Genomic DNA, 72,089 nt, shown 5'->3' with positions numbered 1-72,089 from the left:
TCAGAAGATGATGTTTATACCTCACATACAGCTACATATAACCCCATTTTGTGCTCAATACAACAAAGTTATCCACAGTGTGAAATAAACAAAACTATGGCTTCATAGAGAAGTAAACCATAGATGGATACTGAGATGTAGATGTGTATTCTTTGTGGGCAGCAAATTAGCAGTTAGACAACTGTAAAGTAAATACAAATAGAGCCTATATACATTAATAAGCAGTCTGGATAATTCTGATGCAAGTGATTTTAAATGACAAGAGAATACTGTGGCATTAATGAAGTTCTACAGAGGGGCTTGTGTTTGAAATGGGTCAGCATGACTTCTACACAATTTGTTTATAATGTATTAGCTAAGGTGCAGCAGATAACAAAGACTTAAATAATGCCTGTAAGCTGTTAGCTGTTGACACTGTTAATAAGATTTTCTTCTCTGAAATCAAACTGACATTCAATCCAAACAAAAGTAAATTTTTGTCTTTAAGAAGTCATGCGTTGAATTTTCAAATTCTGTACATTTAAGCACCAGAAGGATTAATCACTAGACTAAACTGTTTTACTTCGCTCCAACAGAAGCAAATAAAAATGAAGTTAATGAAAGGAATAGACACATGGGAGGAGGAGAACTTACAGTCAAGAAGAAAAGTTGCACTTACCTTAGGAGGCAAGTGGACAGAATATAAATGTAGATGCAGAAAAAGAATGTTAGCCCTGAGTGACATGTAATTATACAATGACTGGCCATTAATATTCAAAAATGACCATGCTGGTTGGCCAGCCCAACCAGTGTGCCCATTGTAAATCCAAAAATATACCAACGTGAAACGGTCTGGTCGCCCGGACTTTTTCCCATTGATATATCTTGTAATTGTTTTACTTTTCCTTTTTTAAACTAGAAAAAAAAAAGAAAATGGAAGACCTGAAATGAATGAGGGAGATGGCACATACAAAAATATCAGGATAATCAGGTATATTCTCCAGAACTAAAGAAACTTACCTGATTATCCTTTTATTTTGTCTCTCCTGGCTCTCGCGAACATAAAAGGTTTCCCGGTTTCCTTCTTTTTTTCCCTATAAATTAAAAAAAAAAATCAATGGAGATCTTCCTTTCTCCATTGTTACCTTTGCACAGCACAGATGTACTGAATAAGTGAGGGAACACAAGTCCAATACACATGCGCAGTACATCCAAAATGCCCCAGGATACTGGAAAATGTGGAAGGGCAGAACGGAGTCATTATACAAAGATATTATTTATAAAAAGTAAGTATTTTTTTCTTAAATAGTGTCATCGTATAGTAGCAATAACCCATGTCTGGGTGTGGGCAATGCTGGATTTACCCACAGTTGGCTTCGACCTCATAACCAATCACACCAACCATGGGTAAATCCAGCATTTCCCACACCCAACTGTGGGTTATTACTTAAATATTGCACACCATATTTTTAATATTTGACTTTCAGTTTATAAACTTTATGAAAGATTTTTATTCTGTTATAGCAAATGCTTTTGCTATCTATTTATTTATCTATCTATCTTTGTAGCTTTGTGTGTGTGTGTGTGTGTGTGTGTGTGTGTGTGTGTGTGTGTGTGTGTGTGTGTGTGTGTTTGTGTGTGCATGTTTGTGCGTGTGTGTGTGCATTTGTGCGCATGTGTGCACGTGTGTGCGTGTGTGTGTCTGTGAAAATCAAGTATTTGGGCTTATTATGATAGATAACCACAGCGAGTCTTTGTTTTTATAAGACTAATGAGTATTTTGAGGTAGCATAGAACAACACATAAAGATATTAATACACAAGCTCTCAAGAATTTTTAAACTATTAGGAATATAAAGGAAAACATTAGAGATTAAAGAGTTAATCACTTCAGTGCTATTAGATCTGCAGCCAAAGGTGGAAAAGGTGGAGTGAAAGGTCATCGGTAATAGTCACTGATAAAATAATAATCACAAAAATCTCACCATGTCAATGGATGAAACCAACTCCTAGTACAAAACATAATCAAGAGGCAAAACCAAGGAGGTGGTAGATACGGCAGTTAAAAGATAACTCGAGTTTAATGAAGTATGAGCGCTTTTGCATTGCTTCAACAATGCTCCTTCAGATACAATAAAATAACATCTCATAATACTTGCATTTAAGTCTCCATAAACCAACAAAAATACTAGAAGTAGTCACAAGACATATAAAACAATCAGCTGACTCTTCAGTTATACTAATCACCTGACCTAAACTCCAGCTTGCAAAATCCCAAATAGCACATTCATCATAAAAAAAATATATAAAACATTCAGCCTATAATGCAAAGCTGAAAAGCTGGTAAAATTAACATATTAAGTACATAAATAAAATATACATGCATGTTTATAAATAACAAACAGTTCTCATACTATCAAACATAAGGCTGATTAGTCATAAGTTGTATTAAGTTGAAGCCATGGAGGTGAGAATATAAGTATTTTTTACAAACTTTATTGTTTTTTATATGGAAAGGTTATAGAAATTTAAACAGAAATGACACAGTGATGCAGGCCTTATGTTTACATCTTGAAGGGGTTATTGAGCAGATTTGTATGTGTTTATTTGCTAGTTCTTATGGTTTCCATCAGGGGTGTCTGAGTGCTAGTAATATGATTATGCCTTTGATAGTATGAGAACTGTTTGTTATATATAAACATGCATGTATATTTTATTTATAATAAGATGATACAAGAAATTATATATAAAAACTGGACCATGTTAACAACTGATGAAAAAATTAAGGATATAGTGGGAATATATGAACCTGTGAACCTATGAACCTATGAACCTATGAATGACACTGAGATACTCATATAAGAATACTAAGGCTTTGATGTGGTTATTATGCTATGAGAAAAATGGTAGCAATAAGGGTACAGTCTACAAGGAGAGGTACTTTTCCATGCAGGAGGTGTAATCAATGCTCATACATGGCTGCTTTAGATACTTTTATACATCCCAATACAGGGAAGAAATATACCTTTGAGCACTATGCAGATTTCAAGTATTGATACCTGATATATTTGGCTGAATGTGTAAAATCTACAACGTACTATATAGGAAAAACCAATAGAACATTAAGAGAACATGTAAGAGAGAACATATACTCCATAAATCATGAGGATGACAACAACGCTTTTGGCAAAGTATGTTATAAATAATGATCTTTCTCACAAATTTAAGTTCTTTGTAATAGAATTAGTAAATAAGATTGTTAGATCAGGAAACTTTAAGAATTATACTGAGAAAGAGGAGGTTATGTGGATTATAAGAATGCAAGTGGATAAGAATAGTGGGCTCAATGACAGAATTTCTCTGAAGACCTTCCTAGTGGATAGACCCCATCACATTAAACGACCTTTCTTTTATGTATTTTATGTGTCTCTAATTTATATGTTTTTAGAAACACTATATTTGCTGTTTAAATATACAATATGCTCTGAAAAAAAATATATATATATATATAAAAATAAGACTATATACATTGTTTCTGTTCAACTTATTTGATATGAACATATGCTAATCAATAGTTTTTATGTTTTAATTTTAGCTACTATGTTATACGCTTGAACACCTTTTGCAATGTTTGAAGTTATACTGCCATCTAGTGATTCTATAATGAATGTTACTTTATTGAATGGCAATTTATCATGTTTAAATTCGTTAATGAATGCTATCTGATGATTGGAGATGTTATGGCAGTTTTTCCTAGTATATAACAATGGTTAAGGGATTTGTTTTTATATGAAGCATTCTGAGTGGACGTGAAAGTGCTTACACTTCATAAATTAACTGTGTTGCTGATATTGGTGTTGTATTAAATTTGGTGAATCCTTCTGAATCATGGTGTCACCTTGAAGGTTTTATTTTGCATATTCCTTGGTGTTACATCAGGGCCCTATAGCCTTTGGCTGTTATTCAATATTGCTTATTGTTTTATATGGCATGTGACTACTTCTAGTATTTTTATTGGTTTATGAAGATTTAAATACAAGTATTTTGAGATGTTAGTTTATTGTATCTGAAGAAGCATTGTGGAAACAACGCGAAAGCCCTCATACTTCATTAAACTCAAGCTATCTTTTATCTGCCGTGTCAACCACCTCCTTGGTTTTGCCTCTTGATATAATAATAGATTTAAAATCAGTGAATTGTTTTTTATGTGGCACTTTATCTTAGAATATAGTTCTAGCTTTAATATCCAATGTGTAAGAGTTATACTCATATTATTTTAACTAAACCACTATATTTAAACATATATCATTTAAAAAAAAATAGTCATACAAGTATTTTCCATCTAGTGTGTCCTGATATATTGATTACTTACGAGTTTATTAGTTTATAGTATATGCATTATAATAGATGCATTTAGCTGTTCATTTGAATTTGAAATATATATATATATATATATATATATATATATATATATATATATATATATATAGGTCTACCTGACAATGCCGAAAGCTGATAACGCCGACGATGAGAAGACCGACACCAGAAGATCGAAAACTGGGATGACCGACGGATGAAAACCCCGATGCTGAGAACACCGACATGTGAAAAGGCTGTGTAAGTATGCGGTAGTGACGGACATTAGGGTTAGGGTGCGAGTAAGGTAAGTGTGTGAAATTGATGGAGTCTAGGGATAGGGGTGGGTTAAGTGAGTTAAGGTTAGGGCGCGGGTCAGGTGAGTGTGCGATAGTGACAGTCTTTAGGGTTAGGGGCGGGTTAAGTGAGTTAGGGTTAGGGCACGGGTCAGGTGAGTGTGCGATAGTGAGGGTTAAGTGAGTTAGGGTTAGGGCGTGGGTTAGGTGAGTGTGCAATAGTGACCATCTTTAAGGTTCGGGGCGGGTTAAGTGAGTTAGGGTTAGGGCGCGGGTTAGGTGAGTGTGCGATAGTGACGGACCTTAGGGTTAGGGTTTGGGTTAAGGTTGTAGATAGTTGTGTATGTCAGGTTAGTGTGGATTTGTAAGGATTGTCGTGTGCTTGTGTTGTGTGTGTGCTTTTTGGACAGGGGATTTGTTTTTTTATTGATTGTCGGGATTGTGGTGTATCGGGCATGTGCGGTTTCGTGTTTGTGAACTTTCGGTTATGTGGTGTCGGTGATTTTGTTGTTGGTGTTGTGGTGCGTCGGTGTTGTCAGGTAGATCCATATATATATATATATATATATATATATATATATATATATATATACACACACACACACACAGACACACACACACACACACACACACACACATATGGATCCCTATCATATGATAGAAACCTCATTTGACTGAATCGCATTTGACTGAAGCTATAAGACTGAAATTTCAAAAGACTGAAAAGTCACTTGACTGAAGCTCATAAGACTGAAACCCATAATACTGAATTTCAGCATACTAAATTGTAATCTGGAACCATATAAAATCAGACTAATGTGTCCCCCACACCCCCTAGTCTAGTTTTATGTGGTCCAGTTTAAAATTTAGTATGTTGAAATTGAGTATTATGGGTTTCAGTCAAGTGACTTTCCAGTCTTTTGAAATTTTTTGAAATTTCAGTCTTATGGTCTCAGTCAAATGAGTTTCAGTCAAATTAAGTTTCTATCATATGATAGGGATTCATATATATATATATATATATATATATATATATATATATATATATATATATATATATATATATATATGTATATGTGTATATATGTATATATATATATATATATATATATATATATATATATATATATATATGTATATGTGTATATATTGCAAAAAAATAAAACAATTCAGGGTAATGGCCATTATTTATTTTATTTGTTGGCAGAATTTCAATGTGATAAAAGGCTTGTCTCCATTCTGATGCTTTAAAGTTATCAGATTATTATTATCAATGTTATGTAAGTTAACTACTCTCAATGTATGGAGTAAATAACTTTAACTCTTATCGTGGTGGAATAAAACTGTTGGATCTTTATTTTTGGTGCAGTGCTCTTAGTTATTTACTCCATTCAGCATTTTCTGGGTTTGGGTATTTTCGTTTTTCTTACTCTCAATGTATATTTAATCTTATTTATGCAAACAATATATATCAAGTGAAGAGAGTTATAGCAATGTGTGAGGAACAAAACCAATATATATTTAATCATGCTCCTATTTCATGGGAACATATTATTTTATGTGTATTTCTAAACAATGTTTCCTGTGGTCCAGTGGTGAAAGGTTTAATTCCCATATCCTCCATTGCCTGTGTGACTCTGAGCAAGTCACTTAATCAGACAATACTCCTGGGCTGAGTCTGAAAAAGCTCCATGAAAATCAGTTCTCTATCCAGGAAAACAAACATAAATAAATAAATACATACTGAGACTATATTTTCTTGCATTAGTGATACATTGATGATGCCTGTTTTATTTGGAAGGAAGAGAACAGTTAGCTTTCATAGTTGTGATTTAATGTCATATATGCCATTAAACTATTTTTATTCACCTAATGGAAGTTTAGAACTTGGCAATCAGGTATGGTTGCAGTGTTGATCTTTTGGATATATGATGTTCTTAAATGAAATTATAAATTTTAGTTCTAGATTACTTCTGGATTCTTTCAAAATGTAGTGATTCTAATTGTTTTACTTGTGGTTATTGTGTTCATTTCAGATAGGCACGATTGAATATTCCTAAATGTGAAGTTTTAAGTCTAGCACACAACACTGCTAGACCAAATTAATTTCAATGTATTTTAGAAATTTAGTATGTCAGAATTAAGGAATGTAGGAAGTACTGCAAGGTCTTCTAATCCCTGAGATGAATAAATAATGGTAACAAGTGGAAATGTTCTTCATTTTGTCTAACCTGTAATGTGGACAGGATGTCATTAAACATATTTTTGTGCATAGTGTGTGCTGATTACGCCCTGATATTTGGAAAAAGACAAACCAGTTAAGCAAAGCATGAGAATGGTGCATGACCCAGCCGTAACAAATGTTAAGCAGTCCTGCTTATGTTGTTCAGGTCAGGTATCATGCTAGGTAGTAAAATCTGCCTGTACTAACTAGCAAATGATAGTGGCACAACAAAACATCTGTTTCTGCCTGCTGTCTATACCCTTAACACGTCCCTAACTTCCTGTAAAAGAAAAAAAAATCACTTGAATATGTGTTCACCTTTGCATAATTTGAAGAATGCAAATGCTGAAACTCACTGTTTTGCCTGAAAACCACATATTTTATGAGGATCATACCAAAAATATGAAGCAATAATCCATACAACCTGTGAAAATCTAGACAGTTGAAAGGTATAAGAGGTGAGTGTAAACGTAACAGTCTGTATTACACTACGTGTATGACAGGGCTTGCTAAATGTCTTATGGCTTTAAAAGCTGGGAAAACACTTAGAATGTTTCCTCCCTTTATACCTGTAGAACATGGAACATATAAAGTTCCATGCACTGCAAAGAATTATGATCATCTCACCAGTTCTAACCACTTATTATGTGTTCTTGAGATGGGTGCCAAATTTAACCTCTCATGCTTTGTTCTCAAGGTGAATTTCTTGGCAGCCATGTCTGAAAAATATATATTAAGCAGGATATGATCAGTGAGCTGGTCATAATCCTATATATTCATAGGTTCATAGGTTGGTACTAGGCTAGCGGCCCTAGGGCCTATACAAGCCTAGCCGTATTACAGAGACAATGTGTGTCTTGACCATTGGTCAAGAAATTCCTTAATTTGAAGGTGATCTATCACATTTTATCAGTGTCCCAGGATTCTGAGGAATGATGACAGATCATGTACTAAGAGAATGCAAGATCAAATGCAAGCTAAGCAAAACATTTAAATGTGCTATGCGTGAAATGGATTGGTAAATAAGAATTTTAAGAAAGATCATAGCACACTAATGCATCACAAAATTTTCACTTGAAGGGATGTCTGTTTCTATATCAGTGCATGTATAATACATATCATCACTTCCGATATTGATACTAGCTCTAAGTAGCAAATAGTTGTAATAACATATAAGATAATAGTATAAGCTAATTGCATTTATTAATATTAATAAATATTATAATAGCATATAACAAGGGATATTTGTTTGAATCTCCTGGTATAAAATGTGGAATGGTCAGAACCTATGGTCAAAAGAGAAAAATTGTGTTTTTTGCCAGATTCAACCACTGTGTTCCTTTCCGTATAATATATTTAAAAGCTGAAGTCACTGTACATTGGAGTTAATAAAATAATGCACTGAAATGAAAATCTGTGCCCTTTTTTGAAGTAGAGCTTTTTCTGTAGGAGTACAATGGTTGCAGTAATGACATTCTTAGATTTATTCCAGTCATGAGGTGCTGTATAATACCTATTGAGATAAGACTTATCAGTGTTCTAAGGTATGAAATTAAAATCCTTCAACAGCAGTAAAACATGGTGATGATAACAAGGGGTTGGCAAAGCATCCGTAAAGAATCATAATGTTAAATGTCAAATTACATTATTGTTTTTTTAATTTATATACAAGATTATTGGTGGAAGCAAAAGGGCAAAATATTTCTAGCATCGAGACTTTTCAGATATCTTTCATCAGTGAATTTTTCTTTCCAGTTTGGGTCCTAGGCTAGTGTGACTTGAATATAATATGTTTAAATTTCACATTACATATGTCTCAGCAGCTACAAGAGCATATGTCACAACATATTGGAAGGATCCTAAAATTCTTATTCTTAGGGATCTGCTTGCCTGAAGTAATGTTAAGGAAATTTTGTAGTCAAACCAGTAAAGTTATATATGAATGGTGCCCCATTTCTGATCCACATAGCAACCAGTGGTACACTTTACACTGCTTGGACCAATAAACTATCATATGTCAATTATAATGATGAATTATTCCCCAAAAGATTTAGAATATCTTGCTACAAAGCTATGTGTATATTGTTGTGGTATATAGTCTTCATTATGGACTACCTTCTAATTGTTCTCACTTTACTTCTAATTGTTTCACCTGTTTTCTTATTTTCATCATGTTAACTGCTATTTCACTTAGAGTTTTACCTTATCTTTCAAGTTATTAGTAATTCACATCGTGAGATGTAGTGTTAATAAATGTTGCGCCTCATACACAAAATGTCCTATTTATCAGTTGCTATTAAAGAAAATGAATTAAAAAGAAGGAATTATTTTATTTTTATGCAACCAGGCCTTCCTTTTACTTGTTTTAACTTTTTTCTGTTTGTTTCAGATATTTACTTATTTTATTTTTATGCATGAAGAACTGGCAGCACTTCTTTAGGTAAAATGAAAAATGTTATATAAATTCCATGTTGTATTCTGAAAGCTTATGGAAGATGACCGATACACTTAGTGTGACATAGATGTATTGTCTGCACTGATTAATTAATTTATTTTGTATTTTTAATGCAAGGTAGCATATGTGACATGATGGTAATCGTATTCTTCCACTAATTAAGAGCAATGCAAAATGTAATATAACTCGATCAAAGCACTAGTGATTTGAGAAACCAGTGGTAAACAAGGAAAGTGTAAGATAACTGTCATCTCCTGTTTTTGCTGGAATGTGAATTATCATTGACGCTATTCTGCTTTCTATACCATTGCTGCATCAATACATCTGACATTGTTTTAGCATAGGTACTGTGTTGCAATGCATAAAGTCATGGGACTCAGAAAGCAGTGTGACAAGATGAGTTTCTGTTTGTCTCAGAAATAGTGAATATATTTACTAAAAATATCCAGAACTCCCAAACGTTGGTATTGCTAATGTTGAGAAATTAAATGATTTCAGTTGATACCAAAGCAACATTTCCACATTACTGCGCATGTTTAGAACATAATCTCAGAGCATGCAAAATTTCACATTATTTTTTTTCAAGGTGACAAGTCCCTCAGCACTCCCACCCCCCTGCTAATTATAGATACTAACTCTGAGATTGCGCATTCCCCAGGGATGTGGCATATTCCCAATCCTAGGGACTGTCAGACTCAAACATCTGTTGACCATCATTTTTGTTGAGCAAAATGTGTCAATGGGAACAATTAAAATAAGCAGAATTTCCTAATGTCCACATCTGTTTTGTTGACACACGTTGATGGACTCTTACATAATGAATGCCAAGTGATAACCTGGCTGAAGGTCTTTTTTTCTCATTTGAGTTTTTTCATTTTGTAGAATATTCTAAGAGAATCCACATTTACAAATGCATACATTAAAAGGGAATATCTAACAATTTTTTTTACATTTTTAAACAATTGAAATGTATTTGAAGCAATTTATTTCTTAAAATTTGATTGTACTTACTGACTGACTGTTTTCCAAAAAATAGAGCATATTATCTGGAAATAAGCAATTTTTCATTATATTTTAAAAGAAATTGACCCTAACTTGCACTCAGTAAATTGGACTGCTTTTAGCTATACCTAGAGCATTTTAAAATGGCTGCTTCACCAGTTAATATGTTTTTAATACGTTTAACAACATTTGACTTTTTACTCTCTTCATAGCACCTCCTTGATTGTTAGTGATACAATCCCATTAGTAGCTAGAGCTTGTGAAAAGGTTGTAATGTAATTATCACCTTTGTTAGAATATAACAGCACAAATTTGTGTAGTGAATATTCATCTTTAAACAAACATTTACTATAACACTGCAATTATAAAATTTGTACTGGTGACGAGATTCTTTAAAAATGATTAAAATAGTAGTCAATTAAAATATGAAGCTTAAGTTCATCTTATCTGTCTACCACTTACAACTAAATAAAAGTAGAATTATAATTTAATAATATATTGCTAGATTAATTAATCTTCTCGTGTATATTTTTGACCTTTTCTATGGCAAATAGTCATGTGAATACTTTTTTACAGATAAGACTTTGCTTAGCTATTTTCATTTTACTGCATGTTTCAGACACTTTATTTCTTTCATTGATATCTGGAATGGATAGTGGTCTGAATCAAGTCCTAAAATGGAACTTTCCAAATCCAATTAACCCATTCTGGGATGCTGAAACAAATGCAGTGAGAAGCTGAGTAATATACATTTTATGAGATGCTGACCGATGATATTAGATAATAGCCATCAGCTTATGTTACAGAACTCTGGCTTCATTCCTTTCCAAGAGTCACAGAAAAGGATGGAGAAAATGTCATACTGCAGGCTTTTTCTTTTAATTGCATAAACCATCCATTTCACTGCCATTGATTACACAGGGGCTGAGATGACAAAACAGCAATATCTGAATAATTCCATGCAAACCTCCTTTCACCTTCACCTCTATCTGCTCTCTATACTTATAATTATTACAAATGAATACCGAGTGGAAAACAGATCTATTAGTGAAATACTAAAATAATAAAAGTAAAGGACCTTTCGTTAATTCGTCTGTAGTGCTTCTTTCACATCTGCTGATACAACTGCTGCAGGTGATTATATTATTTCATCAGGATAATTTTGTATGGGATCTAAGACTGAAAAACAAATCAGCAAAATGTATCACTGTTTAAAAAAAGGCCACCTGCATCTGTTTTCATAACACACTTTAAATACATGTAAACAAACTCCAAAACTGCACAATATGGGAGAAAAGGAAATATACCAACTCTGACATCATACTACAGTGAAGAGAATGACAAATTTCCCATTCTGTGCCATTCTCTTCACAGTAGTACGATCTTGGAATTGGTATATTTTAGTAGCAGGGGGTGGGGTGGGGGAACAGTGAGGCTTGCCTCCCTGCAAAAATGTGAAATAAGACGTTTTCACGTCTTAGTGGATTTTTTTTTTTAGTTTGATATTGCAGAACTTTGATCCTCTGGACCTTGATGATCAAAGGTTTGATGTTGTGCAATTTTGATACTCTGAAGGGAACCTATATATATATATATATATATATATATATATATATATATATATATATATATATATATATATATATATTTAAAATATATATCCTCATATACAAAGGGTAAAGGGTTTGAGTCTCATTAAAATAAATTAGTTAGACTTAAAAGGCTGACAAGGGCAGTTAGCCTAGTACTTACCTACACAAAAAAGAAAAAAATATATATATATGCATATATGTATATGGAAACAAACAGAGAGAGTATATAAAATATCTAAAAAAATGGAAAATAGCACACTAAAAGAAAGAAGATAAGGGATGCTACATGTTACTAAGTTGAACAGTTTCATGCAAAGTATGGCACAACTTCTTCAGAACAAGAAAATATTGATCTAATACTGCTGAATATTTAAAGGCATACATGGTCACATGGCACATCACCAACACATCAGGTAAGAAGAAAATTTAAAAGCAGTCCAAACATATCATTTAAGCACATTAAGTGACATAAAAGGCAATAAATAATTTTTATTTTCATAAACATAGTGGGGATAATTTAATAAAGCCTACTTTTCCATGTAGGTATCATGGCACATTGCTTACATGAAAGTAAGCAGGTTTGCGATCCAATAAACAGAGCTGGGTGGCACGCATGCACGTGCCAACAAGGAAGTATCCATGGCATGCAAATCACCTCATGAGCAGGTGAATTGCATGCAAATGAAGGCGGTAGAGTGAACCACAAGCAGATAGGCAGTCCTGCAGACCCCATGTCGGTGTCTATAGTGTACATGGAAAAATTCAGTGTAAAGGATTTTAAACAGACAACAGGGTCTGTAAAAGCATAGTTAGAAGGACAGAAATACCATAGCAGACAGAGATATGTGCCGCATTATCCACCGTGTGTCCAGAACCATATGGGAAATAATTTTAAAGAATTGTATTTTTTTTAATGATGTGGGTATGTTTGTGTGGTGCGCCTCCGTGCACTCACATGCTTTTATGAATAAAAAAAATAAAAAAAGAGTGTATAAACTCAGTTTATTAGTACATGACAGTAATGTATTATAGGACCTGTATGGAGTATCTACAATGGCGGAATGGTACTATTGTGAACAAGGCAGGGCCTGGAACCATGTAGTTTCCAGGTTGCATGCACAAATCCCTATGCAAATGAGGTAGGGTTGCTGAATAGCACAAATGGGTATCTGTGTCTGCAGATCCCATCCATGTAGGCCCAGAACCATGTTGGTGTCCAGAAAAGAGGTAACTGACATCAAGGGTGACGTGTGTCTGGGGACTTGTAAGCTCACTGGAGCTCAGCTGCGTCTGTTTGTGTGGCACACCACTGTGCTCAGCAGGGGGATGTGTGCAGTTCTGCTGAGTTTTGTTTACTTTCAGGGTGCATATTTCCATGTGTTTGCATGGTGTGCCACCATGCCGAATGTGATCTTTCATGGGAGTGTGTGCAGTGATTGCTGAGCATTGTTTATTTTCGTAGTGTGTGTTTGCATGACATGCCACAGTGCTGAGTGAGGAAGCCTGTACAAAAAAAATTGGCCGAGAAAGCCAATGGTATATTAATTACTGATGACCCCTGTTTCAATTAAACTAGGGTCATTAACAGCCTGTAATGATATATTTGGCAAGAGGAATGCATCATAGGTATCCAGTCACACAGGCTGCACCTATAGCAGAGCACTATAAAGGTTGCATGCACCCTACAATCTGATTTCACCCTCATACTCTGTACCAGTGGAGTACAAACGTGGGATTTTTAACTAAAGGAATGCTAGGGGCTGCTGCAGGTCTGCTACATCTGTATGTGCTAGATGCTGAGTTCAGTGCTGTTGCTGCTGTGGCTAACAATAGGCCTGCACTGAGAAGGAAAAGAGTGTTCAAGCCCAGGGTAACCTTCCAGGAGCTGCATGAGCTGGATACTGTAGAGCACTACATTGAGGACAGGGGCAAACTGCTAGAGCTCACTGAGCTCTGCCACCCTCAGCTCAGGCCCAGAGCCAACAGGGAGGGAGCCATCCTAGTGGAAACAAAGGTATGTGTAACTCTTAGGGTACCAGCTACAGGTACTTTCAAAGACCAGCTGGGGACATGATGGGGGTCTCGCAGGCATTAAAATCCAGGGTACTCCACCAGCTCCTGGATGCCATGTTATCACATGCCAGTGAACACATATATTTTCCCCTCACCCCTGAAGTGAGGGCCAGCAATATGGAACACTTCTACTGTGTAGCACACTACCTTGAAGTATGGGTGCCATAGATTGCACTCATGTATATATCAAGACATCACCCAGTGAGGAGGGTATAATATACATCAACTGCAAGGGGTATGACTCCGTCAACTGCCAGGTCATGTACAATGCACAGGGCATTATCATGAATGTGTGTGCTGGCAACCCTGGCAATTATCATAACTCCCATATCTGGTATACATCACAGCTGTACCAGACGTTTGCTAGGAGGGACATCCTGCATGGCCATGTACCTGGGGATGCTGCCTATGCAATGGAACTGTGGATGATGACACCCATCAGAAATGCACAGACCCATGGAAGAACACCTTAATAAGACACGCACTCAAACTAGGAATATCATATGTGTGTTTGGTCTGCTGAAATAACAGTTCCAGTGCCTTGATATATCTTGTGGAGCCATGCAGTACTCTCCAGCCACATGTGCACAAATGTTCACAGTATGTGTCATGCTACACAAAATCATCCTGCGGACAAAACTGCAGCAGGATCAGCAAAGAGAAGGGATACACAGCCCCCCATCAGTGCCTAGGTCTTCACAGATACACCCACAGGAAGATGCGGAGGAGGAAACCATTAAGGATGTCCTTGTAGGCAGACATAGGCATGCCCAGTATGCCCTGGCCTTGGCCAAGAGAAAATGCATAGCGCATGCATTAACAACCTAGGGCCCTAGGGACTGACACCTTACTCTCTGACTCATATACATAGAGTAGAAATTATGCCAGCCAACCCACTCAACCTGTACCTAACCATGTATTGGCTGTGTACTGCATACATCAGGCAGAGTCAGCCCTGAACTACAATCTGTGAACTGCTGTATTAGCAAGTTAAGTCACTCCCCTATGCACCACTTGTAAGGGGTACTAGAATATGATAGCATAAATACAGACCTGATGCATGTATGCAAGGGAATATAGTGGGCTACTGGGCTACTTGGAAAGATCTAGCAGCCACTTGAGACAACTGTTCTCTGCCCAATAGTATGTGCTCCATAATATGCACTATGCCACATGACTGGAAAATCCACTACATTATTCAAGTAAGATGGCAAACAGTGGGTTTACAGGACAGTTGCACAAATGTCTATGCCAGCAGATCATGGTCTGGTTGTCCCCCACTCCAAACACATCAGTGTTCTCATACAACAGCTGTAACAGTAACTTTTCAATGATATATCAGAAGACCAGTCAATTTCAGGCTGTGGCATACAAACTGGCCACAAGTTGTATGTCTCACATTAACACAGGGGTGACAATGTATGTATGCTGTTGACTGTGAGATGAATGACATCTCTCTGTCTGGCGGCTTGTGTGACTTACTGGGCTAGGGACATTAGCATGGGTGATGGTCTTGATGGTTTGAATCTAGAAGCATCCACATCTTTTGCATGTGAGGTACTTGTATGGTGGTATTCCCACAGACTGTCATAACTTCTCAATCTGTTACTGCAAGAAGGCTGGATAAAGTCAGAGGGAATGGTGAGACAAAGGGCCACAACTACAAATAGACATTAAACATGGCCTGATGAACCTAGACGGTGACTAGTATAACAGTAGGTTGCAACAAAACAGAAGTACAGGTAGCTCTGGCCTGGAGTCACCTTGTAAGTACTGACAGTCCCACTGGGCATGCTCCTACACTTAACTAACTTCAGCACGTCTGTTGACTCTCCCTCACAAAGACCTGCTCTATATATATATATATATATATATATATATATATATATATATATATATAAATTACAATGATACATAGACTCTCCACATATATCGTACACACAGTAACATTTACAGAGACATCCCTGTTATAAACATTTATATACACACACACACACACATACACACACACACACACACACATATATATATATATATATATATATATATATATATATATATATATATATACATACATTTGTGGGGATGTAAGAATGTCCCCACATACACTTGGGATGCTGAGGTTATCTGCACTTATTCATCACAACAGTTGTCTAAAGGAACCAGACCAAGGCCACAAAGGTGCATAATCCACACACCCACAGACCCCTGTGCCTGTGGAATGTCAACTTGTAGACAGACACAGGTGAGCAGGTGTTGTAATGTACAATGGTTCCAATGCATACCTTGGACAGGTCATATTGTCCCTGCCGCAAGTTTGCCTTTCTAACTGCAACCAGCCACATATGGCCATAATGGTAACTGTACACACATAGCAGAGATATTAACAGGTGGCCCACTCCTAAGACACTAGACACAATAACAGTACCAAGCATTATCACTCTGCAGGCCACACATGCTGTCTAATACAAACTGCTTTGCATACTCCACAAGTACTGTGCCTGCAATCACATCTCCAGCAGACATAGCTTCCGGTGCATGTTGTAAATACTGTGAGCTATAGTGTGTAATAATAGATAAGTAGGGGGTTTAATCTCACATCAGTCAACTCTGTGTGTAAATATATCACCTTGCAGCACTACGGAGATGCCCATATAGGCTATCTCTGTGCAATGTTTATGCATTTTATGGCCCTCTGACTAGCTGCTGGCATCTGCATTGCCCTCCTCTACAAGGCCTGCTGATGTCACCCACCTTAAGAGCACTTGTAGATACTATATTGTTTAATAGTAGATAGGTAGGGTTCTAGTCTCACATCAACCATCTCTGTGTTGTGTGTAAATATATCCCTTACAGCACTACAGACATGTCAATATGGGCTATTTCCATGCAATGGTTATGCATTTTATGGTGCTGTGACTTGCTGCTGGCACTAAATTACCCTCCTCTACATAATCATAACTGATGTCCACCACCTGTCTGACTTGGACACAGGATATTTGTAGATGTGTCAACTCTATCACCACACCTTCCAGATTTGTAAGTGCAGAAAACCCAGGTGACATGTAGCAAGGGTAGCAGACCTTATCACAAAGTATGGATGCATGATTATGCTGACTGCCCCCATTGTCCCTGATAGACTATTCTATACATATGCACCAAGGGAGCCATGCACATATACTGCTGTACCTTGTTGAAGTCATATTTCTGCTGTGATGCAATGCCATCCTGTTCCTCTGTATTGCCACCATGTGTTCATAGTTTATCCCCTCAGACTCCTGGAACAGAAACATACACAGGTCCATGACACACCTGTCATTCTATAACACAACTGCCAGTCCATCATGCAACAAAGATGCACAAAGTGTGATGTGTAGTCATGACACATGCCAGCATACAGTACCTGTTGTGATCTACAAGTGGCATGGCAAAACAATACTGCACTACACAAGTGCATGTCAAATAATATAGACACCCTGTGCATCAGACAGAAAGTAGCATTTCCTTGCATTGATGGTACGGATGGCAGAGATGTGGCACAGGTATCATCACATGTACAGGGTGCTGTGTGGTAGTGTCGGAGGCTTAGGCTATGCCAAGCAGTTGACAGCATGTGTGTGAGTCAAAAAGAGGTGTGGGATAGATGGGCCATGGAAAGGTGCCATGTGTGTCTGTTGGTGACCTGCATGTGACAGTGATGTTTGAGTGTGTGTGTAAACAGTCAAACCTAGTGCTAGCCCTACACGTGTTTGTTGGACAGCTTTGGACCATACATGGTAGAGTGAACATTTCACCATCTCTGGCCACAAACACGGGAACTAGCTCTGCCAGGAGTAACACTGGCACCACCATGCCCAAGGTCAGATGCAGTGATATTACCTGATGGTGACTGCTTTCTGCTAGGGCTGTGTCCTCCACAGGACCACCCAAGACCATGTCCCCATGGCCTGCCACACTGTGGTCTGGACAGCACAGTTCCTTCTGTAGCGCTGGAGATACTGCCACTACAGGACCGTGACTGTGCACAGCCATTTGGACTCTCAGCAGATGGTGCTGCTAACCTACATCCACATGTTTGATGACCAACTCCAACCAGATGTTCCAGCACAGACAATGTGTGGTCCAAGACAAACACTGTCTCAGCCCACTGTCTGTCCACTGCATCGGGGAACTGATCCAGGGTGTCCCCAATGTGGTGAAGGCAGTCACAAATGTCAGACTGTACTGCATCCATAAACCTAAGCATCCATCTGGTGTTGCATTCAGAATGTACCTATGCCTCCATGATGGCCCAAAACTTCCACAGACGGACCCATGATTTGACACCTGCAACAGTTGGAGGATGGGCAGCAGTCCTCCTATGAGCACCCTGTCAATCCACCAGTGTGGGACCTTGCAAGGTCTCTGGCTATGGCCAGTGTCTACACTCACTGATGCCATAGTTGCCACACTGCCCTGTTTAATGTTGCCACCCTCTGAGTGTCCAATATCTGTGACTTCTGGGAACTGGGTATGTGTGAGCATACTGACTGTGTAAGGTGACAATGGAGGCAGAAGAGGGATGTATTTCTGGGACAGATTCAGCCCCTGACAACCCCACCTGTACCTCACTATGGCTAACATCATCATCGGAGTCCAATGAGGCACTGGCATCGGGTTGTGAGGGAGACAGACACCAACCCCCTTGGTCTCCTGTGAAAACCAAGACAAAAGCAGTACATCACTACCTGCACTTTTATGTATAATAATCCACACAGACTTATACAAATGAGGATCCACAACTGCATTACCAGTCTCCCATCTTCTCATCTCCACTCCCATGCACAACAGACAACCTCACACCAACATACAAAGACAAGTCAATCCCTTTAAAACATGCACTTCAGCCACATCTAGTTAAAATTGCCAGTATAATCTGCCTGTAAGGTATGCAATATGACAATATACGTAATAGAATTACACATAAGACCCCATACACCTATCTTGTGAATGATATGCCTGTACTAGTGTCACTGCCTCAGGTATGCACCATCTCTATTTTGTGTTTGTACAGGTATCTTGGAGTAATTGCCCCATGTATACCAAGCTATGTAGCTGCTCATAACTATCAGTGCAAATGTGCCAATGGTTGTTTAGATACACACCTGTCTATGAACCATAATTAACTGTTCCAGAATGGAACATACAAATATTCTACTGTGGCTAAACACAACATTTGTACGTAGGGCAATATGGAAGCCCTTAACTTGCATAGGGTATATATGATCCATAAAAACAGTATTGCACTTACCAGGTACAGGACCATGGACTTGGGCCACACCTGATGGAGCTATGAAAAGTTATTGTGAGCACCACCAAATGTTTCAGCACTACAAGGTAATATGTGCATACATTCACATGTACAGTAGCTATTGTGATACTGGCTGTATTGCTGACATTCTGAGTATGTGTGCACAACAGAGCATAAACCCCAACCCCCCTCCCCTAATGCAGATAGACCTGACACCCATGTACAGGTATGTACAGCCTGCTGCGATGAATGATACAGTATTACACTGGTGAACACAGTATACTTACCTGGACGTTCCTCTGCTGTGGACACTGTGGCACCCATCTCCATGATGTATGGTGTGATGGATGCCATAGAGCTGTCATGTGTTCCTAGGTTCACCAGGAATTCCTCTGTGGCTGTGAGTGGATGTTCTGTCACAGGACCTCCACCAGTGATGGCACAATCCCTGGCAACATCAGCTGCCCTTCATCATGCAGCATTCAGCATGTCTGTGGCCTGGTGTCGGACCTGCTCATAGGTCCTGTCCTGTTGGCCAATCTTATTGACATCCCGCACAAGGTCTGCTCACACTGCTGCCCGCTGTTCCTGATTATGCCTACCCCTGGAAAACAGGATCCAGTGATGCTGTCTCAGTCCATCCACTATGATGTCATTCTCTGCATCTGAAAAGGGGGAATGTCTTCTGTGGTACATGGTTCCTGAAAGATAGCAAAAGGGGAATACATTACAGGACCAGATACACGGATGTCCACTATGTATAGATTCAGAACACCCATAATGGCCTGCACTATGCACTGCTCCCTCACATGTCATACCCCACAGTCTGGCAACACTGTGTGTGGATACCATCAAGAAAGTAGCAATATTGGGGTATGTCCCTTTGTGCCATGACAGATTCTACTGTATGTTCCACCACCAAGCACTGCAATCTACTGTGGTGTGTCCCCTATGGGCAAACTCCCACTAATATGTCATACGACCACAGCCAGACAAATAGCAGTGTGCTATCACAACCACTATATGGGGACAGTCCAGCAACAGCAGTGTGCCACAATGACAGAAACAATGCAAACTTGCTGTTGTATATGTTCCCTGCAGGCATCATAATTCTCAGCTATACAGATGTTTGCCGAATGTCAACATGTTTGCCTCATAATTTTGGTCATTTTCACATGACATTGTGGATTTCTGACAAAAGGTTGCCCAATCATTGATGGGTGATGTCAGAAAATAAAGATAGACATCTGTGTTTAAGATATCATACCCTTCAGAACACAGTTATGCAAATGTAATATCTGTTATTCTATTCACTTTCTTACCTTATATTAGCAATAGTTACTGTGTCCCTAAACTGTGGCCTTTGTCCCTCCATTAATTATGACTTTGTTCTTATTTCTTGTTGTAACAGGTTGACAGCTATGTAAGGCATAGCTCCAAACCAGACAGGGAACAACATAAACAGAATCATGGACTTAGCCAGTGCACATCAGGGACAATCAAGGACACATTTATAATGTTAGAATTATTTATGTGAGACACTGACAGAATGAGAAGAGGTGAATTATATACATTGTCTGACATTGCAGTTGTATATACCCTTACTTATTGTCTCTATGTATAACATATAATTCATTAGCTTCCCTACAACAGCCAACAGTTGAAGGAGGGAATAAGAGGGACAGAGCTAAGATTTGAGTGGAAATCAGGTAGGTGTAGGACAGCTGAGTCAATGACATGTCATTACCATAGATAGCACCACCAACCAGGAATGAACATGAACAATAAAAAAGGATCCAAAAGCAGTTTATTCCACAAATGCTAGTACAAATACAACACGTTTTCGTCATCAACTTCCTCAGTAAATGAAAAGCAACCACTAACTACCATATATATATATATATATATATATATATATATATATATATATATATATACACATTCCTACCAACATATATATATATATATATATATATATATATATATATATATATATATATATATATATATATATATATATATGTGGTAGTTAGTGGTTGCTTTTCATTTACTGAGGAAGTTGATGATGAAAACGTGTTGTATTTGTACTAGTGTTTGTGGAATAAACTGCTTTTGGATCCTTTTTTATTGTTCGTGTTCATTCCTGGTTGGTGGTGCTTACTTTCGTTTCTCAGTTGTTTTTTGCACCATTGGTCCCTGTTTGTGGTCATTACCATAGATCTAAGACAGGCTTAATGGTGTAATCCCAATTCCCCATTCCTCCATCCTCCCATCTGAATCATCTTACATGGAGAATTCAATTACATACCTGGTTGAGTGCAGTACTCCTTTGTTGAACTTTGCTTCTGGTAACCTTCTGAAAATATGCTCTCTGTGTAAGGTAAGTTTGATACAGACTTGAGACCCATAACCAGCTGCTTATCTTTTTAAGGTACTGCTCATTAGCAGGTAATTGCATCTGCACCAGTCTGTGGCTCTGATATACTAACTGCAGCCAAAACAGTTGAATTGCACTAGCATTAGCCAATGACATGCTACCACAGTGCAATATATAGACCTGGGCCCCTTTCTTAGCTGTTAAGATGGACATTACTGACATGTGGAGTCTACAGCATCACAGAATCATGGACTTAGCCAGTGTACATGAGGGACAATCAAGGACACTTTTAAAATGTTAGAATTATTTATGTGAGACATTGACAGAATGAGAGGAGGAGAATTAGTGTACATTGTCTGACACTGCAGTTGTATACACCCTTACTTATTGTCTCTATGTATTACATATAATTCACTAGCTTCCCTAGAACAGCCAACAGTTGAAGGAGGGAATAAGAGGGACAGAGCTAAGATTTGAGTGGAAATCAGGGAAATTTGAGAGGCATGCCCGTAGATGTAGGACAGCTGAGTCAATGATATGTCATTACCATCGATCTAAGACAGGCTTACTGGTGTAATCCCAATTCCCATTCCTCCATCCTCCCATCTGAATCCTCTTGTATGGAGAAATCAATTACATACCTGGTTGAGTGCAGTATTCCTTTGTTGAACTTTGCTTTTGGTAACCTTCTGAAAATATGCTGTCTGTGTGAGATAAGTCTCATACAGACTTGAGACCCATAACCAGCTGCTTGCCTTTTTAAAGTACTGCTCATTAGTAGGTAATTGCATCTGCACCGGTCTGTGGTGCTGATATGCTAATTGCTGCCAAAATAGTTGAATTGCACTAGCATTAGTCAATGACATGCCACCACAGTGCAATATATAGACCTGGGCCTCTTTCTTAGCTGTTAAAATGGACATTACTGACATGTGGAGTCTACAGCATCACAGAGGGTAGGTGCCATAACTCTCAACTGTAGAGATTTATGCAGTATGTCCACAGATTCACCTCATATGTGTGGTCAGTGTCTCATGACATTGTGGTCATCTGGAAATTGACTGGCAAACATTGTGGGCTGAGGGCAGTAATGGAAGACACACATTTGAATGTCAGACTTCATACCCCTCTGAATATGCATACTAATGCAATAGATTTTATTGTATCAACTTACTATTAATATAGGAGAAAAACTGTAAAACATGTCCCAATCTCTGGACCTGTGTCCCCTCTATTAAGTATGGCTGTGTATGGATTCCTTGTGATAGGGTGTTGAGAGGTATGATAGGTCTGTAGTAGCTAACTAGACATGCAGGTGTGTCTGCTACAAGCTGCAGCTGCTTCCACAGCCTAGAGCATATAGGGGGGAGTGTGAACACTTTGGAGGACAACAAGCTATACATGTAACTGTGGCAGCTGTGTCAGCCCTGTCGTTATGGCAGAGCCAGGGTAAGGGGTACCCTTTACAATCCAATTGAGGCATGTAATTAAGGTACATCTGTTATGTAATGGTGCTAATAACAGAGTAGTAGGTGACATATAGTTATACTACATGGATAGGTGCAGTGTGTCCCTACCTGCAGGCCTTTGACTTGCAAAACTAGATAGTAATTTATTAATTAGCAGCAATCTGTGTGGATAAAGATCGCATGGCTCAGTCATTAATTGCTGTCTTCACAATAATGTAATTGAACTACAACACAAGACTGGATTTGAGCCCAGTACTATGTGTGGCAAAATCTACTGCATGCAAGGCATTTAGCAGATTGAGCAACTGAGTCACTGCTACACCAGGCATTTTTGCAAGATATATGTGCAGACATACAGGCTGTGACACACATTGTCTGCATCCATCAGTATGTGCATGGCTTTCTATGGCTGTATTTCTGCACCAGGGTCCAAGTTGAAAATGTTCTTTGCCATTGATGCCTTAGCAGGTGTCTTTCTCCATGTTGCTGATACAAGGGCACCTTTACCTGCTATCACAGGCCTCACTTACATCCATTTTTATGTCTTTGGCTTTCTAGTGGTGTATTATTGCTCCAGTGTCCAAGGTAAAGTCCCATTTTATCTTATTAATTTTTACTTCCAATTTGTGCAGTGTAGTGTGGCATGCAGCTTCGCTGAGACACGCCTAACAACCGTAAGTGGCAATCACTAAGTTTTGATAAAAAAAACAATTTTGAGTAAGGTCTGCGTGGCATGGCAGGTTAATGCAGTGTACTGCAGTTGTGATGGGCTTGGTTTTGAAACATGGCAGAGGTGTTTATTTTGTACATGTGACTTACAATGTTAAAAACACATATACTCATTATAGTTCTAGTTAGCTAAGCTAAGTGAAGTGGCACAATGCAGCATGCCACAGAGCTCTGCCCTAAAAAATAGAAAGAAAAGAAAAAAGGAGATAGGAAAGTGGTGAAATGGGGGTAAGCAGGGGGAAAACATAGTTAAAGGCAGGTAGGGATGTGCAGGAAGGTTGGAGTAAAGAACCATAGCTATCCATTTCTTGTACAGCAACAGCTGTGCACTTTGACAGATTTTGTAGAGAAACTTGAACTGTCAAATCCCAAAGAGTGGGGTGAGGACAACATAACAGTATTCTCAAGCCAATTGGATCAAATTACTTTTGTCCAGTGGACATGTGTGTGAAACGGAGAGCTACATATGGGGTGATTTTTTTTTTTGTGGGACAGGTGCCCATTTTTTTTTTTTTTTTATTAGGGTAAGAGTGGAATGTTGAGGAAGGGTCTTAGGTACATATGGGGAGGAAAGTTGGGTAGGAGAGGATGCATTTGCAGAAAGACAAGATGGACAAGACAACAGACAGCGGTGGTGTGTGACACATGAAGTGGGTGAACATCTTGGATGGGGAGGGTGTTGTGGAAGCCAAGTCGCATGTGCCTCCAGATGGCTACAGTCTGACTCATGTCCCCACCCAATGGACTGTCAACACTGGTCCTTCACTGCCCTGAGAGTGGCTATGCTGGAGGCTGAGCATCAAGATGAGGCTGCCTCACCAGGTTGGCCAGCATGACCTCAATCAGGCACAGGTGGCATTCATATTTACACTGAACAGTCCTATGTACCATGACTGGCAGTTCAACCTGGGAGACAATGGCCCCTCTGCCATTGTTCCCAGGGGAAGGCTGGGCTCCATCCCTAGGTGGTCCCTCCTGATGCCACAGGTGGTGCAGGGGCAGCAGAGGGGGCACCACTGGTCTGGGTCCCAGACATGCCAGGCCCCGGTGTCACAACTGGTTGAGGCAATGTAGGCAGATCAGCTGGAACTGGCCTATCCTGACGAGCTATGGTAATTGAGGTATAGCAATAAGTATAGGCTAATTGTGAACAAATCATTGTTAGTAATAACAGCATGGCAGAACACTGGAAATAACTCAATTACGTATCAATGCATATTATGCAAAACACAACAATAAATAGCAGAAACACAACAATAAATAACAGAACAATCAGTATGGTAACATCATGCCAGTAACAGTTACAGCATAATGCCAACAAAATAGGTAATTTAACAAGATATGTTAATATGCAACTATTATAATACATAACAATAATAAAACACATGTCCCTAAATACAGTTACTGCATCAGCATATGTTAATAATAAACCATAATCAATGAATAACAATAAGAAATAAATGAAGATAAGGGGTAGGGAGAGAGAGAAAAACAGCCCATTAGTAACATTTCTGGTTATTCCATTGACAACAGTACTACTACCTGTTCTATGGGTCTGTATTTTGTTTATGTGTACAGTGACTACAAGTCTCCTATAGCTGATGTAGCATGTACATACCTCTCAAGCTATTTACATGGGACACTATGGGTCAATCAGTAACAACTGTGGGTACACAACTACAGAAAACACTTGCACATCAGATGAACCTATATAAATACCAAGGTGTTCTGTGTGCTGATGTGGTGATACTTTGTAATCTATGCAATATTTTCCATGGTAATCCTATGACAGATGGATTATGCACTATTAATTACATAACAAGAAATTGTGACACTTGAGAGACATATATGTGTACAGTACAGACACTAAACAGCTGTCATGCCTTGATTGGCAGGCATGGGGATAGAACCCAGTAGCAGTGACTGCAGGGAACATCTGCATATAATGCATTATTTGACTGCAGCAACTTCTAACAGACAATCCAGGCATACAGCCATACTGGGATTACAGATTTTATGTCTGACTGAGTATTGCTGATGGATACATTCTTGCTAACAATTGTAACAGTCTGTGACATCAAAACACACAATTATCTACTGATAATATGGACTACTTCACCCATGTACCTGTAGTTCCTGTGGAGAATAAAATTGTGAGCATCACATGACTGCTACTGCAAAATTTACTGCTAGGTACTACTGGATTCGAACCCTGGACTGGGTGTGGCAAAATGCACTATATACAGAACATTTAACAAACTGAGCTCTTGAGTCACTGCTGGTTACTGACTGACTGATATTTGCCTAGAGCTCACCTGGAACCAAGATATGACTTGCTAATATTACTGAAGTGTTATACTAGACTGCAGTGAGAGTAGAATACACATGCATGAAATGCAAGCATAATGCTGGTAGTAGGTAAGATATATTTCAGTATCATATCTGTGAAGTCAACAAACAATATCAGCTCATGGAGTGGGCTACCTCACCCATATACCTTTATTACCTGATGCCTGTGGATGACAGAGCATTATGTGACCAATACTGGCCTAGAGACAGCCTTGAATAGTACTTATATGAGTTAATTAATACAATTTTCTGCCATTAGATTTGCATTCTACAGCTATTACAGTGTTATAGTTGACTGCACCTCCTTACCTTACAGCCTCAATGCATACAGCTCTACTGCAATGGTTATGACAACACAATCCTGATGTTCTCCATTTTTGTTGGTGTTACTGGTATTGCTTCATGTTTTTTTTCACTGCTGTTGGCATTATTCATTCATTGCAATACAACTCTAACTCCACATTAATTGCACTATAAACTTTATTGTATATACTTTAATGCAGTTATTGGTATTGTTTCATGTTTTTATTGCAGAACAGTTGGCATTATTCATTTATTGCAATACAGCTCTAATTCCACATTTATTCCACTACAAACCTTACTGCATATACTTTAATACAGTTATTGGTATTGTTTCATGTTTTTATTGCAATACAGTCGGCATTATTTATTTATTGCACTACAGCTGTATGTCCACCATGTATTGCACTACAAATGTTACTGTATATACTTTATTGCAGTTGATGCTTTACTCTTTCTTGCTTATTTCACTAGTTAGCATAATACAGCCGTACTCACCACACATGCAGTACAACCTGGCCAAGTGCCTGACATGCGACTTGACATTGCAAGCCCTCTCAGCTACAACTGTTGAGAGAAAAGCACACCATTATGCATACCAGTTTTGCAGACATTCAGAGTACATATTGGTATAACATAGAAAAAGGTACTTATATACTTGTTGGGCATTCCCTGCCCTCACTTCTTGAATCCAGGTGTCTAAGACTCCCCTCTTCCATCTTTTTAGGTCATCATGGTAGTGACAACATTGCTCACCTGTGCGAGGGATAAGAGTGACATTGGTGAGTTCTCTGGCCAGCTGTTCATAGGCCTCCACCTTACAGTCCAAGCTCTGGCAACGACCTTGCAGCAGCTAGTCATTATGGTTTTGTACAAGGAGCCCAGCCATGACCCTGGACTCCAGAATGCCCCAACACTGCACCCAAAAGTGCGCAACTTCACCACTGCTAGCAACTGTATACTGTCAGTTTTAGAACTCCAATGGATTCTGCTGTATTTCTACCTATTGAGCTTAATATAGGCTGTTTTCCCACCCTTACATGTCATTGGACAACATTTAAAAAATCGATGTGTCACTTAGCACCATGCAAACTAGCACAGCTCAGCTGAGATATGCAAGAACTGTCAGAACCATAGTCTTAGCAGAGCTTTGTGCACAAAGCAGCCAAGCAGAGTCAAGCAGTGCACAAACATTGGCAGTCATTGCCATGTTTATGCGGTGCTTAGCAGGTCTAAGTACAGTTGAGCAGAGCTTAGCAGAGCATAGCGGGGTCATATTTTATAAAAAAAATGCATAATACGTATATCAAAATTAAATGCATATTTTCTCTTGCATGTATTCAAACCCTGGACCTACTACACATGAAGTCATAACTCTACCCATTTAGCTACAAGGATATTAAGAAATCGTGTACACCTTCACATATGCCACTCAGCTACCTATAAGCAATGCTGAGCACCATGCTGCTCTGTGCAAATATGCTTAGACACGCATAAACACACCTTTAAACAAATAATTAATTACATATGGTTTCTATTTTAGATGTCTGGCAGGTGTCTGCTATCTTATATGTGAGTGCAGCTTGGCCTTGTTGTGGACCGTGGTGGGGGGCACAAACATGCTTTTTATAGAAAAAAAATAAAATAACAATAAAGCACAGGAAACAAAATTCAACTGAAAATAAAACAAAGGATATTGCAGGGAGTCTCATACTCATCTGTAGCCATGCACTACACAGCATTACACCTTTCCTAACACTGAGCCAAAAAACGTGTTCCTCATCTCTCTCAGCAACGCGCCATCATTAATATGCATGGCGTGCTGCCGAGGGGAGTCATGACCACAAACACAGATACATTCCATGTAGGCTCTACACAGTGCCTACATGGACTTTAATTAAATCCTGGGGAGTAAGTTACAAAACCAATAAACATTTAAAGTCATACACAATCCTGTGATACATCACATGGTCAAACAATACACAATATAAAAGCAGTCAAGAAGCTTTATTTAAACATGTCTAAGTAGCATATGAAATGCAAATAAATAATTTAAATTGTTTTTTAATTCCAACCTTCTAAAACATTTCATATCAACTAATTAATTTAATCCTAGATATTTGTGAGCTTGTCTTAAAAATCTGCCATCCAGTCTTTCTCATTTTAAGCCTGTTTGTGAAATAATCTTCCCTAAAATAAATAGAGTGATGGTCAAGTACAATGAAAATAAATGTTTTGCAAGTTACACAAACTTCACTGTATTTGAAAAGAGCAAACATTGATTTATTTGACAACATATAGACATTGATAAATACTCTGTGACAGGCTCCAATTATACATCACATGTAGAAGATGTCATAGATGCAACATAAAACAAACTATCCCTTGAGAATTACAACTGTAGTGTGTCTTATTGTCAAAACATCTGTGAATATACTGTAAATAAATACAAGGACCTTCAGCTCTATAAATATAGAGCTTAAAACCCCACATCTACCTTTAATTTAATGTTCTGTGCTAAAGAAAATGTGGCTCATGGCCTAAGCCAGTAGCCAAATCTTGACTTCCGAAAATAACTTTCTAGTTATTAATGGGAATATCTTTAACCACACAGCTATAAAAACTTGACTTACTTTTCATAATTTTCTTGGTCTTAGAAAAACATTCAAACAAAATAGCTGCAAAGTGATGTATTTTAGGTACATTCCACTCAGTCTTGCCTTGTAGAAGGATAATATCATAGCTTTTGTGAATAAATAATTGCATTATCATTTTTAACTCATCCTCATATACCTTACATGAACTCGTAAGTCTTGAAGTCCTTATCGAGTGGCCCCTAGGTATGCTTTTCTTCATGAATCTCAGATGACTACTACTAAAATTTAAATAGGCTTCCTAACTTTACAGTGGAGTATGCAACTTTGATCTGCATTTCATTGTACAGTGTACTTTGAATATTTACATCTGTGACTCTGGAAAATTCCGTAAAAAAGCAGAGAGAAAAAAATAGTCTATAAGGCTGCACCCTACAGAATGAGAGGCAGTAAAGCTGAAGAACATAACTGAGGCAGTCTTTTTCTCAGCTGTTAACTAGCACAGTACTAGGCCATGCTGCCAGTGCCATTTGTGACTACTTGTTCAAGTCTGCTTGCAGGAATTTAAATTTTTTAATATTACAGTATCTATTGTCCTGTTTGATAAAATGATTGAAATGTAATTATTTGCTATTATTATTATTATCATTGTTATTATTATTAATATTATTATTATATATTTATTTACTGTATAAAAAAAACTAAGTTTTAGACTAAACTTTTTATTTACCTAATTATTTTTCCTATCAATTTAGGTTTTAGTGAATAATTAAAGTAAAAAAAAAATTTCAGTCAAGGCTTTAGGCTGAGGGTGACAGAACAACTTTGAATTATTTTTATTATATTTTAAAGCATCGCTGACATAGATGCTTGACATAGTCTGTATGATAAAATGCAGATCAAAGTTAAATGCTGCAGTTTAAAGATAGTTTACTATACAGATAATTATTTACAAAATTTGATTTCCTATGCACCTTAGTTTGAAGCAACTTTATCTGTGCATTCAAATCTACTAAAAATCCAAGAAATGAAAGAAAGTTTTAAGATTGCTCATTTCAAAATTTAAAAAGACTGTACTGTTATTAGTGGCATCAACAAACTTCTTCAGTTCTGTTACTGAACTTTTCCACATAAAAATAAGTCATCCACAAATCTTAAAAAAAAACCAGATGCTATCAAAATGATATAGGGAAAGTAAAATGGCAGTGTCCCACCAGCATATAGTTAAATCCATAAAGCTGCAGCAGTAGCACCCATGGTCATTCATTTAATTTGTTGAGAATTAAAAATAAAATAACTATTTTCTAGTATGATTTCCATCATCAATGAATATCTTGCCTAGGAAGATTGTATAGATACTTGTCTTTCCTATTGTGGAATAGTAGAAGCAAATAACTTACATTAAAAGTAACTTTATATTTTCACTACCACCAAAACTGTATTCTATTCACTGATCATGAAAAGCCCATGAATCCTTACTGTAGGAAAATAAGTTTTGCATAAAAGAATTCAGTATGCTCTAAAGAAACATTAAAATACCTTATATATGAACTATAGGCCTGAGAGAGTAATAACAGAATCCTAACAAAATTTTGGAATACCAAAAAAAGATACTGATTTTAAGAGATTTAACATTAAGGAAACTGTAAAGATCCATGTCTATGCAATTATGTAGACCCAGGCCAGTAAACACATCCTCAGCCTTCCCATAGCTCATGTATATGCCAAATATGACTGCCACTTTATATGAATTAGAATTTGATAACATCATTTTCAAAGCATTACAGCAAGTGTTGTCTCATCACAAGGAATCCATTCATTTTATATTTGTTTAGTTCTTTTTCTCCCTTCCTTTCATTCTAACAGCCATCCTAGTAACCTGCATTCTTTGCTGGGTCTGCTGGCACTCCATCAATTCTCAGTCCAATGCCTGAATGTGAGCCAGGGCTTACATGGATCTTAAGGATGTCCTGAGGAGTCATTACTTTCCCACTTCATACCAGTGTTTTTCTCTTCTTTTATAACCTATCACTGTTTCAGCATCTCCTTGCTGGACCCATAGTTGTGTCTAAGGGGCAGGCATGCATTAGAGACATTTGATATATCTATAATCCCATGTCTGGATCAGCTCAGCCATGTCTCCACTCATTCTCCCTCTGGACTACAACTCCCAGTGTGATGTTCCCTTTTTCCACCAAGGATCATCACAATAATAGACTACAGGACTGCTGTTCCTAATGATAACACCCAATCCCTCCTAGCCATGCCATCAATCACACAAGCCACCGATTTATTTTATTTATTTACAGTTTGTTTACCAGGATCATTTTCAATGGAGTCCTAGGGAGAAAAGCTCCAACAAGGTTTAAAATTAGATATTGTAACAACAAAAGATATTACATAGTTTTAAAACATAATAGTATACAAGAAATACAAATTGTATTACAACATAAATAAATAAATAAATAAACTTTTTTTCAGACATATAATGGAGCAGAATGCACCAGCAAGAGAAAAGAGTGGAAATTCAGGGTGATAGGAGGAGGGGGTGAGGGAGTTGACTAGAATGTGGAATAAGTACTAAGTGGGGATCAAGGCTGTAGTAAATGAGAGTATGGGAGATAGAGGAGAGAGTTATCAGAAACAGTAAGGTGAGGCAGAGGGGAATCATGAGGAGTGAGAGCATGAACATTCCCGGTGAGATAAGAGGTGGGAATGGAGTAGGGTCCTGATGGAAGAGTGGTTATTTCTGGTACAAATTTGTGGTGGAAGGGAATTCCAGAGCCTTGCTAGAGAGAAGAATAGCATATATTTGCCTGGGGTGCATACAGGTTTATGTAGTTCAAGCAGGTTCTGCTTGTGGGACCTGAGTAATCTGCCTGGTTGGTGCATTTTGAGAGTGGAGACAAGGGAGGGGTAAAGAAATGGTTTAAAGATGAGTTTATTTGCATAGGTAAGTTGGCTGTAGGAGAGGTAATTGGACAATTCAAGCCAATTTAGTATATGGAGGGCATTACAGTGGTGGGTGGAGGATCTGGTTCCAGAGGCAAATTGTGATTTTGTTATAGCAGGAAGCTAGTTTTGTCTTTAGACCAGATGTAAGGTTAGTAAGGAGGGGGGCACCATACAAGAGAGAAGGAAGAATGAAGGTGGTAGATAGTATATGTCTAGTTGAGGGGGGTGAGATAGAGGTTTTTATGATAAAGCATACCTAGTTTTTGATGGTTTTCTTTATGTTTGTTTGAAGATGAATATCAAATTTTAATTGATCATCAATAAGGACACTGAATAGCTTAGTGCGGGGTACGATTTCAATTGATATATTGTTTTGATTAGTTATGAGGAAGGAGTTCTTGTCAATAATGGTACATTTTGTGGGGGTGAATATCATAATTTTTGTTATGGCGTCATTAAGTGCTAGGTGATTATTTAACATACAGCACTCAGTAGAGGAGAAGGCCTCTTCAATTAGTGTCAGAAGTTTGGGGAAGGATTCAGTGGAGCAGATTATTGTAGAATCGCTGCCATATTAGAAGAGCTTGGCATTAGGAACACACTGGTGGAAGTCATGTATGAATATGCTGAATAGTAGAGGGCCTAGTATAGAAACCTGTGGCACACCTGTTGTAGTATTTAGGAAAGAGGATAGACTGTTTTTACACTTGACGGCTTGGTGCCTGCCAGAGAGGTAACTGGTGAATCAGTTGATAAAGGAGGTGAATAGATTAAGATCAGAGTGTTTAGACAAGAGGGGGTTATGAGAGATATCATCGAAAGCCTTACATAAGTCTAGCAGGAAAGTAGATATGACGTTGCCAGGATCATGTGCAGAATTGACAGTTTTAAGGAAAGAGAGATGAGTGGTGGTGGTGGTGTGTCCAGGTCTAAATCCATGTTGTAAAGAGAAAACAGTACCAGTACACTGATGAAGAATCAGCTCATAGCAAACAAAAGTCCAAAAGATAAAAAATGAGCTAATTCACCACGGCTGTAAAAATCCACTTTAATGCACATCAAGAAAGTAAGCACTTTCACGGCCTCCCTGACCACTTCCTCAGGCTGAATACAAACTTCATAATAGCACTTGCTTTTAAATACACACATAAGTGAGCAATGATTCAGTTATTCAATTAATCTGTAAAAATGTATACAAAGCTTAGAATATATATTTAAAAATCATGTAAATATATATATATATATATATATATATATATATATATATATATAAAAAAATATATATATATATATATATATATATAAAATATCATTAGTGTCTAAGCACCGTATCTTTTAATAGGGGTTTCAGAGAGACAGCTTCATTAATTCCCGGAAAAGTATATGCATTTAGCTTTAAAATCCATCTTTGCTATGCCTTCTCTGTTCTTGATGTCACCCCCTCTTATTCCTTTTTCCAAAATTTCTAGAACTATGAATTTAAAATAATGTGTGCTGCCTGCCGCTTCTATATGCTTTCCCAAGGCATTTGTCTCTTTTTCTTTGAAATATCCCTATAGTGTTCCTGTATGCGTTCTTTAAGCATAAGATTCGTTTTTCCAGCATAGTAAACATTGCAGGCTATGCAGAATGCAAAGTATACTATGTTTTTAGTTCTGCAGTCTGCATAATGTTTAGCATGTAACTCAAAATGTAGGGCAGAATGTACAAAGGTAGTGCAAGAATATACATATTTACACACTGAGCAATTCCTGCACATATATGTCCATTTCCTTTGAGATAAATCATTCTTCTTTTTCTTACTACTATTATAACAGAGTTGGCATTTTAAGGATCTCTTATTCTTAAAGGAAAATACAGTGCATGTTCTACAAAACCTTCCAAATCCTTAACTGTCCTTAAAATGTTCCAGTTTCTAATAAATACCTCCACAAAAGGCACCAATGTTACTGGTATATGTAATAGGAAATCTAAGCTTACTCCTATTGTTGTTATGATTGTCCGGTCTATCCCCTCTCTCAGAGAAAAAAGGCTTTCCTCTGGTATTTCTTTCACTGGGTAACTCGAAGGCCTGTTTGTTAAACATGCTGCTAGAATATCCTCTCTCTAGAAATTCACCTTTGAGGTTGTCCAGAGCGGACTCAAGCAATGAGTTATCATTATGCAGTCTCATTAGTCTCAGAATTTGTCCTCTCACTACATTATTTCTAACAAACTGCAGATGCATGCTATCCCTGTGTAACAGGGCATTCCTTCTAGTAGGTTTCCTATAGATGCTATAGATATAGATGAATTCCCAATACATCAGATTTCTTTAACTTTATATCAAGGAAGTCTATCTCTTCCTTGGAGATCTTGCTGGTGAAATTCAAAAAGGCAGTGGTGGTACCCAAATACTCTATAAATAACTCAAGTTCTCTCTGTGTGCCTTTCCACAGAAAAAAAACATGTCATCCACAAAATGAGTATACCAGATCAATTTATCCTTATAACATTCATTAGACAAAAATGCATTAGACACCCATTCAACTAGAGCCAGATTGGCGTAGCTATTGGCACAAGGTGTACCCATAGCTACGCCAATCTTTTGTAGGTAGTACTTCTCTCTGAAATTACATATGTTATTTTCTAAAATAATTTCCAGTAGGGAACATATCAAATTAATCTTCTCATGTGTATAAAATTGTTTAAAATTCAGTAAATTTCTGACATTTTCTACCCCCGACATGTTAGGGATAACCGCAAATAGTGACACAATATCAAGTGTGACAAATAAACATTCCCCATTTACCTCTTTAATTTTATCATACAATTTTTCTAAGAACATCTTTGTATCCCTTAAAACACTGTTGTAACACTCTTGTACTGGATATAAACATTTCCCTATATATATCAATAAGGGTTCGGTGGCCCACCTTTTACTTGAAACAATTCATCTCATCGGAGGGGTCTTGCAATTCATATGTATTTTTGGTAACCCATATACGATGGGATAGACAGGATTCTCAACAGTAAAATATTTAAACAGGTTCTCAGTAATAATTTCATTAATCAGAAAGATGAAAAACCATGATCACTATTCTATCTATGATTCCCTTCACCTGTGTGTGAGTTATTTTCTGATATGTTTGCTCATCATTCAGTAACAACTGCATTTGAGCAATGTATAAATCTTTATCTAATATAACTACCCCTCCCCCTTTATTGGCAGGTCTTATCTCTATTGATTGTAACAACTTTAATTCACTTAAAGCAATACTTTCATCTCTATTCATGTTAAAATAATTAGATGTTGTGCCATTATTAAATATTTGTCTTATTTCATGTTCACAAACAGAAACAAATGTCTCAAGAATTAGGTGCTGTTTAGGAACAAAGGTGCTAGGTTTAACAAAAATATGACTTTCACTGTCAGTTGTTTTAAAAACAGTCTTCAGTGTAAGAATTCTAGCAAAAAGTCTCAATTCCTTTAATATATCTACTAAAACAGTTTTTTGTGCAGGGATAAAAGATCGTCCTTTCCCTAATACAGAAAGCTGTGCTTCAGTAAGAGGTATACTTGAAATATTTAAAACTAAACCTTTGCGGTTTTGCTCCTCATTAGTCTCTGTTACTTTTCTGGTATAAATTGTCTTTTGGGAACTTTCCCCCTTTGTCCTTGATTCCTGTACCTCTCCTTGATGGGTAGCGGGTCTTGTAGTTGAAAAGGTATAATTTGAGTCCCTTTCTGCTGGCCCCGTTCTTCTGAAAAATAATTTATTGGTATTGTGTGGTTTACTGATGTAGTAGGATTACAGTCAACAATTCTACTCACAGCACTACTAGCCACTAGCTGTGTTTTCTTTATAGTAGTCTGTGTCCCTTCAAGAGTAAGCTCTTTCTCAATCACTGTTTCATGTGTGTTTGATTCCTCTTCTATTTCCCTCCGCAAGATTGGTTAATGAACATTCGAATATTCAGTTGACTGTTCGCTATTGGTTATAGTGAGCCTCGGTCATGAGAAGACCCTCCCAATTTAGAAATCATTAATGTATCTCTGCAATTTCTTAAGTTTACCATTCTACAGCCGCTTATCATAACTAGATATCTGCTCATGCAATGTATCTATTTTATCTAGTATGATATCTCCAGAAAATGTGTTCTGTAGATGAATATAATGTTCTTTAAGTTCTTTCGCCAGCTCCTGTTCTTGTGGTAAAAAAATGATTGATCAACAAATGCATATAATCATAGCTTAACTGAAGATTCATCTGTTGCCATTTTTAGGAGCTCAGAGTATAAATCTCCATATGTGGGCATTGTTAGAACCCGTAAACTTCTTGGCACAATTTTATAGCGTAATGATGCCTCAAGGTGAAACCTCTGCCACTGCAGACGTTTAAACTTGTAGAGTTTGTTTTCATAATCTCTAAATTGCTCTCTGAAGCATATTTGCACATTACATCAACATTAGAGCTGTTGCCCTCAGGGAATACAGGTTGCTTTACAAGAGGATTAGTTTCCATAAATAAAATCCGATCTAAATATTGAGTTTGCAAGCATAGTCCAATACTGCCGACTGCAGTAGAACACATCTATAAGTCAGAGCCTTCAGCCATATTTAGGACTGATAACGACAAACAACCAAGATAAAAAGAAAGCAGTACCAGTACACTGATGAAGAATCAGCTCACAGCAAACAAAAGTCCAAAAGATAAAGAATGAGCTAATTCATTACGGCTGTAAAAATCCACTTTAATGCCATGTTATGTCAGAGTTAGGAAGAGGTAATCTAGGAAGTAGGGTAGTAGTTGTAGTAGAATACACTTTTCTAGATTTTTAGTGATAGGGGAGAGGATGGCAATGGGATGGAAATTAGAGATGTTGATATTGTTACCCCCCTTTGTGAAGAGGAATGATGAAGGCTTTTTTTCCAGAGTAGTGGTATGTAAGATTCTTGAATTGATTGGTTTGCTAAGATGGAGAAGGGGAGGGCTAAGCCATTGGGAGCAAGCTTGAGGAAATTAGATGGGAGGTTATCTGGGGCATTTGAACATGGTTTCAATTTTTGTAGGAGTTTTTTTATGGTACAGATTGGGATGGGGTTTGAGAGTAAAGGTGGGGGATTGAGAGGTATTAGTGATAGTGGAGGGTGAGTTGGGGAAGTTAGGAGAATGCAGGGAAGGTGTGTGTGTTGAGAAAGATGTGATAAGTTTGGCTATTTAATCTATGAAGAAGGAGATAAATTGGGTAGCTAAGGAGAGATTAGAGGTGTTAGGATCTGGGCATGGATTTTCTTTTTTACCAGGATGGAGGAGGGAAAGATACTATCCCAAAACTTTTTTGGGTTAGTATTGTGATTATTTTGAAGTAAAGACTAGTAAGATTTCTGGTCAGAGGCCATGTATTGTTTGATTTTGTTACTGAGTTGTTTATAATCAGTCAGGGAAGAGGAGATTTTGTATTTCTGGTAGTTTCCATGCTTTGTCCCGGAGGTGCATGAGGGTTATGGTCTGCTTGGTTATCCAAAGTGTGCTATTGTGTTTAACTCTTTTAGTTCTAGGGGGAGCAAAGCTGTTTAAAAGGTTGATGAATGCAGTATTAAAGTAAGTAACTGCATTATCCAAGGGCAAGGATTTTATAGGGTTCCAGTTTATGCATTTTAGAGAGTCGGAGAAGGTTTGAGGATTGAAGTTTTTCATAGAGCAAGTGTATATATAGTTGTGATTTAGATGTAGAGTTGAGGGAGAGCAATAGGCTAATGTGGGAAGGTGATCACCAAGACAGTCTGGAAGGGTACCACTGTCAGAGATAGTATGGGGATTAGAAACTAGTATCTAGTCTAAAGTGCTGCTGGTGGAGCTGTCCATAGAGAGTCTAGTAGGTGAGTTAATTAGCTGGGTAAAGTTGTATAGGTTTAGATTTTGGGAGATTGTGGGTGACTGAATGGTAGTCCAATTAATATTAACATTGCACAGTATTATAATTTTATTTTGTATGTTATTTGAAAACGTGGAGAGGATTTCTTCAAGAACAGGAATGTTGTTGCTGGGTGGAATATAGAGGGCAGCAATAAAAATGTTTTTGTGTGTGTTTATTTTCAGGGAGGCTAGAGTTAGCTTGGCAGTATAAAATGGGGTATGATCTTAGTATAGGATGTCATAGATAAGGAGGAAGAGAAGAGAAGAGCTACCCCACCATCTTTCTTATGGGTTCTGTCATTTCTTATACTGTAGTTGGGAGGAGTAATTTCAGGGTCAGTTATATGGGGTCCTATCCATGTTTCAGAGACAGAGAGAGAATGTCAGGTTGATTGTGGAGGAGCCAGGCACAGAAGTTAGGAATTTTGTTGCATAAGCTTTGGGCATTTAGTGTTGCAAAATGAATTGATTTATGCAGGGGGGGATTGGGTGATAGGGGTGGGCAGGTAGGCTGAGTGGAAGAGGGTCCAGGGTTTGGATGGATATTGCCAGAGTAAAGTATAGAGATAAGTTGAAGTAGGTGGGAGAAAAGGTAATTGATCTTGGGTCAAGGTGATAATTAAGGTTGTGAGTGATTGGAAAGGAGGCAGAGGTTCTGTTAACAGGAATGTGTCACTTTGAAAGAAAGAAGAATTTTATTAAAATTGTAGGGATGGGAAGAGATGAGATTTATGGAGGATGACTCATGCTTATGGTAAGATGAGGTAATGTGGAAAGGGGGGAGTGAGATGTGTCAGGAAGATTGGTGAGAAGGTAGAGGGGGGAGAGGAGGAGTGGAAGACGTATTAGGGGAAGAATGTGTGTAGGCTTTAGTTGCATAATTGTGCAGTGGAAGTCCCTAATGTTTATGGGAAGACATCTTTATTTCTATGGTTTGAAAGATGAAATTGGAGTCTAATAGGAAGGAGTAGTGAGATGAGTAATGGTGGTTTGGGAGGGGAAGGAGGTGGCTGGGGATTAAATTGGAAAAAAGGGGGGTAATAGGAGAAAGAGATGTAAAGATGGGGAGAGATGTGATTAAGGAAGAGGTATTATTGGCTGAGTTGGAGTGGGAGTGGTTTTGAGGCATATAAGTGTAGATGAACCCAAATCAGTTGTGCCATAATCAGGGCATTATTCCTCTATGCCACTGGAAGAACATCCCACTCCTTGCATCTTCCTTCAGGAATTTAACATCAGTCATATTTCTTAGCTCATGAGCTGCTCCACGTTCATCATGAATTGTATTGAAAATGTATGCTTTACCTTATTTGACAGTACATAATGAATATGTTTTTTACAAAGGGTCACAAATGTTTATAATGTGGAAACAAAGAATAGATTAAATGTGTTTGGTTTAGAAACAGAACTTTTGCTAAAGTCACACTATGTAAGCCATAGTCAATATTTTGCTTTCTGGCAAAATACTTAATTTGACAAGAGTATTTAGTTAAGTCTGCCCTTGGGGTAAATATAAATATAAAAATTCAAGACCAGTTATTCATCTGAACAGAAATAAAGTTAATGAGGGGAATTTAATAAAGCCTGCATGTTTCTTTTACATGTAGGCATTGTGTTGTGCTGCTAACACAGGTACAAACAGTTTTAGATTCAGTAAGAGCTACTGAGAGGCATGCACAAGCGTGCCAAAGAGGAAACTTCTGTGGCATGCAAATAACCTCATAAGCAGGTGAGTCTCATGCAAATGAATCAGGTAGAGCAATCCAGTAAGGAGATAGGCATCCCTGCAGACCCTGTGTCAGTGTCCATAGTGTACTTGGAAAACTTCCGTTTACAGGAATGTAGACAGACAAAAGGGGCTATAAAAATGTAGATAGACAGAAATGGCATAGCACAAACAGATATGAGCAAAACTATCCTCTGTGTGTTCCAAAAGTTACAGTAAATATGGTGAAATATTTTATTTTAATAATTTTGGCATGTTTGCATGGAGCGCCACAGTGTGCAAACATGGCTTATAAAACAAAATGTGAAAAAATCAAATATTAATATCATGAGAAAAAAATGTATTACAGGACCCTGTGTGCAGTATCTACAATGGTGCATTGGTGCTGTTGCTAATGTAGAAAGGCTTGAAAGCTTGTAGTATCCAGGTTGTGAGCACGGATGCCTAGGCAAATGAGGTGGAGTTACTGAATAGCATAATGGGGTAATTGTGCCGCAGATCCCCTCCGTGTAGGCAGAAAACCATGTTGGTGTCCACAGAGGAAGTAGCTGACATCAGGAGAGTGTGTGTCGACTAACTTCTGAGCGGATTGGCGCATAGCTGCTCTTGTTTGTGCAGCATGCTACTATGATGAGCTTGCAAGTTCGAGGTGGTGTGCACTGACTGATAAGCATTGTTTACCTATGGGGCACACTTTTGCATGGTGTGCCACAGTGCTCAGAGTATCTAAAAGGCCAATGATGTATTAATTAGTGTTGATTCTTGCTTAACTTAAACTAAGGCCATTAAATTATATCAATGATGTATTAGGTAGATGCAATGTATCATAAGTAGCCAATCACACAGGCAGCACATACAGCAGAGCACAATAAAGTATGCATACTCCCTACAATGTGATTTTCCCCCATACTCTGCACCATTGGAGTACAGACTTGTGGATTTTTAACTGAAAGAATGTTAGGGGGCTGCTGCAGGGCTGCTACATTTGTATGTGTTAGATGCTGAAGTCAGTGTTGATGCTGCTGTTGACAATAGGCCTAGGAAGAGATGTAGAAGAGTGTTCAGGCCCAGGGTAATCTTCCAGGAGCTACATGAGCTGGAGATTGTAAAGCACTACAGGGTGGACAGGGACATATTACAAGAACTCACTGAGCTCTGCCACTGTTAACCCAGGCCCAGAGCCAACAGAGGGGAACCCATCAAAGTGGAAACAAAGTATGTGTAGCTCTTAGGATAATAGCCACAGGTACCTTCCAAAAAAGAACTGGGGGCATGTTTAGGGTCTCACAGGCATCAGCATTTAGGGTACTCCACCAGTTCCTGGATGCCATGCTACCACATGCCAGTGAGCACATATATTTTTCCCTCAAACCTGAGGTGAGGGCCAGCAATATGCAACACTTCTACAGTGTAGCACACTACCTTGAGGTACTGGGTGCCATAGATCACACTCATGTACACATCAAGGCACCACCCAGTCAGGAGGGTATAAGCTACGTCAACTGCAAGGGGTACTACTCCAACTGCCAGGTCATGAGCAATGCCCAGGACATTGTCAGGAATGTCAAGCTGGCATCCCTGGCAGCTATCCCGTCCCTCATATCTGGCATGCATCACAGCTGTACCAAATGTTTGCTAGAGAGGACATCCCACACAGCCATTTGCTGGGTGCTGCTCACTATGTACTGGAACCGTAGATGATGACACCTATCAAAAATGCAACCCACCCACAGAACAAATGCCATAATGAGGCACAAACACAAAGCAGGAACATCACAGAGCATGTATTTGGGTTGCTGAAGTCACAGTATTGGTGCCTTGATATATCTGGTGGAGCCCTAAAGTACTCTCCAGCCACATATGCACAGATGTTCACAGTATGTGTCATGCTGCACAACATGATCCAATTTAAACTGCTGCAGCAGGATCAGCATAGGGAAGGGATACACATCCTCTCACCAGTGCCCAGGTCACCACAACCAACCTCACAGGATGACTCAGAGGAAGAACCCCCCCTGATGATTCCCTGTAGGCAGACATAGGTGAGCCCAGTATGCCCTGGCATTGGTTAAGAGACAATGCATAGCACATTCACTGACAACTTAGGTCCCCAGGGACTGACAGCTTAGTCCTACCCACATACATATATTAAAATAGCTGATGCAGGCAACCCACACAACCTGTACCTATCCATGTATTGGTTGTGTACCACTTGCATCACACAGAATCAGCCCTGAACTACAGTTCTGTCAACTGCTGCATTCTCAAGGTAAGTGTCTAACCTACACACTAACTGTAAGCATTACTATAAAAAGGCATCATATGTATGGATCTGCTGCTGTTATGCAAGGAAATATAGTGGGCTATTTGGTCAGAGTTAACATCATGGGACAACTGATATCCAGTCCAATAGTATGTGCTCCTTAATTTTCACTAGGCATCATGGTTGGAATATTCACAGCATCGGGCAAGGGAGATGTTAAACAGGGGCCACACATGATATTTGGACTACTATTTACCCAAGCTGATAATGTTCTGCTGTTCCCCCACCTCCAACACAGAGGTATACCCACATAACTGCTGTAACAGAAAATCAGCTATGGTATAGCAGTGGTCCAGGCAATCTTAGGGCTGTAACTTAGTTAGCGCTCTTACATTGTATGTCTCTCTTCATGCGGATAACAATGTACACATGTATGCTGTTGATTGTGTGATGGATGACCCCTCTCTGTCTAGCGACCTGTGTGGCTCAAGGGATGAGGGGAGCTACTATGGGTGATGGTACTGATGGTTCTAATCTGGAATTACTCACTTTTGCATGTGAGGTAGTAGTAAGTTGAAAACAAGTAGCACTGAATCGCACGAACCACAATACAGAGACCAAGGGAAGTAAATCAAAAACTTTATTAAGCAGCCAAAATGTAGAGCAATAAACACTTCAGCCAGCCAATTGCAGATACCTAAGAATAATATAATTTTTCTTATTATTTCGAGCTTCATTACCAGCTAACCTTAGAATTTCTAACATTAGATATTCAAGTACAACTGCCAAATACACAGGTGCTCCAGCCTCAACCCATTTGGCATAATTGCCCTTTCTCAGCAGCCTCTGAACATGACCAAATGGGAACTGCAGTCCAGCTCACAATGCGTGAGTCTTATCCTTTGCATGGGCCTTGCCACCATTCTTTTCACCATGTCCAGATATATCACTCGTGCAAAGACTAAGAGTCGCTCATTGTGAGCTGGACTGCAGTTCCCGGTTGGCCATGTTTCTAGGCTGCTGAGAAAGGGCAATTATGCTAAATGGGTTGTGGCTGGAGCACCTGTGTATTTGGCAGCTGTACTTGAATATCTAATGGCAGAAATTCTAGAGTTAGCTGGTAATGCAGCTCGAGATAATAAGAAAAATTGTATTATTCCTAGGCATCTACAATTGGCTGTCTGAAATGGTTATTGCTCTACATTTTGGCCGTTTAATACATTTTTGATTTACTTCCCCTGGTCACTGTGTTGTGGTTCATGCTCTTCAGTGCTACTTGTTTTGGATTTGGTGTTGGACCTTTCGGTTCTTTATAGTACTGATACCTTTTGGGTTCGTTGTAGTAAGTTGGTGTTTTCACAGAATGTCATACCTCCAAACCTCTTAGCGCAGGAAATCTGGACAAAGCCATTAAGATTTGGGGGACAAAGGCCCAAACATAGGGACAGAGTTTAATTGGTCACCTAAACCTAGACAGTTACTGGAAGTAAAGGTGTTACAGTAATACATGTGTTCTGATGGATGTAAAGTCTGACACACAATTGTTAATCTGTAGTTAGTAGAATGCACTGATGTCAACATTCAATAAATCATCAGAAGACCACAAATGTGTGAGGAATGGACCAAACATATGAGTGGAAAATCAGGACAGTTGAGAGGTATGTCAGTCTGTTGGTGTTGTAACATTACCAACCTCAGACACATATTTAGTACAGTAGAGAGCTGGGGAATGTGAGAACATTTTGAGTGAAGTGCAGTACTATTGAAACAGAGGCAGAAGTTGTGTCTAACATACAAAATCCTGGACTGAAATACAGGTGGGTGTAGCCTGGAGTCATACTATAATTACTGACAGTCCCACTGGGCATGGCCGTACACTTATAAAAATGAGCACAATTCTGTTGGCCCTTCATTAAAATGACTTATTATGTACAAAAATCTATGCATACAGACATATATGTATACATATCCATCTGTCTGTATCTCTCTCTCACATGCATAGTATATCTATAGCTATGTAATGTCAAACAGATATATATATATATATATATATATATATATATATATATATATATATATATATATATATATATATATATATATATATATATATATATATACACATATATATATATATATATATATATATATATATATATATATATATATATATATATATATATATATATATAGCTATATATATTAAAATAATACATAGACTCCCCCATATATCTACAGAACACATATACATATCATACACACACACACACACACACACACACACACACACACACACACACACACACACACACACACACAGCTACATAAAAAAAAAAATATATATATATATATATATATATATATATGTATATATATATATATATATATATATATATATATATATATATATATATATATACATACATATCCCTGTTATATACAGAAATATGTGTGTGGATGTCTGCATTGTCTGACAGGGTCTAGTTTAGAAAGATGAAAACTCAAACTCTCAAACGCTCACATAAGCGAATAATCAGAAACTTGAAAGTGGTATTTTGGGATTGCAGTACAGTGAAGACTGGAATATTTGCCCTTTCCTCACTGTAGTGCGATCTCAGAGTAGGAATATATAATTGTCAGGGGGTGTGGAGGACACACCCCTCATAATTCCAATTTTGAGTTTTTGATTATTCGCTCATGTGAGCATTCGAGAGTTTGTGTTTTCAGTTTTATGACATAATTCACTTACCTAAAGACTCCTATGCTTGCTGGATGTCACCATGTAGACAGACGCAGGCAGGTTGCCGGGTGGTGTAATGTATAATGGTGTCAGACATAGACAGGGCACATTGTCCATGCCACAGTGTTGCCTATTTAATTGCAAGCAGCCACATATGGCCATGCTGGTAACTGTACACACATAACTATGATAATATCAGTTATCTCACTGCTATGGTACCAGATGCAGATAACAGTGCAAGCTAATATCACTCTGCAGGCCACAGATGCTGTTCAACACAAGCCTAATTTGTGTAATGCACAAGTACTGTGCCTGCAATCACATATACAACAGACTTAATCTGTAGCACATGCAATAAGTATTGTGAACTATAGTGTATAAGCCTTGATAGATAGGGGTCCTAACCTCACTGCGGTACACTTGGTGTGTGTGTGTGTGTGTGTGTGTGTGTGTGTGTGTGTGTGTGTGTGTGTGTGTGTGTGTGTATACCTCTGCAAAGCAATGGACATGCCCTCATGGGCTATCCAGCAGCAATGATAATGCACTTTTTTGAGCCTATAACTGCTGGCTTCCACACTGCCCTAGTCTACAAGGGCTGATAATGTCAGACCCCTTAAGACTACCAACTGACAGTGTAGTAGTAAGATTTAAGCTGTGGTACAGGCAATAAATACTGTGGCCTATTGTTTAAAATACCTAGATATGTAGGAGTTCTAATCTCACTTCAGGCTACTTGATGTGCATGTGTGTGTAAACCCCCACAAAACAACTGCCATGGCCTATACAGCAGCAATGTTTATGCACTTTATGGGCTCATAACTTACTACTGGCTTTCAAAATGCCCTATTCTGCAAGACCTGGTAATATCAGCCACCTTAAGACTACTAGCTGACAGTCTAGTAGCAAGACTTAAGTTGTAGTGTATGCAATAAGATGTGTGAAGTGTAGTGTATATGCCTAGATAGATAGGGGTTCTAATCTCACTCTGCCCAACATGGTACATGTATTTATCCATATGGCATATGTGTGATAAACACTTCTCACTCTGCCCAACATGGTGCATGTGTATATCCTTATAGCATACATATGCTAACCTTTGGAAACTAGATAGTTATGGTTTTGCATCATTTTATTTATAGCAGGTGATGTGGCCCCCAAATGGCTGACCACAACAAAGTGTGCTGATATCAACAAGCATTATATATTCTAAACTGATAGTACTAGCAGACACTAGTTGTGTTGCATGTATCAGGTACTGTAATCTGCAGTGTGTACCAGTACATAGGTAAGTGTTCTAATCTACATACAGCCAACTTGCAGTATGTCTGTGCCTTGGCATGTCCTGTATGAAGTAAGTGGAAGTGGTGCTAGCCTGAATGTGACTATGTTTGTGTGTGAGGCTGTTACAGTAGTATACATCATGTTATGGAGCCATAGGACATGTGAACTTAACTAGCAAAATGGCCATACCGCCCTCACAATTGGAGACATCTGTATACCCTTCGGTATAGGACCAGCACATATTGCTCCAGTCCAAGAGGGACTCAGGCAGAAGCTGTGTGTTGAGATGATGGCCACCCAGTCCTATCAAATGACAGCATGTGCTGAGGTGCACTGAGGTGCTCTGTGTAGCATTAAGCATGGTATATTTCAGGAGTGTGTTTATGTCTGCTAGACAAATATCTCCCACGAGCATGTAGTACTAATGTCACATAGTAGGTTAATGTTCTTACAGTGAGTCATGCATCTACTATGCTCCCTACAGATAGGCAGCATATGCACTCCAGCAACATCACATATTGCCCTGTAGCAGACCTTATCACAAATTATGAATGCATGAGTATGCTAACCACCACCATTGTCCTTGGTAGACTGTCATACAGATGTGAACCTATGGACCCATGCATATATATGGCTGCACCTTACTGAATTCATGTTTCTGTTGTGCTGCCATGCCATGCTGTACCACTTCACTGCCATCATGTGTCCATAGGACATTCCCTCAGACCCCTGGAACAGAAACATACATAGGTCTATCTCATACCTTTCATTGTGTAACAATACCACCAGCACAACATCATACAACATAAGGCCCACAATAGTATGTTGCATACTCATGAAACATGCCAGTATACAGTATATGCTGGTGACCACTATAAGTGTTATGGCAAAACAATACTGCATTACACAAGTATATGTCAAGTAATGTAGTCACCCTGTGCATCAGACACATAGCTTCATTCACATGCATTGATGGGGAGGATGGCAGGAATGTGGCTCAGGTATCATCACTTGCACAGGGTGATGTGTGGGGGTACTAGAGGCCTAGGTTGGCCCAAATGGTAGACAATATGTGTGTGAGTCAGGAAGGGGAGCAAGTCAGATGGAGCATGGAGAGGTTCCGCGTGTGTCTGTAGGTGACCTGCATGTGACAGTGGTGTGTGAGTGCATTAGCATACCCAATTAAGCTCAGTGCTAGCACTATACATGTGTATGTTGGACAGCTGTGTACCATACATGGTATAGTTGACAGCTCCCCATCTTAGGCCCTGAACATGGGACCTCAGTCTGCCTGGAGTTGCACTGGCATTACCATACCCAAGGTCAGATGTGGTGCAAGTACCTGAAGGTGATTGCTGTCTGCTGGGACAGTGTTCCTCATGGGACCACCGAGAGCCACATGCTCATGGCCTGCCACATCATGGTGTGGACAGCACACTCCCCTTTGTAGTGTTGGATGTACTGCCACTACAGGATCGTAACTGTGCATGGACGTGTGGACTATCAGCAGATGGTATTGCTGACCAACATCCATGGGTCAGATGCCCAACTCCAACCACACTTTCCAGCATAGACAATGTGCAGTCAAAGACAGACACTGTCTCAGCCCACCATCTGTCCACTGCATCGGAGAACCAAACCAGGGTGTCCCCAATGTGGTGGAGGCAGTCACAGATGTCAGACTGTGCTGCATCCATAACCCTAAGCATATGTCTGGTGTTTCATTCAGAATGTGCCAGTGCCTCCATGATGGCCTAAGACATGTGCCAAATAACCCATGGTGTGACACCTGCAACAGATGGATGGACTGCAATCCTCCTATGGACATCCCTGTCAATCCGCCTATGTGGGACCTCACAAGTTCTCTGGCTATGACCAGTGTCTACACTCACTGAAGCCATAGTTGCCACACCAGTCTGTTCAATGTCTCCACCTTCTGAAAGTCCCATATTTGAGACCTGTGGACTGGGTATGCATGGGCATAATTGTGTGCAGTGACAATGGGGGCAGAAGAGGGATGTCAACCTCTGGAACAAATTCATCCCCCGACAAACCCACCTGTGCCTCACTATGGCCATCATCATCATCAGAGTCTGAAAAGAAACTGATATCAGCTTGTGTGAAAACTAAAATAAAACCAGTACATTACTACCTGCACTATTAGTTATGGAGAATCCACAAACAGTTGTAATAATGAGGCTCCACAACTGCAGTACCACTCTCACATCTTCTTATCTCCACTTTCATGCATAACAGACTTCATCATAACAAAATACACATTCGAGTCAAAGCCTTTATAACAAGCATGTCAGGTAAATCATGTGACACTTGGCCAGTACAATGTACCCTTTAGGTATGCAATATGACACTATGCCTGATAAAACAACACATAAAACCCAGTACTCCTATCTTAACAAATATATACAAATACAAGTTTTAATGCCTAATGTATGTACCATTGACCTTTCAGTATGTACAAGGCATGTCGGATTAATTGCCTCATGCACACCAGGAGTCTTATTTTCTCTGAACTATAACTGAAAAAGTGTTTCTGCTCATTCAGCTACACTCCTGTTATTTCCCACTCTAGGAAACTTAGGTAACTGCTCCAGACTGAAACATACAAACATTCTACTCTGGTTACACAGAACATTACCTGTACATAGGGAATTATCCTGGCCCTTACACTTACTAGCATATATATATGTTCCATAACAAAACAGTATCAAGCTTACCAGAAGCAGGACCATGGCCTTGGACAACTCCTGACGAACCTGTAAAAAGATGAGGGTGAAATAATTTCAGTACCACTACATGTTGCAGCACAACAAGGTAATACCTGCATATATCTTACATGTACAGTAGCTGCTGTATTGCTGACATTCTGAGTATGAGTGCACAACTGAGCTAACCCCCCCCCCCACAGCACATAGACATGGCACCCACATAAAAGTATGTACGGCCTTACAGAATGACTGCTACAGTATTGCAATGGTGATCACAGTAAGCTTACCTGCACACTTCTCTACTGTGGACACTGTGGCACCCATCTCCACAATGTATGGTGTAATGGATGCCTGGGAGCTGTTGTGTGTCCCTAGGTTCACCAGGAATTCCTCAGTGGCCATGAGTGGTTGTTCCATTTTAGGCCCACCACCGGTGATAACATGATCCCTGGCTACATCAGCTGCCCTTCATCATGCAGGACTCATCATGTCTGTAGCAAGATGTTGAACCTGCTCATATGTCCTGTCCTTGTGGCCAGTCTCATCTACATCCCAGGCAAAGTCTGCCCACATTGAAGCTCACTTTTCCCTGTTATGCCTCCCCCTGGATAAGAGGATGTGATGATGCTGTCGTAGTCCTTGCAGTATTAGTTCATTCTCCACATCTGAGAAGGGGGTATGCCTTCTGCAGTTCATTAGTCCTGAAACACACCAAAGGGGGAACACATTACAGGATCAAATTCAATGATGTCCACTATGTACAGATACAACAAGAATACAATTGTCTGCACTATCCACTGCTTGCTCACACATGTCATACACCATGCAGTGACAACATACTATGTGTGGATGCAACCAAGATAGAATCATTGCTGAGGTAGTTCCCTGTGTGCCATGAGAGATTCTGCTATATGATCATACACCCAACACTCCAGTCCACTGTGGTGTATCCCCTAAGGACAGCCACCCAATAATATGTCTTAAGAACAGTGCCAGACAAATAGTGTACTATTATGACCACTATATTGGGACAGTCCAACAACACTAGTGTACCACAATGACAAAAGACACCCCAACCCTGATATACTGTATGTCCCCTGTATGTGTAAGACAGCAGGGTATTAATGATATGTCATTATCACAGGTCTGAGAGAGGCATACTGCTGTACTTCCTATTCCCCATACTTCTATCTTCCCATCTGCATCCTGTTATATACAAACAACAGTCACATACCTGGTGGAGTGCAGTACTCCTCTGTTGAAATGTGCTACTAGTACTGTTTCACAAAAGTGTGTTCTGTGTGAGGAAAGTTTCATATAGAATGTTTGCCTATAGCCAGCTGCTTGCATTTTAACATGCTTCTCATTAACAGGTAATTGCCTCTAAACCAATCTGTGACTCTGATATACTAATTGCAGCCAAAACAGCTAAGTTGTGCTATCATTAGCCAGTGACATGCAATCAGTGTGCAATATATAAGGCCTTCATGTAGAACAGGCCCCCTTTCTTAGTTGTTGAGATAGACATTACTGGGGTGAGGAGACTACATCATTTCAGTGGATAGGTCTGTCGCAGAAATCTTTACATAGAACTGTGTGTACCACAGGCTACAGCTGCTGCTGCAGCCTATAGACATAGGCAGTAAGTATGAACACTTTGGAGGACATCATGGTGTAGGTGTATCTATGTTGTCTGTGTCAGCCTTGTTGCAGAGGCAGAGCCAGGGTGAGAACACCCTTTCCACTCCAAGTACGGCATGTGTTTAAGGTACATATGTTAGGCAACTGTGTCAATAACAGAGTACTAGATGACATATAGCAATACTATATGGATATGTGATGTGTGTCCCTACCTGCAGGCCTGTGACTTCCAGCAGTGAAAAGCAGTTATTTACTTTGCAATACTTTGTGTGGATAATGAGTGCATGAGTCATTCTTTAATTGCTGTCTTACAACAATGCAATTGAAATGCAACACAACACAGGATTTGAACCCATATTGTGTGTGGAAAAATGTACTAAATGCAAGGCATTTAACAGACTGAGCTACAGAGTCACTGCTACAGTGGGTGTATTTTCAAGATAAATGTGCACACATACAGGTTGTGACATACATTTATAAGATCCATCAGTATGTGCATGGCTTTATATGGATGTATTTCTGCAGCAGAGTACCAGTTGAATATGCAGTTTGCCATGAATAATATAGCAGGTGACTTTGTACATATTCCTGATAAAAGGGCAAATTTACCTTCTGTTACAGGCCTCAGTTACATCCATTATTATGTCTTTGGCTGTCTAGTGGTATACTATAACACCAGAGTCTAAGTTACACTCATATTTATTTCATTATTTTTTATTCCAGTTTGCACTGTGCGGCACAGTGCACAGCTCCACTGAAACATGCCTAATGACTTTAATTGAAAATTACTATGTTTTGTTCAAACCACCTGTTTTAATTAAGAGTTGTATTGCATGGTGGGTTAATGCAGTATGCTGAAGCTTTGATGGGCTCAGGTTTGAAACAAGGCAGAGGTGTTTATTTTGTACGTGTCTTACAATGTTAGAAGCACATATAGTTGTAGCTCTATTTAGCTGAGCTTAGCAAAGCTGCATGACATGGTGCGTCGTGTAGCACCACACTAAAAAAATATAAACAAAAGAAAAATGGGGAGATAGGACTGTAGTGAAATAGGGGCAAGCAGGAAGAAAACATAGTGAAAGGCATGGAGGGATGTGCAGGAATGGTGTAGGAAAGAACCATAGCTATCCATTTATTGTACAGCAACAACTGTGACCTTTGAAAGATTTGTAGAGGAATTTGGATTCTCAAACCCCAGAGAATGGGGTGAAGACAATATAACTGCGCTGTCAAGCCAGTTTGACCAAATTATGTGTGTCCAGTGGACAAGTGTGCAAAATGGAGAGCTATATTTGAAACAATATTTTTTGGGGGAACAGGTACCCATATTTTTAAGGTGAGAGTTGATTGTTGGAGAAGGGGCATAGGTATGTGTGGAGGAGATAAGTTGGATAGTGAGGATGCATTTGCAAACAGACAAGACAGCAGCAGTGTGTGACACATGAAGGGGATGAACACCTTGGATATGGAGGGTGTTGTGGAATCCAAGTCTCATATGCCTCCAGAGAGCAGACATTCCCACCCATAGGAGTGTTGACACTGCTCCAACATTGCCCTGAAGGAGGCTGTGCTAGAGGCTGGGCACCAGGGCAAGGCTGCCCCACCAGAGTGGTCAGCATGCCCTCAATCTGGCACAGGCAGCAGTCATAGCCACAGTGGTCTATCCTGCGCACAAAGACCATCAGCTCCAAAACGATGACATCCCCTCTGCCACCGCCCCACAGACTGGTGCTGGGCCCCATCCCCCACAGGTAGTGCAGAGGCAGTAGACAGAGCATCACCAGCCTGGGTCCCAGATCTACTAGGTCTTGGCGCCATGGCCAATTAAGGCAAGATAGGGGATCAGTCAGAACCAGCCTACCTTGATGTGGTGTGGTAAATGAGGTATAGCAATAAGTTACAGTTAGTAATAACCAAAACAGTGTTAGTATTAACAGACTCAAACATCATATTTATTCATCCAAATGCATATTAATGTATATTATGTGCAACAGAACATTAACATGACAGTCAATATGGTAACAACATGTCAGTACAAACTAAACCATAGGGCCAACAAAACAGTTAGTTTAGCAAATATGCTAATATTGCATCATAATAAAACATAGCAATAATCAACCGCATTTTAGTTAGTTTAACAAAAATGTTATTATTTAATCATAATAAAACATAATGATAATGAAACACATTTTTCCAAAATATAGTTAGTTGAACAAAATATGTTAATATTAAATTATAATAATAAATGACAGTAATAAATAAATGAAGATAAGAGTGGAGGGAGAAAGAGAAGCATTCCATTACTGACATTGCAGATTATATCCCTGAAAACACTGAAATATAGACTCTAGGGTGTGTAGTGTGAGGTTTGAGTACAGTGACTGCAATTCTCCTATAACTGATGTAGCATGTAAATACCTCTCAAGCTGTTAGTATGGGTCAGTACGGGCCAAGCAGTAACAAATGCAGGTACACCACTACACAGAACAGTTTCACATAATGTGGACTTATATAACTACCCAGGTGTTCTGTAAACGGATTTGGTAATACATTGCATTCCAGGTAATAATTTATCTGCTAATCATATGACAGATTACGCAGCTTTAATAACATTACAAGAAATTGTGACACATGAAACGCATGTTTGCGTACAGTAAGTAAACTAGACAACCATCATGCCTTAGTTGGCAGGATTGGAGTAGAACCCAATAGCTTTTACTGCAGGGGGCAACTGCAAATAATGTATTAATTGACTGCAGCAACTTAGTGTGAACATGCAAGGGATACCAACATACTAGGATTACACAGCTTTATTTCTGAATCAGCAATGTTGATGTACACATTCTTGGTATTGATGTTAACATTCTGTGAAATCTAAACACAATATCTGCTCATAATATGGGCTACCTCACCAGTATATTTGTTGTGTTCCTGGTGAGAGAAAAATTTGAGCATTTTGTGACTGATACTGAAAATTTAGTGCTACATACCACTGGATTTGAACTCAGGACTGTGTGCGGCAAAATGTGATACATACAAAGCATTTATCAGGCTGAGCTACTGAGTCACGGCTGACTGTTAAGTGACTGATACTTGCTTGGAGATCACCTGGAACTATACTATGAATTGAGCAATACAAATTACACAACATTCCTCTTGCATTCCAGTACTATTATAGTGCTATACTAGACTCACATGACAGTAGAACACACATGCATGGAATACAACCATACTGCATATATGAAAAAAGCTGTAGTTTGGAATCAACAATACTAGTGAGCACATTTTATTGTTATTGGTTTGAAATACATGTGAAGTCCACACACAATATCTGCCCATAGACTTGGCTACTTCACCCGTATACCTTTATTACTTGATGTCTGAGGAAGAGAGAGCATTATGTGACTGATATTGACCTGGAGACAGCCTTGGACAGTGCTATGAGTTAAGCAATACAGTTTGCCGGCCATTACATTTGTTGGCTACAGCTCTTACAGTGTTACATGTGACTGCAGCAACCTTAAAATAGACAATAAATGCATACAGCTCTTCAGCAAGCGTTTTGACAACACAATCCTGCTGAACAACATTTGTCTTACTGTTATTGGTATTGTTATTGCTTTATTAAAATACAGTTGTTATTGTTCATTTATTGCACTACAGCTTTAATTGCCCATTTATTACACTACAGTTCTACATGCCCACTTATTGCACTACAGTTTTTCTTGTATACACTTTATTGCAGTAAGTTTCTTGTTTATTGCACTTCAGTTGGTGTACTAAATCCATACTAACCATGCTCATAGCACAACCTGGCCAGACACCTAGCACGGGGATTGACATTGCGAGCCTTCTCAGCTGCATCTGTTGGGAGAGAAGCACACAATTATGCATACCAGTTTCACAGACATTCAGCTTGGATTTTGGATAGACAGAAGAAGATATACTTACATACTTGTAGAACATTCCCATCTCAAGCTTCCTGGATCCAGGTGTCCAGGGTTTGCCTCGTTTATCTTTTCCAGTCATCAAAATGGTGACAACATTGCTCACATGTGCAGGAAATACCAGTAACACTGGTGAATTCCCTGTCCAAACAGTCCCAGGCCTCCACCTTTCATTTTGATCCTTGGAATCCATCCTGCATCAGCTGGAGTTCATGTTTTTTTACAAGGAGCCTGACCATGACCCTGGACTCCTGTATGCCCCACCTCTGTGCATGAAAGCACACACCTTCACCAACACCGCCAGCTGTATCGCTAATTGAACTCCAATGACTTTTTCAGAACTCCCACCTATTCCGCTTAATATAGGCTCTTTTCCTGCCATTACACATCATTGATCAACATTCGAAAAAGCACCATGTTGCTTAGCAGTGTGAAAACCAGCTAATCAAAGCCAAGCAGTGTAAAAACTCGCAGAACCATGGTTTTAGCGAGGCTTAGCACTGCACAAACATTGGTAGCCATTAGCATATTTATGCACTGCTTAGCATGACTGAGCAGTGCTTAGCAAAGTACAGCAGTGCCAAAATTCACAATAGTTTAATGAAATTAAAGAAAAATAGTGCATTCATTTAGACATATTCTGCCTGTTATGGACTCAAACCCAGGACCTACAACATATAAGACCATAACTGTACCCATGTAGCTAGTTGGATGCTATAAAAGGTAGTATATCTTAACATATACTACTAGGCTACCTGTTAGCATTGCTGAGCACCACACTGCACCTCGCAAACACACGTAAACATAAATATAATTAAATAATTAACTATATCTGGTTTCTGTTTTTAGATGTCTGGCAGGTGTTGGTCATGTATGTATGAGCACCACTCCGCTCTGCTGCACACCTCACAGTGGAAACAAAAAGAAAAAAAAAACAAAATAAAGAAAAATCATAAAAACTTCTTTTTGATAATTAGTTACATCCAGGTTCTATTTTTAGATTTCTTCCAGGTGTCAGTTGTCTATATATGAGCATAGTTTGGCATTGCTGCACTCTGTGCCAGGCCACCCAAGCGTGCAGTAAAAAAAATACTTACAAAAATCATAGTACATCATAAAAATGACATGTTATACAGTTGACACACTTCACAACATTACAACATTAGCAGAGAGTATTACAGGGAGCCTCACACTCATCTGCAGCCATGGGTAGCTGCTACACCTCTACCTACACTGATTCAATATCTGTGTTACTTGGATCTCCCTCGGCAGTGGACCATCATTAATACACATGGCATGCTGCTGAGGGGGAACCGTGGCCATCTGCATGGATACATTCCATGTAGGCTCTACACTGTGCCCACACAGACTTTATTAAATCCTGGGGAAAGTGTTTTTCCTTCATACATGTAACTAAACTGGCAAATTAGGATGCTACTGCTGCCTGTATAATAACTGATTTCCTCTGCAAGAAGATGCTGTCTCTATATAAAATAAAAGTTGTCAAGATTAATTTCTGAAAAGTAAGATTAGAAAGAAGAGTCCTAACTATACTAATCGTATAGAATTATTTAATAAAATGAGGTAATATCTAGCAAAATTTCTCCTTCCTAAAGGGTTATGTCAAGCTCAGGAAGTCTTTATAAAAACATGCCATGAATGCTTTTGCTTGAAGGACTCACCTAAGCAATTCTGTATAGTATCCCATCAGTATATAAAAATATAATCTTGCATGCATCAGTGTTAATGGTCATTGTGTATAATATATCCTGCAAACATAAGTTTATGTACTTACAAACATTCTTCACATTCCTTTTGGTCACTAGCTCATAAGTTCTACCACATGTTGTTTACTTTAACTTTATTAAAGAAAAATGAATCACGGCCTCTCTTTAACCTTGGCCAGTAATCAAGGAGTCTCAATCCTCACCACTGACACAAGTGAGAGGCAGTCACTAAAAACAGGAATGTATTTTCACAATATTTCAAATGCAGCTCTCTGCATCAAGCACAGTTTCTCTCAAGAGTACACAGGGAACCTGCTCCAGACCTGGGACTGGATTCTCGGTTCCGCTAGATTCCAAACAAGACTCACCTTGGAGCACTGTGTCCCAATTCCAAGTATCTGACACACACTTAAATATTGGATTTTGCTGCCACTGGTCAAATACTCTTAGGCTCTTACAAAGGGTACCCATTATTGTGTTACATTAATACTGATATAAATGGTAGAGAGTGACCGAACAAGTAAGGCTTAATGGAATGGCCACAGTGTCACTAAAATATGTAGAAGTACTCTCAAGATGCTCAAATTATTCTGTAAAAGACCAGCCACAGTGAATAGGTATTAAATATTTAATAATCAATAATAAAATAGAGAACAGAAGAATGCATAATATTTAGTTATAATAAACAATAGATTTTTACTCGCAGGAAATATAAGAATAACACAGTTAGATAGAATCTCACAGATGCAGAAAAAAGAAAATAATACTAAACTAAACTCACTGCATTATTCCTAACTGAACTAAAGAGAAACAGTCCCTAGTTAACTCACTGAGCATTGCAAGGCAATATGTACTGCTGAAATGTTTATTTCCACAAGGCAAGATGGGATACTACACACAGATTGAACTGCACAACTAACAACTGAACTACTGAACCATAGCAACTGACATATATCTTTTATATCAGCTTCCAAAGAAAAACAAAAACAAACAACAACTTGCTGCTGTCAGAGTTTTGTCCTTCAGCTGGTTATAGAATGACATCACATCTAGTCACCTGACTCTGGCACTCTACACATTCAGAACTCTATTAAGTTTCTGTTGTAGCATTTTTAACATAAACAATATTTGCAAATACTTTTTTAATGCAAGCATCTGTACAAATCAATGTGACATTCAAATGACACAAGACTATTTACAAATCTTCAGCCAGCCATGCTGCTGCACATGTACTGTCTTACTTCTCCTATACAGCTGGCAATACCTCACAATGTCACAAAGTTAATGCATTTTTGCATTGGCAGAAATTGAATTTTATCAGACAGTAGCATTTTTATTTTTTTTCAAGGAATACAATTAACTGTTTTGATTGTAATAAAAGCTATTTATCTGCAGTGTTGTGTGTGTTTTCTTTCTCTCGCTCTCTTTTTTTGCAGAATATATTGGCTCATATATCTTAAAAGAAAATGCATAATTGAAAGTACTGATGGGATGTGAACTCTGCCTTGTAAAATAAATATAGATGCTTTACCCTTTTACAGACTGATGTGAAAACAAAGTGAAAGTTAGAATCTACAAGTTATAGAAAGAAAATGCTTTTTTTTACTTTTATCCATGCTTGTTTGCCATCACTAACCCATAGATGGATATCAGCCTTGGTAGGAACCAGTCAGGGTTTTGCAGTAATTAGTACTTTTTCTTCTCACATGAAATAGTATGCTAAGATTAGTAAAGTAAAATTAAGACAGTAAAGAAAACTGACAAAGAAGTCTAATATAACTGCCTTACTTTTTCATTTTCATAAGTCCCTAGTCTTATATAATACCAACCATTTCACTGTTACATTATCTTGTTCAATATGCATGAGAAATGACTGAGAAAAACATTTGGTCATTTCAGTTTAACTTGCAAGGCAAATAAATTATTAAAGTGTTGGTGTTAGTTTTCCTATACAATTAAATATCAGAATTGTTCACTAAGTTAGAAGGTCTTAATCCATTAACAATAACCATGCAAAAATGTTTTTCATTGAATTTCTTTAGGCAATGCCAAAATTAAACACACATGATATTGAATGCAGGTGAAAAATGTGGTCTTTTGAAAAAAAAAAAATCTGTATGTATGAGGTAATGTTTCTCATTCAGTGCATTCCATAACTATGTATTTGGCTCATGCCAGGATTCTCAAAAGCTTTCAGGGAGTGCAAGATCGGTGCAGGAGCTCAAGCAGGCAATATATCTACTGTGCGATCCAGGAACAGCCTGCAGGGGCGTGCACGAGCGCTCCTCCACTAATCTTGTACGGACTAAGCCCTGGTATGCAAATCACCCCATTTACAGATGAAATCCATGCAAATGAGGTGATTTTGCAATCCAGGAAGCTTGCAACAGTCCATGCAAGCCTAGTGCTATCTGCAGAAATGCACTCGGTTAGTAACCGAGTACATTTCTGCAAAATCCAAAACGGAGTTGTGACAGCACCAAATAAAGGCTGCATATAATGTAGTAAGCATGCCAATGGCCAAGTATAAGGCCATTGGCATTGCAAACAAAAAAATAAATACAAAAATCAACTTTTTTTTTTTAACCGACCTCAGCTGTTTAAGCATATGGCAGCAGCGTGCAAATGGGATCGGGGGAAAATAATAAAATAAACCTAAAATAAGCAGTCTAACTAAAATCACTATTCTGCTATGCAAGTCAATGGTAGGCAGAAGACAACTTGGCCAGTGAGTAGTGGTTGCTAAGGGGGGAGGCTCAGTGTAAGACATGTAACTATGCATTACCAGGCAATCCTATGCAAATGAGGGGAAGGATAGTGAATCCTAGTTTTCCCCAGCATGTGAGTCAGGTCCCAACAGTGTAACAGTAGGAATAGCTTGGTGCAAGCCTAGGAGTTAGGCGACATAATGGGGGGGGTGTGCCAGGCATACTGTAAGCAGATTGGAGCCCTGTGGCTCGGGTTTGCTCCTAGCTTAGCACAGCTAAGCTAGGGGGGGGTGTCTAAACCTGCCTAGCACTCTTTACAAAGTCTAAGCAGGTGTGCGCGTAACACACTGGGTTTTATAGGAAGAAAAAAGAAGTTAAATCAGGAAATAGCAGCAGTGTGCACAATTGAGCACTCTGTTTCCGCGGCGCACACACTGGCTTAAACAGGAAGGCAATGGGAAGGGAAAACAGCAGTAGGAAGGTAATCAAGGAGAACTAGCTTAGCTGGCAGGTGAAATGTATCAGAATCAGCCAATTACACAGGCAGCAGACCAAACCAGCCCAGAGCACTACTATAAACTAAGCAAACACCTTCCCCTCTGGATTTTCCCACACTCTACACCACCGGTGTAAACAAGCAGGGAACTTTTAACACTCACAAAAGCAAAATGATAGGGGCTGCAATAACTATCATACAACTTGTGGAAGAGGCTGAGGGTGGTGAGGATGTGAATGCTGTCAACCAACCCACACTGAGGAGATGGAGAAGAGTGTACAGACCCAGGGTAACCTACCAGGGGCTAGCTGAGATGGAGATATTGGAGCACTATAGGGTGGACAGAGACCTCCTACAGCAAATTGTTGAGCTGTGCCGGCCCCGCCTGACACAGAACTAACAGAGGGGACCCCATCCCAGTGGATACCAAGGTATGTGTAGGCCTAAGAATACTAGCTACAGGCACCTTCCAAAGGCCAACTGGGGATATGATGGGGATCTCACAGGCATCAGCATTCAGGGTATTCCACCAGTTCCTGGATGCCATGTCAGCACATGTCAGTGAGCACGTATATTTCCCCAACACCTGTGAGGCGTTGGCCAGCAATATGCAACTGTTCCACCAAATAGCAGAATACCCTGAGGTAGTGCGTGTTATAGACTACATGCACATAAGCATCAAAGCACCATCCATGAGCAGGGTTAGGTCTACATCAACCACAAGGGCTTCCCCTCCATCAACTGCCAGGTCATGTGCGATGCCCAGGGCATAATAATGAATGTGTGTGCTGGCTGCCCAGGAAGCTATCATGAATTCCACATCTGGCATCTGTCAAAGCTGTACCAGAGATTTGCCAATGGGGACATCCCTCACTGCCGCCTAGTGGGGGATGCTGGATACGCACTGGAGCAGTGGTTGATGACACCCATCAGAAGTGCACACACAACCGAAAAAGAACTCCATAATGAGGCACATACACAGACCAGAATTATAGTAGAGCATGTGTTTAGGATGCTCAAGTCACGGTTCCGGTGCCTGGACACATCCAGTGGAGCCTTGCAGTACTCGCCAGGTACATGTACCCAAATTGTCCTTGTATGTGCCATGATACACAATATGATCGTGCAGAAACAGCTGCAGCAGGAAGAGCACAGGGCAGGGCCATACAGCCCCCCACCATTGCCAAGGCCTGCACAGGCACAGAGTGACTTGGAGGAGGAACAACCTGAGCCTGTCCCAGTAGGCAGGAGGCATACCCAGTATGCCCTGGTCTTGGCAAAGAGGCAACACATAGCACATACACTGACACAGGAGGGACCCAGGGAATAACACCTCTCTCTGACTCTCACTTACAGTAAATTGGATGCCAAACATTACACTACCTGTGCCTAACCATGTGTAGGGTGCGTACTATGTGCATCTGACTTAGGCAGCCCTGCAGCAGTACCCTCAATACTGGGACACCCACAAGGTAAGTGACACAAACATGCCAGTCAGGGGGGATCACATACCCAACAACAGTCACACCCAGCAGGACAGATGTAGACAAACACAAACAAAGGTTGTGCTATGGCCTCTGAATGAGGCCTATGGGTAACCTCCCCCCCAGCCTACACAGACAGACTACAGCAGGTCAGGCAGTGGGATGTCAGTTCTAAAGGATAGGAAGTCAGAAACTAATATGTAGGTAATTAAAAGCTAAGATCTGTAGTACACTGGTATGCCTCTAGCCAGCATGATAGGTAAGACTACAGACTGAAATGGAGTACCTGACATATCAGTACAGTCCTAGCAAATGTGTACAAGTGCCAGGTGTGCCCCCCCATCTAATGCAGAAATGTAGTCACAGTCAGTTGTGCCCCCCCAATCCTGTGTAGAAATGTTGAAATAGTCAGGTGTGCCCCCCATCCTACATAGAAATATAGTAACAGTCAGGTGTGCCCCCCCCACAATCCTGTGTAGAAATGTAAAAATAGTCAGGTGTGCCCCCCATCCCACATGGAGATATAGTAGCAGCCAGGTGTGCCCTCCCCCAATCCTATGTAGAAATGTAGAAATAGTCAGGTGTGCCCCCCCATCACACTTAGAAATATAGTAACAGTCAGGTGTGCCCCCCACAATCCGGTGTAGAAATGTAGAAATAGTCAGTTGTGCTCCCCATCCTTCATAGAAATATAGTAACAGTCAGATGTGCCCCCCCCCCAATCCTATGTAGAAACGTAAAAATAGTCAGGTGTGCCCCCATCCCACATAGTAATATAGTACCAGTCAGGTGTGCCCCCCCAATCCTGTGTAGAAGTGAAGAAATAGTCAGGTGTGCCCCCCATCCTTCATAGAAATATAGTAACAGTCAGATGCACCCCCCCAATCATGTGTAGAAATGTAGACATAGTCAGGTGTGCCCCCCCCATTCTATGTAGAAATATAGTAACAGTCAGGTGTGCCCCCAATCCTGTGTAGAAATGTAGAAATAGCCAGGTGTGCCCCCCATCCCACATAGAAATATAGTAACAGTTAGGCGTGCCCCCCCAATCCTGTGTAGAAATATAGAAGTAGTCAGGTGTGCCCCCCCATCCTATGCAGAAATATAGTAACAGTCAGGTGTGCCCTCCCCAATCCTGTGTAGAAATGTTGAAATAGTCAGGTGTTCCCCCCCATCCCATGTAGAAATATATTAACAGTCAGGTGTGCCCCCCACAATCCTGTGTAGAAATAGTCAGGTGTGCCCCCCCATCCCATGTAGAAATATAGTAACAGTCAGGTGTGCCCCCCAATCCTGTGTAGAAATGTAGAAATAGTCAGGTGTGGCCCCCCCATCCTATGCAGAAATGTAGTAACAGTCCATGCCAAATGATCGACTAATACCCTGCAGACACAGCATGCTACCTGTAGGTGTACAACACAAAGGTCAGCACTACAGTACAAACTACCTGGACTCGATCCACACATTCAATACAGACGGCCATACTGGGCATACCCACACACTTAGAGTAATGAAGGCAATGTCAGTCAACAACGTACTGAAAGGTCATACTGGGCATGCTCACACACTTAAACACATGAAGGCCATGTCTGCAAACACCAGTGGAACAAACATATCTGGCAGCCACAGATGTTAGTGCAGACACTCCTCATTATGCACCACACATGCTTTGCACACACAGTTGATAGGAATACAGGCATATATGTAAGGAGAACACACTATAATAAGCCAAAGGTAGACATACATAGATGTGTGGAAGAGGGTGACTGTGACAAGGAGCTATCCAGAGCTCTCCCACCCAGCACACAGCCAAAGGGCCACAACCACATGAGGTTCTGATGTTACACACTGCAGATACTAGCCACCAGTATCTGTCAGCATTACAGAGTATGTGGTGCACGTGCCAGCTGTGCGAAATGACTGTTCAAGGAAGTAGTCATCTAGCAGCTGTATACACATACCTGTGGAATATGACCCAGGTTGTGCCCACATGTGGCATGTCAACCCCTAGATGAATGGGTTATGGCCCATGCACACACACTGCCCTCCCCATAGCCCCACTATGACAAGCCTGTTGAGGTAATCTACTGTTAAATACACCTTTGGGAGTGCTGTAACCCAGTTATCTCTGTGGCGTGTCCCATAACTGTGTGCTGCTATAGTGTGATAAACTAGTTAGGTAGGAGTTCTAACCCCAGACTTGGTAACTGTGTGTGTGTCTGACTCTGTCTGTGTAGAGAGCAATGCCTTTTAGGGTGGTCACACTCCCTACAATTGAAATGCTCTACTTTGGTAAGGCTGCTGATGTCATCCACCTAGAAATACATCCCTGGAAAGGTTGCATCCCAATAATCTTCGTGGTGCATCCCATAACTGCATGTTGCTGTAGTGTGATAAAATAGCTAGGTAGGAGTTCAATTTCCAGATGTGGCAACTGTGTGTGTTTGTGTGTGCATCTGTCTGTGTAAAAAGCAATGCTTTTTAGGGTAGTCAAACTCCCTCCAATTCAAATGCTCATCTTTGGCAAGGCTGCTGATGTCATCCACCTAGAAATACACCGCTGGTAGCAGTAGCCCAATAATCCCTGTAGAGCATACTGTAACTGCGACCTCCTGTAGTGTGATAAATTAATTAGGTAATTGTTCTAATCACAGGTGTGTATCTCTGTGTAGAAAGCAATGCTTTTTAGGTTAGTCACACTCCCTACAATTCAAATGCTCATCTTTGGCAGGGCTGCTGATGTCATCCAGCTAGAAATACACCTCTGGGAAGCTGTAGCCCAGTAATCTCCATAGCGCGTCTGTGACTGCATACTGCTGTAGTGTGATAAATTAGGTAGATGGCTGTTCTAATCCCAGACATGGCAAGTGTGGGTGTCTGCCTGTATAGAGAGCAATGCTTTTTAGGTTAGTCACACTCCTTACAATTCAAATGCTCATCTTTAGCAAGGCTGCTGATGTCATCCACCTAGAAATACACCTCTGGGAAGTTGTAGCCTGGTAATCTCCATAGCGTGTCCTGTTACTGGGAACTGTAGTAGTGTGATAAATTAGGTAGGTAGCTGGTCTAATCCCAAGCATGGCAAGTGGCTGTCTGTGTAGAGAGCAATGCTTTTTAGGGTAGCCACACTCCCTACATTTCAAATGCTCATCTTTGTCAAGGCTGCTGATGTCATCCACCTAGAAATACACCTCTGGGAAGCTGTAACTCAGTAATATCCGTAGCGTGTCCAGTAAATGCATACTGCTGTACTCTGATAAATGAGGTAGATAGCTGTTCTACTCCCAGACATGTTAAGTGTTTCTGTGTATGCCTGTCGGCATAGAGAGCAATGCTTTTTAGGGTAGTCACACTCCATACAATTTGTATGCTTTACTTTGGCAAGGCTACTGATGTCATCCACCTAGAAATACACCTCTTGGAAGCTATAACTCAGTAATGTCCATAGCACGTCCAGTAAATGCATACTGCTTTAGTCTGATAAATGAGGTAGGTAGCTGTTATACTCCCAGACATGTTAAGTGTTTCTGTGTGTGCCTGTCTGTATAGAGAGCAATGCTTTTTAGGGTAGTCACACTCCACACAATTTGTATGCTTTACTTTGGCAAAGCTGCTGATGCCATCCACCTAGAAATACACCTCTGGGAAGAATGTAGCCCAGTAATCTCTGTAGTACACTGCATAACTGTGTACTGCTATAGTGTGATATAGACCCCTGTTAGGGGTTGTATACCCATGCATGTTGGCTGTGGATGTTGTGTGTGTGTTTCAATGTCTGTGTAGGGAGCAATGTATTTTAGTCTAGTCGCACTCAATACATTTCCAATAGCCTACTTTGGCAGTCCTGCTGATGTCATCCAATGTGAAATACACCTTTGGAGAATGAGTTCTGCAGTAGTCCCTGTGGGGTGTCCTATAACAGCTCCATGCTGTAGTGTAATATAGCTCTCTGTTAGGGGTTCTATATCCACACATGTTGGTTGTGAATGTTTTGTGTGTGTTTCAATGTCTGTGTGGAGAGCAATGCATTTTAGGCTAGTCACACTCAGTACATTTCCAATTGCCTGCTTTAGCAGTCCTGCTGATGTCATCCAATGTGAAATACACCTTTTGGGAAGGAGTTCTTCAGTAATCCCTGTTGTGTGCCCTGTAACAGCTCCATGCTGTAGTGTGATATCGACCTCTGTTAGGGTTTCTATACCCACACGTGTCAGTTGTGGATGTTTTGTGTGAGTTTCAATGTCTGTGCGAGAAGCAATGCATTTTAGGCTAGTCACACTCAGAACATGTCCAATGGCCTACTTTGACAGTCCTGCTGATGTCATCCAATGTGAAATACACCTTTGGGGAAGGAGATTGCCAGTAATCCCTGTGGTGCATCCTATAACAGCTCCATGCTGTAGTGTGATATAAACATCTGTTAGGGGTTCTATACCCACACATGTTGGGTGTGGATGTTTTGTGTGTGTTTCAATGTCTGTGTGGGGATCAATGCATTTTAGGCTAGTCACACTCAGTACATGTCCAATGGCCTACTTTGGCAGTCCTGCTGATGTCATCCAATGTGAAATACACCTTTGGGGAAAGAGTACTCTAGTAATCTCCATGGCGCATGCTATAACTGTGCACTATTGTAGTGTAATAAGCTAGTTAGGTAGGGGTTCAACTCTCCAACATGACATGTGTGCGTGTGTTTGTAACTTGTATTCTGTGTGTGACACATGGCGCTGGTTTTGTAAATGTCTTTTATGGTGGCCCTATATTACAATGCCCACTGCACAGGGATAACAGATGTGAAATAGCTGAGAGGCTGGGGTGCAAATCCATACCCATACATGTGACATCATGGCTAGACAATCACAGTTAGCAACCGCAGTATTAACCAGAGCACACTCTCAACCCAAGTCACATACACACACACACACACACACACACACACACACACACACATGTCGAGGCTACAGCCAATATGTGTGTAGTATACTGCATATTGACAACTGATAGTAACTATGGAGTGATTGCAGTGGCCTACAGAGGGATTGGTACCCTGTCCAATAGGCACATACGTGCAGACAGTGCACCTTCCCCATGTTCCCCACTGGACACCTGCAACACCTGTGGTGCCATCACATGTGACCCACAAAGAACATACCATGCCTGAAAACATGCCCTGTATGGACAAATGCCACTGATGCCAGGGAATGCCATTAGCATGCTATCAATGTAGGTGCAGGGTTATCCTGCTGTCCATTATCAGTTCCTGCCACAGGTGGCCAAGACTGGCACATCTGATGATAATCTGTGTACACAACATGAGCCCGACACCACAGGTACAGTTCCACATGTCACTGTACATGCATGTGGGAGGAGTGCACATCCCAGATACCATCCATGTCATGGACTAGGGAACGCATACATGGCAAGCAATGCACAGCATTGGCCACACACAATAGCCACCCAGGTGACTGGATGGTGAATACAATACCCACCTGTGTGGGCAAATGCAGAAACCACAGGCCTGAGCCACAATGCAGACCATTGTCATGTGGCCTGATGCCAAGGTATACCCATCACCTAACCTTGCATAGCTGTCTGGCACTGTCGACCACCACATACCCATGCAGAAATGCACCCATGCATGTCAGTACTGGCATTGTGTGTGTTTGTGTGTGTGTTGTATGATGCGTATGATCACATCCACACTCACTACAACCCCCAGTGGCATACTGAAGCATGCTGTCTGATGTCAGACACCTTCCCATACCCTTTGTTCATATAACCTCCGTATGACCCATGTGGTGCATGTGATACCTGCACAGTAATTTGTTGTGGCAATCTCACTAGTAATAAGCTGTATCCCTGGCCCTGCCAAGTGTATCAATGTGTGTGCATCCCTGTGAGAGTGTGGCTGTGCTGATGCTGACACCTGTTCATGCAGACAGGCACGTGTACATCATCTACCATATAGCTACCATATCCCTGTTGCAGATGTCACTCAACATCACATATATGTTCTGTGGACTCCACAACAGGACTGTAATAGCATTATATAGTCATCAGGGGTTTGATACTCTGTGCTGGTAGGTGTGTGACACAAACATGCTTAGGTTTTACTCTCCCACCCCTCCCTGACTTGTCGATGCATTAGTCTGCCTCTCTCCCTCACTGGTGGATGTGGAGACCTATACCTGCTTTTCTTAGGCAGCAGCATGTGCATTTTAGGTAATGCTCATGATCAGTTGATGGCCTCTGCATGAATTGTAGCCCTCCCCTACCTTATTGCATGTGGAACAGCTGTGGTAACATTCCCATAGTCAATTGCATGGAAATGCACACCAGTATCTAGGAACATCATGTTTGTGTTGGTCCTTTTCATTCACTGTGAGCAGGAACTCGTTCTGTTGTTTGGCAAGCAGCATCTCAGATGCAGTGGGGATTTACCTCTGACAACATAAACTGTGGAAACAGGCCAACACACAGGAGGGGGATGTGCCTGACCTGACTACAGACTGTAAGTGCTGCTATACTGCATTCGGAGTTGGTTTAACAGGGTGTGTGTGAATATGGCTATCTTACATGTATTAATACCTGCTATGTCAGTTGTATGTTTATGAGGACTCCCCATCTGTAGGGTCATCTGCAGACTGGGTAGTGTGTGGTGCCTTTGGTGTCATGTGTTACCCACAGAACATGTATTTGTCAACTGCAGAAGGTATTGTGAGGATTACAGTCTGTAGATGGTGAAAGCCATGACAGTTACTGACTTCATAACCCTCATAGGACATATGTTGCAACAAACCCTGTTACAACAGTAAATGTATGATGTTATCAATGCAATGTGTCTATATTGGCCCTGTGTATGTGCTTCCAGTCACAACTCAGTCAACTGTTGTACAAATGTCATACATTAAGAGGTGCATATGTGCTTTACACCATAATTAGTGTCATCATATCTGATAACAAGTCAGTGAGATATCAGACTGCTACTCATGTTATGTACAGTAGGGGTTATATTTAATGACATAACCTGGACATACTGTGGTTGTTTGTACAGTACTGAGGTCTGTGGGCTTATGGTGAATGTTGACAGTGTGTGTATTGTTAACATGTACCTTGCCCTGTGTATGGACTGTGGTAGTTGTCATTGTCCTAGGTCCCGTCCTATCTGATGTTACATGCTGCTTCATTGTATGTTACCGTATTGGCTTACATGTTTGTAGGGCCATACACACACATGTCCCATACCACAGTCAGCCATCAGATCAAATTGTGTAGCGGCCCAGTATATGTAGGGTTAGTGTGTGAGTGGCACATATGAGGATGGTGTTGAACAGATAGTCCATATACTGTAATATTATGCTAGCTTGCCATATGTGGCTGTGTTCTCATTGGCTGTGGTTATGCACTTTTGCACAGGTGTATCTTACCCTGTGCTATGACATGCCTGTACAGCCTACTATATATGCAGATACATGTACATTTCCCCATAGGAGATGTAGGCCAGTGTTGAGCCAGTCTGCTTGTAGCCTGTACAGTGCATTGTTACATGTCTAGCAGCTTAGTGTATTTATCCAGTGAGATGTCATGTGCAGATACTTGCCAGGTGTACTGCTGCTGGGCCTCCCTTAACAGTCATGTATGTCAGACAGAGCAGTGGGATGCTGTACAGATGTATGTCAATATCTAGTGGGCAGTATGTGGCCATGGAACCCCTGTACCAGTGGTTATTACTTGTCATGCCAGACAGGAGTGTGTGAATGCATAACCTATGATGGCGTATGTATACCAGTCGTTACGTGTTATACCCATCTACATGGCTGTTAACATCCATATTGTCAGGCATGGTACACATGTTTTGCACTAAGGGATTCTGTGTTTACCTCTGGACTGTACAGAGTGTGTCAGAATGTCTATACATATTGGCCAAAATCTCTGCTGCAGTCGACAGGGCCAGTACGTACTAGCAGTGGTACTTTACTATGATGTCCTTAGGATGTCTGTCAGTAGTCAATGGCACACATGTGGAAAACAGATGTGACCTCCCACACACACCATGTCTGTAAAGACAATCCCAATTACAGTAGCAATAGTATATATAACTGTAATAGTACACAAATAAAGGCTTTCCATTTCTGCAGACCTGTGTGTGGTGTTTTTTTCCTATGACCTCTCTGTGGGTATATGTTGCAGGCAATGATTGTCATTTGTATGGGTGGTCCATACAGTGTCCAGTTGTTCAGGTGTGAACTGTAGGCACAGTGGCTTATCCATATTTTGTGCACCTTCTACATATGTATCTTACTGTACATATCTCTGCGTATGTATGTGTAGTTACATGTATATCTATATATATGTAAAAAAAAATATATATATATATATATATATATATATATATATATATATATATATATATATATATATATATATATATATATATATATGTATATATATATATATATATATATATATATATATATATATATATATATATATATAGATCTGTATCTGCATATATGTGTCTGTGTATATCTATCCTGGGATGTTGATAGCTTCCACATTTTACATTTCCTATGGGAGCCAGACTGTACTGCATGATATGTTACCAGTACCAGCCTGACATCATACAGGTGGGATGTAGTACTGTTAACATCTTGTGCCCATGTCATGTCAGGTCCTGGTTATGGAATCTGCAACACTTGGTAGTGTATTGAAGGGCAAACGTGTTTGGCTGTGGGGGGTATGCCTATTCGTACAAGACATATATTGTTTGGGGCCTCTCAACCTCATTAATGGTGCATGTGGGCATATTTGTTTTTGTTACTCTACCATTGCGATCTAGAGATGTATGGCCACATATACCTATATACATATATATATATATATATATATATATATATATATATATATATATATATATATATATCTGCTTACATATATATATATATGACTATGTTCATATATACCTACATACATATATATCTGCATACGTATATGTAGCTTGCTGTGTATATGTAGACATATAGGTGTAGACATATATATGTGTCGCTGTAGGCATTTGCATGTATATATGTTCATACATATTTATATATGTATACATTTCTAAATATGCACATATATATATATATATATATATATATATATATATATATATATATATATATATATATGCATATATAGATATGTTGTATCTGTTTAGATATTAATATATTTACACACACACACATACATCTAGATTTTGGTATATATTCTCTGTACTGTTGCATGACTGGGCTAGATGATATGTTTCTGAAAACATCAGGTTTATGTATAGTTGTTATGGCTTAGTCTATGATGAGCAGTGTCCTGGGTTTGAGCCGTGCAGAGGCTGTTTATTTTGTTGTTGGGCAGAATATGGGCCGTTGGATACAGAGTGATTAAGACACTTTAAAGTAGTTGTAAGCGGGTTTGCTTGGGTTTGCATGGCAGTAAACACTGCTAACTTCTGGTTACAGTTTCTTACACTCAGCTTCTAAATTGCTTAACCTGTGTAGGCAGTGCTTACCCGCACGCAAACCCGCTTACAACTTCTCAAAAGTGCCTTAATCACTCTGTATCCAACGGTCCTTGTACGGCCCAGATACAAAATATACAGCCTCTGCAAGGCTCAAACCCAGGAGGCTGCACACCATAGCCAATGTGATTTACACCTAAAATATAGCAGATATGTATAGCCCTAATGTTTCCACAAACATATCATCCATCACAATCATTCAACAGTACAGGAAATGTACTTTTACATCTGGATGTATGTGTGTGTGTAAATATATATATATATATATATATATATATATATATATATATATATATATATATATATAACTAAATATATACCTCTCTCTCTCCATGCATACATCTATACATATATGTATATATATATATATATATATATATATATATATATATATATATATATATATATATATATATATATATATATATATATATATATATATATATATATATATATATATATATATATATATATATATATAAATCTCTCTCTCTCTCTCTCTCTCTCTCTCTCTCTCTCTATATATATATATATATATAGTTATGTATATACAGATATATATCTATAGATATAATAAAAAACATAACAAAGACATATATGAACACAGGCACCATTAATAGGGGTGAGGGGGCTCAAGCAACATAAGTCTTACATGTATCTATAGCCCCCCCACCTAGCAAAATGGGTCTGCCCTGCAATACTGTCGCAGATGCCATAACCAGGACCTGACACTACATGGCCACAAGATGTTAACAGTAAGGCATCCCACCTGTATTATGTCAGGCTGGTATTGATAACATATCATGCAGTACAGTCTGGCTACCATAGTGAATGTACAATGTGTAAGCAATAAACGGTCCCAAGATACATATACACAGACACATGTATGCAGATATATATATTTGTATATATATGTATATATATATATATATATATATATATATATATATATATATATATATATATATTTGTATATATATATATATATATATATATATATATATATATATATATACATACATGTATATATAAAACTACACATACACACACAGAGGTATGTCTAGGAAGATACATAATCAGAGGGTTCACAGCATACTGAACAGCCAGTATCCCTACAGTTGTAACTTCATCCGATGGACAGGGTATGAGTCACCCATACCAAAGACAATTATTGCCTGAAACATATACCCGCAGAGAAGTCAAAGTATGTAACACAACACACAGGCTTGTATATATAAGAAAGGTTTATTTGTGTACTACTACAGTTGTATATGCCATGTCATATAGCTGATTATGCATTGAAATACATACAGAGTAATGCAACTCTCAAACAGATCATTTATTACAGTAATCTGAAAACATCACGTCTGTTGGTGCCCATGCCAAGGCCTTCAAGCAGTACAACAGGAAAGACAGACTGAACCACAGGATAACAAGCAATCAACACTATGTAATGCAGATGTATAGCCCAGCGGCCTCTAAATACATTCTGCATGCAATCCCTAGGGGGAAAAGACCTAGGTTGACACAATGGGTGGTATATGTTACATAACAATGCATAACTGAAATCATCACTATCACACTGATGGCAGTAAGCAGTAGGCCAGAAATGTTCACAATGTGAAATGTATGGTAATGTACATCAATATAACTTAAAGCAGCTTACTACTGGTATTCATCACATGTTGCAACACCCTAGTATACTTATGGTGCATATCCCCCATACACTGACTTACAGGGGCATATAACACTGTTACATAGACTGACCTCTAGACTGCAGAGGTGCACACATGTGTTGTGCAGATGAAGCCCACATATGTATGGTGCATATGTTCTGTACAACATTATTTATTGACATCAT

The sequence above is a fragment of the Protopterus annectens genome, chromosome 5.part0 (assembly GCF_019279795.1).
Source record: "Protopterus annectens isolate FY-2018-M chromosome 5.part0, PAN1.0, whole genome shotgun sequence".
NCBI classification, from domain to species: domain Eukaryota; kingdom Metazoa; phylum Chordata; order Ceratodontiformes; family Protopteridae; genus Protopterus; species Protopterus annectens.
The sequence above is the reverse complement of the archived record's forward strand: the minus strand, read 5'-3'. Positions refer to the sequence as shown.